Genomic DNA, 69,395 nt, shown 5'->3' on the forward strand with positions numbered 1-69,395 from the left:
AGGCTGGGAGTAAAAGTAGGTGTCCAGTCACAAAGCACATAAGAACAGCTGTAACTGTATGAATGTGAGATACCGTAATTTTTCATCTAGTGCACAGAAGGACACGAGCGAAACAATGAAAATGTGTCAGCAGCTGAGTACAAATAAACCAGGAAACAAGTCTTTTCTAAACTATCTTTTCCCGCTCCTCTTTCATATCCTGGTTGTATTTTGCCCCCATTGTACTATTTCTCACCAGTTACCAAAAGATCTACACACACTGCATGTTTTTCATCTCCATGCACCAGCAAGTTTTAGTGTACCACAAAGATGTGTACTACAGGCAGTGCTGCCTGTGTGTGGGTCTGATTATAAGAAATCATTAGTATTAATGATGTCATAAACCCAATGATGTAAAGTAATAATATTAGTATTAGTAGTTTTGTCATTTAATTTTCAAATACAAAGTCAAACATCATGTGAAAACTGTTTTACATCAAACATCAGAGCACTTTTGTTGTGGTGGATATGCCTGAGTACGTGTGAATTTGATGTGTGTGTGTGTGTGTGTGTGTGTGTGTGTGTGTGTGTGTGTGTGTGTGTGTGTGGGTGGGTGGGTGGGTGAGTGGGGGTGTGATCGTCTACAGATGGTCAGGTTCCCTCATATTCAAACACGACTGGGTTTCCTGCGGCTGAACAATCGTGGGAAAAGCAGAGGTCAAGACAAAAGGAGAAATAAAGAGAGAAGGAGGCTGGGTTGCATCCAAATGGCTCACAATGACTTCCTGCTTTTTTCCTGGTGGATTAATACAATGTGACAGGTGAAACCAATAGCCCGCTGGCTGATGTTTGTATTGACTTCAGCAGGTGGAGACGTGAGAATAATGTGGGAACTGAAATAGAAATTAATGGAATAATAGAGCAGAAATGAATGTTTACCCTGACGCTGGACTGAGTTTGCCTCAGGATGGAGTTTGTGTCCCCTGGGTGATCCAGCCCTATATTGAAAGACACCTTAAGAAATACATAATAATGTTTTATAGTTTGTCTTATGGGTATTTTTATGTGTACTATGATGTAGATCTGTAGTTTCTGTTGTTTTACAGGCCCTCGAGGACAGGAGTTTGACATGTGTGGTTTAAGACAGGGGTGTCGAACTCCAGGCCTCGCGGGCTGATGTCCTGGGGGTTTTAGATGCGTCCTTTATCCAACACAGCTGATTTAAATGGCTAAATGACCTCCTCAACATGTCCTGAGGTTCTCCAGAGGCCTGGTAATGAACTAATCATTTGATTAAGGTGTGTTGACCCAGGGTAATATCTAAAACCTGCAGGACACCAGCCCTCAAGGCCTGAAGTTCAATACTCCTGGTTTAAGGCATTTGGGGGAAGTTATTTTTTCATGTGACTGCGTGCCATCAAACATCAAACCAATACCACATGAAAGGCAGTCCTGTTCTTGTATTAATCAGCAGGGGATGTAGCATAAAAGGAGATGAAGGAGGCAAAACCATGTGCCGTAGTCAGGGATTACAGTGGGCCAGTGGTTTTGCAGTACTTCAGCATCTAGCGAGCCCTAAAGACGAGCGAGCGTGAAGGGAGTGATGTTTCTATCAGCTTAACAAACACACAAACTGTTTGTGCGCAGTTTGTCTCACACTGTGTTGCTAGCTAAAGGTCCAGCTGCTGTATTTCACAGGGAGAGAAAACACAGAGAGCTAACTTCACTCAGAGATGGAGAAAGATAAGAAAGAGGACACGAGAGGAAGAAGAGGGGTTAAAGATAAGGACTGATCAGTGGTGTTTGATAAACCGGAAATTTAAAGCTTACATGTAAGTTCTCACATTTTTAAATCAGATATCTGGTCTGTACACATGACATTACGTTTTTTCATATTGTGAAACCTGCAGCTAAACAAACGGAGGTACACTCGCTGTGTTATTTAAAGGTTGCATGAAAATCCTCTGCAGAATAAACAGGTTAGTTTGCTGTGAGGGGTTTAAAGTAAAGAACAGTGTGTGACTGGTGCACAGTGGCTGTGGTTTCATGGTCAGAGTTAGGTTACATAAAGTGTAGCAGAGATGAATCTGAAGTTAAGCTGATGATGCTGAGATTCATTCACCGAATTTCACCTTCATACCAATTTTATACCTTCTAGAAAAAAGACAGAATACACACTGTACTGTCAGTGTCGAGGATGGAAATCAGCCAAGACAACTCATAAAACATCTGCTGACATCTGGTTGAATTAAGTTGTGTACATCCACAAAGAGCAGCATATTATTTTATAGTTACAATAATATAGCACAAGGTTCAGTTAGTGTTGCACAAAATAGGTGGTAGAGATGATCTTCAAGGAGCTACTTTTCACTTTCTTACTGTGAGTACATTTAAGAGTCTGTACTTTTTCACTTTTACTTCAGTAAAGAATTCAAACCAGGACTTCAACTTTTACTGGAGTATTTTTGAATCTGCACTTCTACTTAAGTACAGAATGTCTGTATTTTTGCCACATCTGCTTGTCACTTATTATCAGCTAACTGTTGCAGAACATAATCATGTCCACTCGGTTCTGAGAATTGCAGGCGGTCTTGCTCTACTGTTCCCCCTGTGAATTGTTCTGTTAACAAATAACTTCCTCTGCCGGTCTCTCAGAGTCATTCCAAAACATGCCCAATATAAATGTGTGTTATGTAACCACAAATATACATATACATGTATATATATATATATATATATATATATATATATATATATATATATATATATATATATATATATATATATATATATATACATATATTAAAAAGCTACATTTCAGTGAGTTTTTCTTTCAGAAAACCCTCTGGTTGTCCCCACTGTCTAAAGAAATGAATATGAGAAAACGTCACGGGTCAAGATGACTGTCTGTGGGGACTCCTCAGGTGTGCCTGTTTGGTGTTGGGTTCATTTGGTCGACTTTTTTCTACTTTTTTAATTCTGCTGTAACTGACAAGGTCACAATAGCTGTTCTTTCCAGTCTCGAGGAGCCACCGTGATAAAACAAAGAAGCAGGGACTGTAATGCTCTCTACAACATGGACATGATCCGTCGGTGGTTTCTCGTTTTACTGTTGTAACTTTATTAACAGCACCTTTACTTACAAACTTGTACTCCAACCTTCCACCAATGCCTGCTGTCCCATAGCTGCACTGTTTTAACAGAACTACAACAATAGAGTGGAAGAAGTATACACAGACACATAGTGCAAAATTAACCATTCAGCTGAAGTTGCATCTTTCTAGTCCCCGCGCAAAACTATAAATAAGAAAAACAATTTTGGAAAAATTGTATTATTTTACTGTCTGTAGTGACTGTAGTACTACTTTCCTTTTAGAAATGATGCAATATAGACCTGCACCATACCATGGATAGCATCACCCCTGCAACACATAGATACCTAGTAGGCGCTGACACTGGCTGAGCTGACATGTAAAATAAAAATATGCAGAAACGTGAGTGTTCACTGCCCCCCAGTGGTCACGTGGTACATTTACAAGTTGAATCCAATTACTTGTGTCCTTGTGCACAGTTTTGACGATATACTTGTAACTTTACTCCCTTCACCTCACAAACATGAGCAGTACTTTACAAAATAATATTTACTGCAAAACACACAAAATGCTTACAACATAAAGCACACTGCACACACATATTTCAAACATAAATGCACACAATGTGTGAGGCTGTGCGATGAGTTTTTCATCTAAACCTTTGAGGCACAAACACAGAAAAACATTCGTTACTGCATCAAATAAGTTGATCTGGGAATTTTTTTTTTTTTAATTCAGTCTTTTATTCCCATCTAACAAATTCTCACTTCTAGCTGGTGACCTCTGGAGCAGCCTGTTTCTTTGGATGGAAACCACTAGTGGAAGAGACAAATGACATGTAGGCTTGTATAAAGCAGTTAAAACAGCTTCACCGCAGATGTGCAGCAGTAAAATGCTTTCGGTTTTTAAATCAAAGTACATTTGCTCAAACCCAAATCCCCTTTTGGTGTTTAGCATCCATTGTAAAACTGCAAAATTAAAAATAAGGGAGCGGCTGGGAGTAGCTTCTACTCAAAGGAAAAGGCTTACAGTGAGTTGTACTAGGAAAGGAGGAAAAAAAACGTGTTGGCTTGGCAGAGAGATTGCGCTGGGAAGGATTTGCAACAGGTTACAGTGGTTAAAGATAGAGATGGAAATGTATTAGCGAGTGAAGAAAATGTCCTGATGAGGTGGAAGGAGTACTTTGAGGGGCTGATGAGGAAATGAGAGGAAAGTGCAGAGGATTAGTAAGGAAGGAGTGAAAGTAGCTATGAAGAAGGGTGAGTGGACATACCTGTGGAGGTATGGGGATGACTAGGAGAAAGGGCAGTGGGTGCATTAACAAGATTGTCTAACACAATTCTGGAAAGCAAGATGCCTGAGGAATGGAGAAGAAGAATACTAGCACCAGTTTTCAAGAACAGTGGTGATATGCAGAGCTGTTGTAACTACAGAGGGAGAGTTGCTGAAGCTATGTTAAGAGGAGAAATGTGATAGTGAGCAGGACTATGGTTTCATAGCACTACAGATGTGATGTTTTCTTGGAGAGTGTTCATGGAGAAGTGCAGAGAAGGTCAAAAGGAGTTGCACTGTGACTACATGGGTCTAGAGAAAGCATTTGATAGGGTGGTGAGAGAGATACCGTGGTACAGCATGAGGTTGTGGCAGAGAAATATGTGAGGGTGGTGCAAAACATGTATCAGGACAGCAAGAGAGGGGTGAGAGTGACAGATGTGTTCAAGGTGGGGGTGCGATTACATCAGGGATTGGCTCTGATCCCCCTCTTGTTTTGATGAGGTCAGGCAGGAGTTTCCATGGAATATCAAGTTTGCAGGTTACACTGTGACAGTTTGAGCTGGATGTTGGGATTTTCACTGGGAGTGACCAGAATGGACACGATCAGGAATGAGTATATCAGAGAGGCAGGGCGGGTTGATCGGTTTGGAGACAAAGTAAGAGAGGCAAGACTGGGATATTTTGCACATGTGCAGAGGAGGGAGAGCAGATATACTGGGCAAAGGATGCTAAATATGGAGGAGGCAAGCAGAAGGAAAACAGACGATTCATAGATGAAGCTGGATGATCCAATGAGGAAGAAAGAAGGAAGAAGAAGATGATGATGATGATAATGATGACGACATACTTTTAAATTGCCTAAATATTTTGGCCGGAAATGGCTCAAGTGCTAAGTTCACTGTGACGCTGACAGTCAGCTCATTCTTCATTTATAGCCTATCTGTATAACGCACGTGCTCGACAAAGACACGCGCACACTGAGATAACAGCTCGGTCTCTCCCCGGGGTCTACAGCTGCACAGGAAGCGTACCGCGGGAAAACGGGCAGCAGGACCCCGCGTCAATTTACGTTTCCGCTTCTAATTGGCTACGAGCTCAGAGATATTTCCATAACGTCGCAGATTGGTCGAAAGCGGCGCGCCAAACATCACGTGGTCTCGCTTTTCGCGCGAAACCGGGCTCTCTGTTGTCCGGAGCTGAGCGTGCTGTGTGTCAGAGAGGAGCAGCTCGTGTCTGTTTTGCAAACCTGTTTTTGTATTCTTTTTGTTGTCGCAGTTTGACGGACTTGCAGCATGGATGTCGCCACAGCCACCGCGGAGACTGCCGGGGCGATGGTGAAGGACGAGCTGGCCGAGAAGTGCCAGAAGTTATTCCAGGCTTTCTTAGAGGAGTAAGTGAGGCAGCAGCGACGGGGTCGTATTGTTGTCGGCCGAAACGTGCTTGGCTTGACATCGCTCTTTTAATCAGCAATTATAAGGATCGAGTGCTACTTTGATCGGCTGCTATTGGTGTCTTTTCACTGCTTTTCTTAACTCTCGTCCGATTCCTGCGTCACCCTGCAGATTTCAGAGCGGGGATGGGGAGGTGAAGTATGTCCGGGAGGCCGAGGAGCTGATCAGGCCTGAGAGGAACACCCTACTGGTGAGCTTCACCGACTTGGAGGGTTTCAACCAGGAACTGGCTACCACCATCCAGGAGGAGTACTACAGGTGAGCAAGCCCACCAAGTCATAGGCGCTTCCATCATATCTCATCTAAATACTGAGGTGGGAGAGTGCGCTGCTGCATTTCAAACCATCAGTTCAGTGCTGTGGAAATAAGCTGTTGGGTAACCTGAAGGATTGTCTGTTTCCAGAGTGTATCCCTACCTCTGCAGAGCAGTGCGCAACTTTGCTCGGGATCACGGGAACGTCCCCCTCAACAAAGAGTTCTACGTCGCTATCGAGGATCTGCCCACCAGACACAAGTAAGACACTGTTAACCAAACCACCATGTACATCTCCATTTATCTGGTCTGAGCTGCCCTTTATGCAGCTAGATTGCTTTAGTGCAAAGATAGTTGTAGAAATGTCCGCTTGGCTTGAATAAATTGGAACAAAATGGTGTTTAAGTTGTGGTGCATAAAGCAGGAATGATACATCTCTCACTGGTAAATGTTAATGGGAATGAAATGCCAAATCTGATCCTTTTCCTGTGTTAAATAAATAAATAGGATCCGTGAGTTGTCCTCCATGCGTATTGGCAGCCTGGTGAGAATCAGCGGTCAGGTGGTGAGAACGCACCCAGTCCATCCTGAGCTGGTGAGATGTTTATATCAGTGAAGAAGACACAAAGTTCAGTTGCGTTACGCTTGTCTTTTGTCATTAAACCCATCCTGCTTCCTTTGGTGCAGGTGAGCGGTACCTTCCTGTGCATGGACTGCCAGGCAGTGATCAAAGATGTCTCTCAGCAGTTCAAATACTCTCCTCCGACCATCTGCAGGAACCCCGTGTGCAACAACCGCTCCCGCTTCCACCTCGACACGCACAAATCCAAGTTCATCGACTTTCAGAAGGTAACTGTGATAAAGGATGTCTGTCTGCATGGATGAATGAGTCTGATTTTGACCCCGTGTACCCTGTTTGTGTATCCAGGTGCGTATCCAGGAGACTCAGGCGGAGCTGCCTCGCGGTTCGATCCCACGCTCTCTTGAGATCATCCTGAGGGCAGAGGCTGTGGAGACGGCTCAGGCTGGAGACCGCTGTGATTTCACTGGGACCCTGATTGTCGTGCCGGATGTCTCACAGCTCAGCACACCTGGTACTTTTTAAAATTTTAACCATTTATGGTCAAAACTATGTCTTGTGGTGTTTTGTTTTGGTTCTCATGACTGTATGGATGTTACTTCCAGGTGTGCGAGCAGAGACCAGTACCCGTGTAGCAGGAGGTCCTCAGGGCTTTGAGTCTGATGGTCTGAGAGGACTGAAAGCTCTGGGAGTCAGAGAGCTGTCATACAGGCTGGCCTTCCTGGCCTGCAACGTGGCGCCAACCAACCCACGGGTAAGAAGCGCTCGCCCATATGTCTAAAAATGCAAACAGCTACAAATCTTGCTGTGTGATTACAAATGTGTGCCGTCTTTATCACAGTTTGGCGGTAAAGAGCTGCGGGAGGAGGAGCAGACAGCTGAAAGTATTAAGAGCCAGATGACAGAGAAAGAGTGGGAGAAGGTTTTTGAGATGAGCCAGGACAAGAACCTGTACCACAACCTGTGCACCAGCCTCTTCCCCACCATCCACGGTCAGTGATCGAACCCCCCGTCTAGCCTTTTTCTCCAATGGAGGACGCTCTCGTAGCTCTTTATCAAAGCTGTGACTTGTGAGTTAAACGTTAACGTGATGGTGCAGGTAACGATGAGGTGAAGCGCGGCATCCTGCTGATGCTCTTTGGAGGCGTTCCCAAGACGACCATGGAAGGGACCTCGCTCAGAGGAGACATCAACGTGTGCATTGTGGGAGATCCGAGCACTGCCAAGAGCCAGTTCCTCAAGTACGTTCCACAGTTTCCACCTTCATTGATTAGCTTTGCATAAAGCTTTTCTTTGTTCCATCTTCTGGCACAAACACTTTTCAGTGCTCTCTTTGCTGTAGACATTTGTTGTACAGCAGTGTTGATTTGAGTGTGTGTGCCTGTGTAGGCACGTGGAGGAGTTCAGTCCCAGAGCGGTGTACACCAGCGGCAAGGCCAGCAGCGCCGCAGGTCTGACGGCGGCCGTGGTCCGAGACGAGGAGTCGCATGAGTTTGTCATCGAGGCTGGAGCTCTGATGCTCGCCGACAACGTGAGTGTCATGAGTTCTGAAGAAAACTGAACAGTGTATTGTTATGTTTAAAAAAAACAAAAAAAGTTTCTTTATGTAATTAGTGCAAGTAAAACTTGTTAACTGGTTTGATTTCAGGGTGTTTGCTGTATTGATGAGTTTGATAAGATGGACCTCAAAGACCAGGTGGCCATCCATGAAGCCATGGAGCAGCAGACCATCAGCATCACCAAAGCCGGAGTCAAGGTGACGCTTTGGCTTTCAAAGCTTTACACTTTAAACACTCACGTTTATGCAGCACAAGCGGAAGTTACACTGCTATCATATTCGATCGTTCGTCTCTGCAGTAGAATAACCAGATTGTTCCTCCGCTTCTCTCCTCAGGCTACCCTGAACGCTCGCACATCCATCCTGGCTGCTGCTAACCCTGTCAGCGGACGCTACGACCGCAGCAAGAGTCTGAAGCAGAACGTCAACCTGACCGCTCCCATTATGAGCCGCTTTGATCTCTTCTTCATCCTGGTGGACGAGTGCAATGAGGTACATGCAAATGAGCGTAGTCTGAGCATCCTGTGCTTACTGGTTGTTTCTATTCATGTCTTTTATTTTGTCCATTTTTTTTTTAATATGGTAATTTAGTTGAATACTGCAGCTAACGATTTGCACCTGTCATAGGTGACGGACTACGCTATCGCCAGACGCATCGTGGATCTGCACTCCCGTGTGGAGGAGTCGGTGGACAGACTGTACTCCCTGGATGAGATCCGCAGATACCTGCTCTTCGCCAGGCAGTTCAAACCCAAGGTGGGTGTGCTGGTGTCCCCACACACCGACACCAGCGACCCAGTTTTTACTGTTTAACACATTTCCTTTATATTAACTTTTGGACCTCCGTAGATCTCCAGCGAATCAGAAGAGTTCATCGTCGAGCAGTACAAGCGTCTCCGCCAGCGTGACGGCTCAGGGGGCGTGTCCAAATCTGCCTGGAGGATAACTGTGCGACAGCTGGAGAGCATGATCCGCCTCTCAGAGGCCATGGCACGTATGCACTGTTGTGATGAGGTACGTGCGAAGACATACAAGCTTCATTCATGCAACACTCGATACTGAGTGTGGTTGATAAAATTTAATACTGCAAAACCACCCTGAGTATCACTTTAACCAAAATGAGGGGAACAAAAAGACATCCTTTCAAAATAAAAGGCCAAACTGTGAATTAACTCTTGCCCTTTTCATCCCATGCTTCTAGGTTCAGCCCAAACACGTGAAGGAAGCGTTCCGTCTTCTGAACAAATCTATCATCAGAGTGGAGACGCCAGACATCAACCTGGAACAGGAGGATGAAATGGAGGAAGAGGAGGAGCAGCAGGAAGAAGGTACTATCAATATAGAGAAGATGTGAAATGACACAATGCATCACCGCTGTTTATTTAACGTAAACTCTTCTCTGCATCTTTGCAGGTAACGTCCCGAATGGAGTAAATGGAAACGTGGATGGTGTCATTGGCCTTACTAATGGAATTAATGGACACGCTGACGGTGTCAATGGCCACGGCGAGCCTGGGAGCCAGTCCAAACCATCTCTTCGTCTGTCTTTCGCCGAGTACAAACGCATCTCCAACCTGCTCGTCCTGCATCTGCGCAGAGCAGAGGATGGTAAGAGATGTTCCTCCCTCCAGTCTGTTTTCCACCTCATTTCCTTGTCTGTTCTGTCACTGTTCTTTTTCTTTTTCTTCTCACATTTTTCTTGCTAATCTGTGTTGCAGCTGAGGAAGAGGAGGATCTGAAGAAAAGTGCAGTGGTCAACTGGTATCTGAAGGAGATCGAGTCAGAGATCGACTCTGAGGAGGAGCTCATCAATAGGAAGGGGCTGATAGAGAAGGTCATCCACAGGCTGGTGCACTATGTAAGTCTACCATCTTAAAATGTGAAAAGATAATGAGTCAGCGATTCTTTAAGTGCAGACATGTTCATTTATACGATCTCCCACACAAATCTCTTCCTCAAGGATCACATCCTCATCCAGCTGTCTCAGGCCGGACTGAAGGGCTCAGAGTCTGCGAGCACAGAAGAGGAATCTGTTCTGGTTGTAAACCCCAACTACATCCTGGAAGACTAAACTCCTGTCCTCAAATTGATCCCTGCTTCTTTGTGGCAAACAAGAGTTATTGTTCATAGTGTGTTTAATGCTCATAATGGTGGCATTGGAGATGTTTCGCTGCTGTACAAAGATACGAGGATTTATCTAAATATTCTTTAGATTTAAAAAGTTAAAAAAACAAAACAAAACAAAAACAGATGTAAATATACTGGCCTCTTCTCCAGCTGTTTATTCACTTCTCTTTGACTTAGTTTATTGTTGACTTTGAATAACTGTATATTATAAGCATACAGCATGGTTTACATCCATGGTTTAAAGTGTTTTTGTATTATAATTATGATTTTGTGAATGAAATGTTGGAACAATAAATAAAATGTTGAAAAACACAAATTTGCTTCATGTGTCTTTGTGTTGCCTGCGGCATTAAAATAATACAAAATCTAAATGAGTACCACTAGGTGGCAGCAGCTCCCGTTGTTGCGACTGCGCATGCCCGTTGCAATTACGCAACAAACATGGCGGCGTCCACAGTGAATACAGTCCGGACAACACTGAAAGGTTTAATTATTGGCTTTATTCGTTATAAAAAAAAAGGTCACAATTAAGAGAATTATATTTTGGTCGGCGGCGATAAGTTGTTTATTTTAATATAGTTATTTTTTGTAAATAACCTTTTATATGCTTTAGTTTAGCACTTTAAGAAGACTTCATATCGACGTGGTCGCAAATGAAGTAAGATTTTTAAAGTACTGGTGTAATTTGTGTCAACAGGTATGTACCTTTTCTCCGGCCGGTGGGTGCTCAGACAGAGCAGTCAAAGCCGGGCCGTGTGTCCGAGCCTGCGGCTGCACGTCTCCCCTGCTGCCTGCTCCAGGATGGAGACGCAGAGGAGCGAGCAGACCCAGAATACCGACAGAGGCAGAGCCCAGGAGGAGGTAGAGGAACCAGAGGGTCCTGAATACATCCCCAAGAGAAAAGCCAAGAACCCTATGGTGAAAATCGGCTTTGCCTGGTAATTTCTCTCTTTTGACCAAAACCCGCGAGAAATATATAGAAGCTACAGCACTGACAAGTCAAGTCAGAGGTGTGTCAAAGAACGATTAAAAAGATTAGAAATGACACGCTTTTTATGCAGTCCTCGTTTCCAGAGGCTCAAATATAATTGGGCTAGCATGATAATAAAAATGTTTATTTTTGATTGTTTGTTTGACTGCCTGAAGCCTACAGCTAGAGCATGGGTGATTGGCCTTTACTGCAGTTCTTCTGATTGTAGTGCATGCTTGGTTGCTTGTTCAAGTCAGCTGCTTGACAAATGCAGAACTTTTCACTTTTCTTCGAAAACCTCTCGGTTTTGTTCTGTTTTCTCAAAGAAAACGCGCTCTAGTGCTAACTGCAAAAGTTTACAGTAACTGTGTGACAGTGAAGTGAGGTGTTGATGGGGGTTGGAAAAGTGTTTTTAAAGTACTTGAATAGTTCGCAGTGAATATCAGTTAGTATTTCTGCTTGAATTGCTCACCTTTCAAACTGATCTTGCTTTTCTATGCAATACCTAATCTGGCCTTTAAGTCCCTGAGGAAATGTGGTTATACCAGCTGGACATTTGTCAACACTGGGAAGGCACCTGGGGTTTAAATTAAGTTAAGGCTTAGCTCATGTTGTCCATGAAACCAATTTTGAGTCCACTGGCCAATTATATTTGGTCCCTTGAAAAGAGGTGGCTGGCAATTAGAGCAAATATTATTAGAGCACTTACTAAAAACTTCCTGTGTCTTTAAGTTCATATCTATTAGGTAACTGTAATGTCTGTGAAGGCTTTCAGTCATCCAGGTCATCGTAGTCTAAAGAGCTTGGAAAGAAAAGCGTCTGGACTTCTTCTTCTTCTTCATATTTTGAAGACGTTTCACCTCTCATCCTGTGAAAACAAGGATGCCAATGTTCACATTTTGGACAAAGAAGACAGATGGTTTGAAAGAGGAGTGTTAGGAGCCATCTATGTCCACTGTGAACAACCATCTTTGAATAGAGGTGGTGGCTTACGACACCAACTGTCTGCATCTATAATCCAGTTTTGAGATCCCTTCCCAGACGCCCTAACTCCCACTCACATCTTGGGCCATTTGACCTCAGTAAATCATGTGATAGGGAAGGGCTAGGTTTCGCAATGGGTTCATGCGAAAACCTTGGCTCATTGTGACCCACACCCAGGCTCATGTGATTAGACTGAGGATCCATGACGGGGTCCATGTCCCTCTTAGGGACACTCCCATAGGGCTTAAAATCTGTGAATCTCCACCAATTACTCTTCGAACTGAAGAAGCTTCGCGGATGAGAGGTGAAACGTCTTCAAGAAACTTAAAGTCCAGATGCTTTTCTTTCCAAGGTAATTTTAATGTTATGTTTTGGTCACCTTCCTGTGTTGCCTGCATGTTAATGTTACTGATGTGTCCTCCTCAAGTCCCAGAAACACACTTGGCAAACAATAACAGTGAAACAATTGTTCTTCCATATAACGCTACTGTGGCTAAAAGAGAAAACTTTGCACAATTTTCCAAAAGAGAGATTCACTATCCAAAATACAACTTGGATGAATATCATCCACACAGGCTACTAATACATTTTTTTTTTAAAAGAGCAAGATATATTAGGTGCAGATTTGTCGTTCACGTTCAGCGCAGTCACTGGGGAACCACCAGTTTTCCCGAGCTGCGTAGAACTTGCTGTCCTGTTATTCTCTAGTGTGACAGAGCCATCAGTACTGTATAAATATTTTGTCTCTTTCCTCTCTGTGCAGGATTATCGGTCTCCCTACAGGAATAATCAGCTTCTTCCTGGCTAAGAGACAAGTGGACAAAAACAGACTGAAACAGTTAAAGATCAGACAGAGGATGAAAAGATCAAATGAAGGCGAATACGAAGGGAGTCGCTACCGCCATCATGCAGTGGATGTTAAACTCGACCAGTAATTTATGTTGCCGCTGTGATTTGCATCGTATGCACAGTATCCCACACAGAGACTCTTGGATTAAAGACTGATCAGAACACTGATGTAAAGTTCACCCATGTCAGAGGTAAATGTATATTTGAATAAAATCATCACTGGTACAATCACATTAAGACTCAAAGAAAACTTTATTTATAATGATAAGCAAATAGATTTTCTGTAGCACTGATATATTTACAACCCCCTCTTCCACACTAACCATCCGTGGTGTACAGTAAACATGTCTGCCTCTGTTGATTTGACTCGAGGCTTTTATAAACTTTAAGCTGTGCTCTAAATTTGTCATTAATGGTTTTAGCTGATCATCTCAGGAGAAACATTTGGACAATGAAAGACTGGAGTTCAGAAATGTTCCAGTACTTTAACAACATGGCACCGATAATGCTGTCCTGTGTGGAAAAATCCCGCCCTGCCGGCCCTCGCTGTCTGACCCACATCTGACTAACACAACTATATTTACAGGCACACATATAATAACTCTATAAAACATATTATAACCCTGTATTCTGTAAAGTTAAAAAAAAAATTAAAATAACAGACATTGACACGGTGAAGGCACTGAAGTGATATAAAGGAGTACAATTCAAATAAAGTGACCTATATTACTTTATCTGAATAAAGTAATATAGCAGAGCCGTGGCTGCCATTAGTGGCGCCGAGCTGTGCTTCAGGGGTGGACATGTCCCAAAAAACTGACTCTGCTCATACTTGAGTAACTGAGATCAAATGTTGTGGCAATGCCCACCCCTACTGTACTTCATAATCTCAGAAAGTTACACTTTAGGATTTGCCTTGTTCTTGTAGCATTTAGACACATGGGATAATTCATTTGTAGCTGTACATGTTCATACACAGAAGAGAGATCAGACACTTTCTGCATTAAGTCCAGTAATATGGAATAAATGTTGCACATGGGATTCAAGTGTCTGTAGATAGTTAGGTAATAGTATTCGTCATAACCACAGATAAGCTGTTAAAGTATATAAAAACAAATATAGATTTCATACAAAGTGCATTTTTGGGTGATGTAAACTAATGCTCAGATTTTTGGGGGGCATCACTTTAAAATATCCTTACTTTGCAAAAAAATAAAAAACCCCGGAAAAAAACAAAAACACTTAACAAGGCATGATCAGAGATATTATACAAACAAAGATAAATGGAATTATTCTAGGGCTGTCAACATTAACGTGGATTAATCTGTCGTCATGATGAACACGATCAAAATTTTCAATGCAATTAACCCATTTGGAGCGAAAATGACTCAAAATCCCTGCATGCATCAAGGCAATTTGGGCAGTTTGCACAAAGTTTGTCCATTCTGCGCTCCAGATGGTTTAATTGTGTTGAAAATTTAAAATTGCGTTAATCATGATGACGGATAAAGCCGCGTTAACATTAACAGCCCTAAATTAGTCATAACTTTTTTTAAAGGTCTCCTTAGTACAGCTCTCTGAAACAATGGTTCAGTCCACGCCTTGACTTTTCTGTTCAGGGGATGAAAAAAAAAAAAAAAAAAATCCAACGAATAACAAAAACAAATCATTAATTTTTACCACAGCTCTGATCAGCTGGTCATGGCTGGATCACAGAACAAGAAAATAAATGTTATTATTGTAAAGTCATCCAGTTAACTGAACATTTAAACATTAGCTTACTGCAGACTAGCATGCTTTAACACCTCCACATGGATAACACAGTAGATGGAACTCCAATACAATATATATGGTGGGAAATTACATCATAAACACAGAAGCCCACTTTCATGGCACACCATGTTACTTAAATGCAAGTTTTTCATGTAAAAAGACTGACCATGTAACAAGAGCTGAGAACAGATTAAAGAAGCTAATCATTTACTTAGCTGATTGAAGCATTTCGTGTGATTATACTAGATTATACTCTAACTATACTAGAACGCTCCTTTATCAGCTTTCAGCTGTGTTTGGAAAGTTTTTTTGTCTAGGGATCAATAAGCCTGGTCCCGTGATAAACCTGCATTAGGTAACACAATACACCTCAGCAATACAGGAGGGATAATGCTGAAATTGACTCCAGTTTTCTTATGAAAATCCCAAACCATAAATTTACATAATCTCACATAATTTGGACATTTACAATTAACTGTCATTAAATTGATCAGATAATTTCTGATCAAGTTAATTTGTTATTAGATGAAAGTTCTTCCTTTCAAGAAAAGGGTATATCAGCGTGACCCCAAACATTTGAGCAGCAGTTTAGGTTTAATCTACAATGTAAAATCTCATATTCAGCCCTTAGACATTTTCCCTGAAGAGCACCATGGTCTTAAAAATCTTTTAATGTCTATTGGAAAAGTAAAGCTTTTCAAAAGCATGGAATGATTTCACTACACTGTGCCGCTGGATTTTTATTTGGTGGAAGCACCAATAATTTGCAACAGGAAAAGGAAGATCTGGATTATATCGACGTAGATGGAGAGTGCAGCGAACACGTACTCCTCTGGACTAATGGAGTGCTTTCTGTTTCCAATCAGTAGCTGAGTGTGATATGCCAGGAACTGCAAGACACAAACAGTTACAAAAAAACTGAGCACTATATCAACAAATACAATGAGGGCTGCTGTAAGATTTAAGGTGACTTTTCCACTTCTTTGTAACTTTAAAGTGAAATACTTACCAGAGTGAAAACTATGGCTCCTATAGCCGCATAAAGCATGTGAAGCCAAAATATCTGCAACAACAAAAAGTCATTAAGATAACAAGAAAACCCAAGAAGGTGTCAGGAAACAGTCACAGTCTTCACAACAGCAGTAACTCACGTATTTGAAGGACAGCACGATGGCTGTAATGATGCCAGTCACGAACACGACGATACCGAGGACACAGAAAAGGCCCTGGCACTTGGTGAAGTCGACCTACAAAGAGAAATTGACAGCAGGCATCTCAACGCGTGGCCTTGAACAAACACACTGTGGAGATTTAAAGCTGATAAGCAGAAACGTGCACGCCCCTACCTTCGTCTGGAAGCAGAACACTGTGACGGCGATGCAGACGACAGCTGTGATTCCCAGCGCAAGAAACACTGCTTTTGTGTCATAGTAACTAAAACCAAAGCGCAACACACAGTTAGCAGTGAGGAAACCATCAGAATCTTTTTATCACATGAAAGGGACTGTGTGTGTGTGTGTGTGTGTGTGTGTATATATTTTATTTTATTTTATTACCTGGATATGGTTCCAGTCATATACGACAAAGACAGAGTCTGTTTCACAAAAAAATAAAGATCAGATATAACTACAATGAAACACTTCTTGTCCAACCACAAACAGCATAATCTTGACATGCGGTCTAACTCAGTGTCAACACAATACTGTGATAAAAGTCCCAGTGTCATGTAGGACTCCTACAAGTCCACGTGACAATTCAGGAAATAAGAATACAGAATAAAAAAAACCCACAAAACCTTTTATTATGTGACAAAATGCAGACCATAAAACAGCTCAGTCATGTTGCTGTTTGAGCTGATAAACTGAACACTCAAACGTATCAACAGGTAAAATGCAAACAAATGTGGTGACTCACTGCTTGGCTCTGATATCAAAATTACATTTCAAGTACTGTGATAAGGCTGTCATTGGATGGAATGTCTCGCTGACAAAGACAAAAAGGGTTTCAGTATGACTTGATCCAAGTCCAGGAAACTGCTGGTAATGACCACAACCACAGGTCATACTTACAAAGAGGCCGAGCAGAATCATGTTCCATGGGAACTTCCTCCTGCAAAATAAGTTGGCTTTCAGTACAACGTTGGTTTAAAACTGTTCAAGTACAAGTATTTCCTCTTAAAACATAATAAAAGCAGGCAATCACACTCACCGGGGGCCCTTGCAGCAGACCAGCACGATGTGGGTGATGAAATACACCGCGCTAAAATGTAGAAATGAATCACAAAGGTACAGTTCTTATCCATGAGTCAGCACATCACTTCGAATGATGTTACCACAGAGGGAGACTTACTATGATGCCCAGTACACAGCTGAGTTCTTCCTTACAAAAGATTTGACAGGTTGGCTGTAACAAAGAGAGGCCCAGTTAACACCAGGAAATGCTCACACGCAAAGAGCCTGAGAAAGAACACAATCTGTATACTCACACAAACGTGAATACGGCGACAATGGCTGTGGTGACCAGGAGCTGACACGCCAAGATCAAATACACCTTAAAAAGAAAAAAATATTCACATTATTTTATACTCTGAATACAGAAGCTATTGGATTGGTCCAGTTTGTGTCTGACATATCTTTGTGCTCATTTGCGTATGATACAAAAAAACAAAACAAAACAAAAAAAAACTAGCAGTATGTAGTTATGAATTATACATTTTCTCAAAATATGGTGGAATCTTTTAAGCTACAATGTCACATATAATTATTTATTTTATGTGCTTTTGTTGTTCACTTAAAATAAATCATGCCAACACTGAGCAGGTTGGAGCTTGTCAACAATAAAAACTATACAAAACAAAAGACTATGTTGGAATCAGGATGTAGCAAACCAGGACACCAGTCCGGGAAAGCACGTTGGGGGAAGAGATTTGACACTCCACCTTTTGAAGTGGCAAAACCGTCAGTGCCAAGAGTAAAGTCAACACAGCCATTCATAGCTATCCAGTTACAAATACATCACAAAAACTCATAGGAGACGGGATCTGGTGACCACGCAGCAAAGGCCATGATATTTAAAAGTCTTAAGACACTCCCTGGTCTTTTTCTTCAAGCAGTTCTTTACAGATTTACCAGTGTTTGGGCTTGTTGTCCCACTGCCAACCGGACTCAAGTGAACCCAGGATTCGTACAGCAGTCGCTAAAGACTGGAAGACAACATTAGTGAAAACAACCCTGTGCTTGCAAACCAAAACAAATGTGTCGCACGTTCACACACTATCCATTTAACTTCGAACCAGAAAGGTTGTGTACAGGAAACCCAACAAAACAACACTCGGTGACAGCTCTCAAGTTCAGTGCCAAGTAAACTTAGTTTGGCTGTTCTCCTATGCTTTCTGTTTCGCTGTGTCTTCGTTTAACTGCCCTACTGTTACAGATGAAGAAGGCACATAAGTGAAATCCTTAAAATACCAGAATCAAAGCAAGGCTGCACTCTGCCTTCTAATATTTACACCCACTTTCATCTGTTTCTAAACAGTTTAAGGGCTATCAGTTTTCAAGGCAGGGACTCGTGTAGACTAGCACACACTTGTGGACCGGCAAGCAACCAAAGCACTGATCAGAGAAGCTGAGACTAAAACACACACACACAGGTTAATTCTCTTGTAAAGCTGTCATAGCTCCTGTGTATCCTTATATAGCAAAAGGCCGTCTCCTGTTATAGAGTATGTATAGTACACAGATGTATAATTATTTACACTTATTACCTAATGTGCTTACAGTACAAACTGTGAAGCACTGTGTAACTGTGTGTTTTTAAAAAGGCCATACAAATAAAGTTATTATTAGAATAACTCATCCTCTCCCCAGTTTATGCTCTGTCATTGACCTTTCAGTCAGTGTCACAAATGTCAAATTTGGATCTAACAATAAACAGAACCTCTCACCATCATACTCTATAAAATGCTGCATGTCTTAGCCAACCCCCCCCCCGTGCTTGGTTTGTTTCCCCTCCACAGAAGTAGTTTAGAGACTGATGCTTGTCCTCTGAGACTACTAGAGTTCTTTATTTGGAAAATTCTGCATCTGTGATGAGGCTACTTTTCTGTCTCAGTAAACAAAGCTGGATATAATGATCTTTTTCTGGTCTGCTGCTGTGTATGTGTTATCAGAATCAGAATACTTTATTAATCCCGAAGGCTTGTATATTCACTTATATAGTCCCATGTACTAGTCCATTAGAAAACCTCATCACGAGTCAAAGCTCATCCAACCATTCAAAACACATGAACAACAGCTGCAAGGCTAAAATCACTCTGGCCAGTGTTGCTGAACACATCTCAAAGAAAATTTGCCATTTTGCATAAAGAAATACATTCTTTGTAGCGCCTTGAGGCACCTGTTGTTGTAATTTGGCATATAAATAAAAATGAATTGAATTGAATTGAATACATTCTGCCAAAATTTGACTGTTAACCAGGAAATGATGTGGATTTTTTTCAAATATACATGTAATTTTCCTGACAATACAACTTTTAGCTGATAAGATAGCTCTAGGTAAGGAAAGCGTACCATCTTGGCCTACGCAAGATCTTTCCTAATGAGCACTTTTCACTTTGTTTAGCCTGCAATGACATGTCATAATTGGTGCTGTCAATCTGCCCTTTTCTTTTGGGTGCGGGTGTTGTAATGAGTCTTAAATGATTCTGAAAGTAACTTAAAAGTGTTATTAAGCACTCCTCTGGATAAATTATTGCACAGGACAGTAAAATAGGTAATTTCATGCAGATTGTGGTGCTTTACCTTTCTGATGAAGGTATGCCGAATGCTCAGACTGTCCCAATCGCTGCCACTTGCTGCAAACTCATCACCTGTATCATCAGTAGATAGAAAAGCGATCACTGACTACAAAGAGCAACAAGAAGCATTATTCATTAGGTAAACTTTATTACAATTAAAATATGCATATTTTGTTTTATTTATTAAAATTCACTTGATAGTCCACTCACAAGTGTAAAAATGAAACAAAGATGTATAACTCTATGAGACTAAGAACTCCTATAGGTGGATTTTGTTGTAATATTCCTTAACCTACATCATGCACTAGCTGACTAATGGCTCTAGTTCAATACTGGAATGATATCATTGTTAGGTGTTGTGTGAGCACACAGTAGCAGGATGCTTTCTCCTTTTATTAAAAAGATAATGTCATTAGAGGATACACGTTACAAGCCAGAGTCTTACCAGAGCTCAGGACATCTGATGGTATTGTAGGTGGAACGACAGGAGGCATGGGAGGAGGATTCGGGTAGCGAGATCCTGGATGTCCAGCAGGCTGTGGCTGCCCTGGATAAGGGCCTGGAGGGTAGCCAGCTGGCTGGCCTGGGTACAGAGGGGCATTTGGACCAGAAGGGTATGGAGCAGAGGGATAGCCTGGCTGTGAACCACCATATGATGGGAATCCATATGGAGGGGGTGGTGGGTAGTTCCCACCCTGAGGTCCATACAGTGGGCCATGAGATTCGTCGTACCCTGGAGGGTAGTGTGACATGATGCCTGTGCGGAAGGGAGGGGAGGAAATACAGTTCACAACATGTAGGGACTACAGGGAGCAGAGGTAAGACAGTCGGAAGCATCACCAACATGTGCTCTTTAAGGTTTTGCTGTACACTGTCATCGTCAGTAAAAGATTTATAATGCACATTGAAAAAGTCAGGAAAAAGGGAAATAGGTACAGCAATTTATTGAAACATGGGCAAACATACATGGTATATAAGGCCGATACGGTTTTTACCTGACTTATGACCACCTTTATTCTTCATCACAACCTGAATTCTCTAAGGCAGCCTTCTTGTAATTTCACATTACTTCATTACTGTTGAGGTCCACACTCTGACAATGTCCCACTGTGCATTTTTCTGTCCAGGTATGGTTCCACTGCACTGGCAGTGTGTTCAGGATCACTGTCAGGATCACTTTTTCACTTTTTTTTGCGTTATGACATTAGCAAACTTAGGTGTCCACGCCGCCCTCCCGCCTGCCCGCCTGAAAATGCACAGTTGTGCCTTTGGCGACAACAACAGAGCTCCATTTAGCTTTAGGGCTCTGCATGGAGCCACTGTTGGTGTGCGTACACATTAAGGTCTGGGTAATAGCTGGGCTTGGGCTCCTGCCAGAGTAATTACCATACACCTTACTGTACACACTTGGGTCTGTATCGGGTTCACGGAGTAGAAGGATTTGCTCAACACTGGTTCACAAAACCCACCACATACCCAGGAACCACCACACGGGCCCCAAAGGGAAATTTCTAATAATAACCACATGCACGCTAACATCATGCAACAACATGAGGCCCAAGTATTCCATGCTGCTGAAAGAACTGAGATGGTCAGTACACTGGGTTCTTGAGACCTAAGTGTACCTACTTTTTCAGTGTGAAACATAAAGAATTAAAAGGGCAATTTACTTCTGCTGATTTTACAAAAGACACCAAACTGCTATCTTAAAAGGCTGATGTGTTTCTAAGCACAATACAGTTTGCTCAGTTATTCTGAAAGTGCTGCATTTTCAGTGGGACTTTTAGGGAAATATACGCAGTAAAGGAATTCAAGAGCTGGCTCCACCTCTTGTTGCCATTACCTCACATACTAAGCACCAAGCAACAGGACAGAAAACAATCAATGGAAAAAGTGCTTCAGCTGATCCTTGTGGAATGAGGACAAAGCAGATTGCTTCATAGTCACTGAGACATGAGAAGGCAGCAGGTTCATATGTGTGTTTGAACAGGAGGGTGTAGCTCTAATATTTACGAAAAATACACTCATATTCAATGTATTTCATCCTCCCTTCAACCTCAGGTCATCATGTGGTTGTGGTTATTACTGTAACGCATGTCGTCTGAACACACTAACATAACTAGTCTGTTTACATTCATCTGGCATGGCACAAACACGTCACTCAGAGCAAAGCCCTGTGACTCAGAAATGCTTTTGTTACGTGAAGCCTGTCATGCGGATGGACACAGTTACAGAAGCACCACACAAGAACACTGAGAACCGGTTTGGCAAAGCTTTTAATCACTCCTTTTTGTTGAGCTTCATTATTTCTGCCTGGGCAAGAAGTCATGCATTTTTTTTTAATGCTGCTGACTCTTTCTAATCCAATACGCCTGCAACAGACTTTGTCCTTTACATTCTCGCACATGCTTTCCTGCCCAATCATGACATTTTACATTGTACACAGCAGTGAACTTTAACCTGAATGCTAACTTAAAACCTGTTTGTTATTTTATCCTGTTTTTTTTATTATCAGATAAACAGATTTTTTGCATACTTCTGCTTCATTATTCTCTACATGTACAGTAAACATCGGCAGATTATTAAAATGAATTGTACAAAAATAATTAATCGAGGATGTCAGAAAAATAATTAATCGAGGATGTCAGAAAATGGGAATGCTGTTGTTCAGTATTATTGAGTATTGCTTTCATTTGGTGTTCCTTTTTTGTGGTAGAACCAACATCCAGTTACTTATCCTATCTATGAATTTATGCTGCATTTAAGGTTTTATTTGTCATATCAAAAGCTGATCAAACACCAGACACCAGGGAGGGGATTTGCAATCTAGCTTAGGCTAGATAAAGCCTGTTATGCGTTTCCTGGTTCTTATAACACATTTGCCACTAAACCTAAAATTAAATGTAACATTTGGTTGCTCCCTTTTGACCCCCCACAACAGTAGATGACTAACACTGTGTAAAGGCTGGTCAGATGAAACCAGACACACGGAGATGTCATCATACATTTGGGCAACTGTGTTGGGCATTTTTCAATTTAGCCTGTTTATGTTTACATGTTTACGGTCAACTTCCGCAAAGCAAAACTCAGGCTTAAGCCCAACCGACTCCCAAAACAATATTTATCGGGTATAGTCCTGTTGAACGTCAGCCACTTATTATTTAACTATAATAGACTGTGCACAAGTGTGTGTGTGTGTGTGTGTGTGTGTGTAGACTGGCACACTGACTAACAACTGACACGACGTCTCACACGACTCGACAGCACATCAGCGAATTAGAAATCATCGCGAGCTCCGTTGCCTTTAAGGGCGCACTCATTAACGTTATTGCTAACAGCTGTCTTCCCCGCTACGAGGGCCGCCTTTGCCCGCCCTGTAACTCATCGCTGACAGCAAAAAATAAGCAACGATGTAACATTCAAAAGGAAAAAGAGGAAAACTCAGCATCAGCTGTGTCTCGTGTTTAACATTTCAGTTTTGTCGACTGAACTGAAAAAGAAAGATGGCTATCCTAAAAGCGTCTACACACAGACCCACTCCACCCAGTTACCAAACCTCCGCTAACTCCCCCCAAAAAAGCTTTTCCAGGTGTGTGAGCGGGCTCAGCCAGAACACAAACACCACCACCTTCACCATGAGCGGTGTTTCTGACAGAATGGGAAGAATATAACAACATCTTACCAAATTACGAGACGTCAACCTCGTCGGTGGCTCTCAGTCCCAGAGAGAAGAAGAGCGATATCCTCCCGCTGTCACTCACAAAGCCTTAAACTGTCTTTAATGCTGTACTCCAAGTTTTAGTGTGGGGTTGTTTTATGTTCTCGATGTTGTTATTCAGAGAAGCACTGGCAGAAGTGGGCAGATGTGAAAAGTTTTTTTTTCCTGGAACTGTGGAAGCAGGCTGGGCTCTGGAGGAATCTCTCTCACACACACCCACACCCACATCGCGGACAGCGGGGCCCGAAAGGCGCTGACTCATTTTCAGCACTGGCGGTGTCACATTACTGAATCCACGCGCGCTCCTAAAGTGCCCTCTGCTGCTGGCGCATGAGTCTTCCACACTTCGCAGAGTTTTGACTCCTTTCACCTGATATGAGCTGTTATTTGGACTCTGTAGTAAACAAGCTCATCAAGTGTGCTGAATTTCTCTCAGGCTAATGAAGGCCAGCGTTATGATGTGAAAACACGTTTTATAGGCGCCCTCTGCAGATAAGCTCATTCATGATTTGACAGGAAAAAGATATGCCTGTTTAAGTATTATAGAGTACTGTAAAAATTCTCTAGTCACTCTTCATTTCTTTATGTTTTGCTTCCAAGGAACCAGAATTTGCTTCTTCTTTTTTTCAAAGCGGTCTTAAACAATAATCATTGGCTGCTTCTTCAATCATTTTTAGTCCAATTCTTTTATCTGATCTGAGGATGTTTTTCCTTTATCTTTAGGCACTTTCCAAAAACACATTTCTTCCAATTTATCGGATGCATACTGTCAGTCCCTATAAAAGTAGTGGACAGAAGACGATGTAGCGGGCCTTTAAAAACTATCTACAGCAGGTGAACAGTATATGAAATTCATGTCCCTAATAAATATGAAGAAAATCTAGCACCTGAGAGATCTGGCCCTTCAGTCTATCCAGCTACTGTTCACTTAAGTCTCATCAGACAAGGTCTTCGTGGAAGGGTGGCTGTCAACAAGCCATTCTTAAAGGGAAACGGGAAGAATGGGTTGAGACATTCCAGATTGCACAAGACCTGCAATGAAATCAGTCCAGCTCTTATGCAGTGACGGATCCAAATGTAAAACCTTTGGTGTGTGATTCTTATATAATGCTTTTTTCTTCTTTGAGCGCTCAAAGTGCTTTAGGCAACCTGTCTCATTCACCTGTGGTTGTCACTGTGTACAGAGGTCAAGAGAGAGGTACAACACTGGTCTATATGATGTATCGCTGTCGTGGTTTGAAGCAGCATTTTAACCAGTACCTTATATAACCTATTACACCTCGGCAGCTCCTTTACCTGTAATGTTTATTTTTGGCAGTTGCTCAAATGTTAAGAAGTGGTGTAAGAGTGTAAGATTTGATTTCATGATTCTTAGGTGAAAATCAATTTTCTAGAGTTTGGAAAACACCAAATAAAAAAAAATTCCTATTTATATTTGAGAAATGACAAAAATGTACCATTTCATTTGCCACTGTGGATAATTTTTATTCAGTTCATAATTACAAAAATCACATTTATCAAACCAAACACACACACAGTGTAAACTGTAATGTGAATCTGGGAATTGTGTAGACATGCAGTGTTGTATTCGGTCACAGTCAGGTCATATATATTTGAGGACGAGCTTCTTGGTGAGAGTGTATTTGGGCTCTGGTATTTGTTTGTGGGATAAAAACTCTCCTTTGCTGATCTCCCTGTTCACATGTGTCAGGACAGTGAGGATATCGTCCATCTCCTGTCTGGAAGGAACACACGTGAAACAAAAAGGATTCATCTTGGATAATTTTAACAAAACACCCAACTCATGCCAACACCATGTCTGAAAGCACCAAAAACAGGCAGACAGAAATGTACAGAGATTTGATGCATTTGATTTGTCTTCCCTGATGACTTTTGAGCCTCAGAAAATGGGTGTAATTTTAAAACAGTTAAGACTGTGCTTTTTGTAAAACCCCTTGAATAAAAGCACAAGGTCTGATTGTGTGAAAATTTATTGAGGTGTTCTACAGAGGAAAAACTACTACATTTGTGTTTTTGTCCAAAATTCTAGGGACTTAACTGTATATAACAGAAATTACATTAAAAAAAAATCTACTTTGTAGGAAACTACTGCACTATGACCTTCCCATATGACAGTGGTGTGGTCTGCTATAAAGAAACTAATCATTTTAACTCACCTTTCCGCTGCTTTTTTCAGCTGCTTGCACAGCTCCTGGATGTAGATAGATCCTGTGAGTGTGTTTCGAAATGATTTGAATTCCTCTACTGTGGACATGCCGATCAGAAAGTCTGCTCGTTCAGGCACTAGCACTGCCTCATCAGGGACTGAGGCGTCTGATTGCAGTGCTCCTTTGTTTTGGTTCTCGTCCTCTCTGCTGCTGGGATAGTATCCTTTCTGGAATCCTTCACCCTGACTTGCTTCAATGAAGAAGAGTTTGGGCTTCCCTGCCAAGGTTGGGACTCTTCTACTTGTAAAGGGGTCCATCAGCTCTTTCAGGAACACCCTTTCCTCATCTGCGCCAAAGACACAACCTTTTTCTCCATGCGAAAGCACGCATACCACCTTAAATCAGAGGTAAATATATGTTTTATTATTTATACTAACAATACTGCTAACACTGTCAATGTGGCTGCTGTTACAATCACAGAGACATGCACTACATGGTGACATTTTGAGAAATGTGCTGATTCCAGCTAAGACCTTTTTGAGAAGACTGATACCGCATATCTGCACAGTAAATGTGAAACAATAGCTGGCTCATTTACTAAAGAAAAAAATGTAAATGTAATATTTATAAGTTATGGTTTTATGGTAAAGTATTTGTAGGTTACATTTAGCCTCAGAGCCTGCTGCTTGTATTCTGTATGGCTGTGGTGCCAATCTTCACAGATAACTCTTATTTAAAAAAGAAAAAAATTCAAAATAAGTGTAAATGTATAAAATGTATGAAGTACTACAATTCCGAAGGTGTGTGACTACGCACCAAGGTATCATGATTTGTAAAATTAATCCTGCCAAGATCATTTATTTTCTTCTTCATCTGCTCTGCAGTACAGTTGTCGTGTATCTTCACTTGAAAACCGAAGTGAGTGAACAGTTCTTTCAGATCATCTGTGTCAGACAGAAATAAAGCAAAAGAAGGATTATAAGTAGATTACATGGTCATGGCATATGTATATATGCATTAATTGGTACCGGGCTCAGGTGCGTCCAGATAAAACAGTCATAGATAAATCAGGTCATTGTTTAAAGGCAAGAACTGTACCTGCATCCTTCTGAGTTCCTTTTCGATTACTCAGATGTGTTCCTGTGAAGATCTCATTGTTGAAGACCACGCACAGACCACGTGGGTTATGAGTCAGTGTGTAGTAGTCTGACTACAGGACACAAACACAGCAAACAGGCCGATCATAAATGTTACTGATGTGACAAAAGAATGAATGAAAGCATGAGAGCCTGTGAATGGATTACCTGATCAGGAAGAGAGGTGGGATTTGTTTCTAGTTGTGCATCAGTGTTAATACTCTCTCTTCGATCTAAACAAAACATTACAACAATGTAAACTTGTATATCAATCATGAGTATGATAAAAATAACAAAAACATAAGTGTGACAACAGAAGGTTTAACAAATAATAATCACAAATACATTTTAATAGAGACACCTACAGTTGGGTTGAGTTTCAGTTATAGACAGTGGCTCATGGGTCCTCTGTGGGAATAAAACAAAGCAGTCAGCAAACTGACAAACTGCAACATTAACTGCTCAGAAACACACATTTACAGACACACATATACCTCAATATCCATGCTGACATCAGGGGGTAACGTGAACTGCTGCCGTTGCTGACCGCCTCCTGTAACGATCACAATCATTTGATGGTGTTACCAACACATTCAATTTCCACATGTATGTATATGTACATGTGCGGGTATATGGAAGTGGATCCTATACCTTGTGTGTACTCCTCTAAAGTAATTGCCAGTTGTTGATCACACTCTTGCAGTGCTTTATGTAGCAAGCTAACATCTGTCTCTGATAGTAAAGCAGATTTTTCCATTTCTGCAAACACGTCCAGCGGTGTCTGGAATGAAAAGACAAAGTTTTTAGTTCACAGAGGCTGTTTGTGGGACAGTCATCATCTCTGGTGCCATAAAATCCACAACACGGTTTCCATTTGCATCAAATGCAAAGCACAGAAAATAATACTTGGTGGAGATTTTAATTGAATTTAAGGAAAATACAAAACAGTGAGATTCCATATTACAGAAATTCAACCAAAGTAATAGACATTATTATTTACAAATAATCTATGCTGAATTCATAAAGTTACTTGAGGGACTCCTCAAAGTTCAGTGCTCAAACCTAAACTGTTCAAACGGTATGTATATAAATTTATGTTGTTCTGGGATAAAAAAAGTGAAGCAGCGTTTCAATACAATTTAAAGGGAATTGTAAGTTTTTAAATATGAATAAATTATCACTAACCTATAGCAAAATAAAGAAGAAGGATAATTATATAATAACAGGAAAATTAAAAAACAAATTCCAAATAACGATGAATAACAGTTAAACAAAAGAGGTGTAAATAGATGGAAATTGACAGGAAATTGACACCACCAAAAAAAAAAAATATCTTCAATTACAAAATTAATTGTTCCTTGTTAGTTTCACATAGTAAGGATGTCAAACTCATTTTGATTTCAAGTGGGCCTGACCAGTGAAACACACCTTTCTGTCAGTGAAAAGACATTTAACTAATTTCAACAGCATATCTCAGTTTTTCTATACGACACAGAAATGCTGCTGTGGTAATCTTTCACCATGACTGTTTGTGTTTAAATTCTAAAAAATAAATGTGTCAATTTTCAGAGAAAATTCTGGTAGTTCGTTGCCTCGTTGCCCTGACTGGCCTGTAAATAGGAAACAAGAAATGTGCTTTTTTGTGTGGACGCACAAGAAAACAACATCCAAAAACCTTCCACCTTTAACATTGAAAAAACAGGAACTTTTCTGTTTTTTTAAATAATGTAATTAATGTGGTGTACTAGGGATGGTCACCAGAGAGATGTGTATGGGTAGGAAAAGCCGAAAAATATATTGAATTATAGTTAAAAAGAATTTAGGCCTTGCTTCACATTTTCTAAAGCTACCTAATGGGCAGGATTGGAGTCTTTTCTCAGACTGATTCTGGACCTCAGGCTTTATGTTTGACACCCCTGTACAACATCAGAACAGTTAGAGGGATATCATGTGTTTGCTGATATATTCATCTCAGCATTTATGCATTTATATAAAAAAATAAACAGGAGAAACACCCTTCACCATATAACGATTGCTGATGTTGTATAGTTCGTTCTGCAGAAGGTACTCTAGTTATATGTTAGTTACACACATGTTGTGAAAGCTGCAAACACAACAACCAGCTGATCCAAGCAAAGTTGGGCAGAGTGTAAACAAGTAATCCATGACCTCTTATGACAATAAAAAAATAAATCTGATTTTAGCAAGGACTGTAAATAACTACATTTAATAAATAGTATGGAAATCTGTTTATGTTTCATGTGTCTGGAAAGAAATCCGCATTGGTTGCACTTTAGCTGCATGCAAAAATAAACAAATCCAGTTTTCCTGCTTTTACTTTTTTTTCCTCTTTAGAAGAAAACTCTTGAGAATCGATTAGTTTAAGCCAACCAACAGACTTTCAGTAAACTGCATGCTTTTATGATATCACCGATCTCAACTTTGCACTAATGATGCACAAAGCACAAAATAATAAACTGTATTCAGAGGCTGGTAGTTTCCACTTGAACTTCAGTGTGTGAAAAGCCGCTGTAAACAGTACTCAGTCTATTTGACAGAACATTTCAAAGTAAAATTACCAGTTAACTACTCTTAGTAGTGGAAGTGTGTTCTTTACTGTGCTTACAAAATGAAAGGAAAAGTCGTTACATGCTGATCACAGTGAAAACAATCTAAATGTCAACTGTACAGCTAGCCTTTGATGTTCAGTAAAAAGCTTCTCACTCAAAAGCAGAAATGAAAAGGTGGATTGGTGTGTTCTCACCTTGGACAATTCCATTTGTCTCCTGCCCAGCTCGTCAGTCAGTAGAAACTTCAGCTTTTCAAAGTTCTCTGTAGTGAAGCCATTGTATATAGAATACAGGGTCTTCCTAATGGTCAGAGAAAAACTTTTGATATATTACTATTCCTATGCTGCATGCTGTACTATTAAGATAAAAACTGAAAGCTTTTACCTGTAGTCTGACAGGACAGGACTAGCATCTGTTTCCTCTGGCGGTCTGCTGTCTGTCTCCAGGACCCTGAGGAGATCTGCTCGATGGATGGTGTAGAGCAGCTGCCTGAGGAAGGCATCGTTTTGCAGCAGACCTTTTTCCTCTAATCTCAAGAACAGGTCTTTTGCATCCTTAATCTGTAAGGAAAAAAACCCGCTCTTGAACATGAATATCCTAGGGCGTCATACTGTCAATGTGTTATTTAAAACAATTTTCCACAAACATGCTAACAAAACAAGTGTAAACACATTACAAAATTTGCTGTGCTCACGTTCTCCAGGCGTCTTCTGGTGACTACATCACGGCATAAGAAGCAAAGTTCTGCCACTTCAGAAGAGTCCAGGCCCTCATCTATGTGGGACAAAGTCAGCCTGTCCATCATGGCCTGGTCCTCAGCTCACAGCGATCTGCAGCTTTTATTGTTAACAGAAAACAAGTGTGCAGTTTTGATGGAGCAAAAACTGAAGTATTCAAAAACTTCATGCATTGCAAACAAGCAATTTTAAATTAATGACTAAAGATCATGGCTAGAATGTTAAAATAATGACAACAATAATAATAACACCACACCATACACGATAAGATGCCATTACTGCCCTACGTAGAAGCACCGCTATACTGTAAGTTTTTACAGGGAAACACAGTAAGATGACTACATAGAGAACTTTGTCTTCCATCGCTGACCTTTCAACAGCGAACTGTTATCTTGATCATTATTAAATGGCACAGAGCTTTGGATGTTAGGCCACATCATCTCTGACTATCCAAACAAACAAACAAACACCTGCAACATTTAAATGTTATTTACAATTTCCTATGAAAGCCTGGTTTTAAATTGTGTATTTGCATGGCAGCTTATACGTGACGCGGTGTCTTTCAGTCCTTCACGGTTTACTTTATTTCATGTTATTTTGGCCTCTCAATGCGTTTCTAGTAATCCCGTGTAGTCCCATGAAAAGACATCTGCGTGATACGACAGAGTGACGTCACTAACACTACCCACCCCGCCGCCAGTTTTGTTTCTCTTGACAAAAACGAACATTAAAAAGTTTTAAGTCAATGTTACATAACGTGGCCCAGAGTTTACGCTAACAGTTTACGTCAGGTGAACTAAATTACGACGCTGAAACTTACCGCCGCTGTCTCTCGCTGTTAGTTTACAGCTCCTTAGCGAAAAGGGCGCGTCTTGTTAAATGCGAGGAAAATAACCCTTTAAACAAATGAAAAAAAAAACTTTTTGGGAGCAAAAAAAATGCTGAAATATGTTTCAGTGGCTTTTATTTCCGCTTTCTGTTAGAGCCGCAAATTCTTTCGTTTTCGGAGCAAGCGCCTCGCGTAACTGGGTGTGACGTCACGGTATAGGAAGTTGAAGTTGAGTGTCGGGTGCTGGGTAGAAAATTTTTAAAAAATAAAGGCCACATAGGCCACATTCACACACAAACTATAGCGTTAGTGAGCTGACCAATATATTTTTCGCTTCACACTTGGCTACATGAGTTTACTAAGCTCAACTACAGCACATACTGGCACGTCTTTCATAATAAAATCCGTTTGTTTAGCATTGTAAACCTTTATTTTGAAAACTCCCATGCTTCTTTTTTTTTCTTAAACGCATACATATTTATCGGCAGAGGGCTTTGCCCAAACGTGTACAAGAAACCCAAACTACTGAAACTGAAAAAAAAACCCCAAACTTTATTTATCTGTCTTTTACTGGAAAGATCACAACATTTGAGTTTTGATCGTTTGTGTTCCTCTCCACCAAATGTCCACAGATACAACTAATAGTCAGTCACTCGGAATAAAAAACAAAATAACTTTCTAAATGTCAGTGAAGATTATTCTCATGAACAAACATATATGAATCTTATAAAGAGACAGTTTGTGAGCATGTGATAATGTGACTAGAGGGACTGGGCTTCCTGGTCTGCGTCTGCAGGATGATTGGAGGCAAAAGGGGTGAAGTACTCTCTGGCAAACAGAAAGACGTCGTCTGGTTTCCTCAACAACAGCAACTGCAGGAAGTCAGATATTAGTGCTCGAATCTCTGGATGCTGTCTCAAGTATGAGGAGTGGTCGGCCTTAAGCTCTTCCTGCCAAAACAAGACATAAACACACATTCATTTTCTGCTCAGATGGTCAGTAGAGTAATGGAAGTCTAGTATTAATCTCCTGTTGCACATGACCGGCTACCTTTCTGTCCAGAAACTTAGAACGCATCTGCATGTCTTCCTCCCACACAAGGGGGATCTTCTTGAAATCTACTGTAAAATTACAAATACACAAATATCACTGAATCTTTCATTGGAATCATACCTCTTATGTGTGAATATGTGTGTGGGGGATGTGTGTAACCTTTTTCTGCCTTTGATGGCAACTCTAGAAGTCTCATGGTGACTGGTGACCCCACCTGAACTCTGGTCACCAGATGCCTGATCAGAGAATGTAACGAGTCAAATTGAAAGCACTAGTGTAACACATAACAGCAATAATAGCACTTACTTGTTATTCAGAAACCGCTTGAGTTAAGCCAGAAAGTCCTCATGTATCACCAATATTCTTTCGCATACAAAAATCAGATGTGTCCTATTCCGTAGGTATATCTACACTTTATGGGAACCTTTCCCTTCAAAATGATCATTTTTAGAAACTGAATAGTTCCTAAGATGTCAAGGACACAAAGCAATTAACTATTCTACTATAGCTAATGTTATAGTTTGGACCCACAAAGAAGAAGCATCAATGGCTCCATTAGCAGTGGTTGCTTGTTTACATTATTGTATTTTGCACAACTCTGTTGCTTGTGAAGCTCGCACACAAGAATTTCACTCACATGTGCTGTACCAATGTACCTGCACATGTGATGTGACAATAAAAGTGATTTGATTTGATTTGATTTGATTTAATAGTTTTGGCTGACATGTGAAAGATCTCTAGTTTAAGACCAGGAGGTGACATAAATCACAAGCAGGGTTGTACCAGGAAGGATGCCAAATCAAACATATGGGAAATAGTAGAAATTCTTCTTTTATTTATCCCTTTCCCTGTTTCATCCACACCTCTTTAACCTCACTTACTGTCGGAGTTTTCTTATCACTGGTGGGCTCCTTTGTTCCATACCTGAACTTACCTGGCACAGAGTATATAATGACTGCACTCCCTTCCACCTCACTCTGTTTGCTTCTGGACTGGGAGCAGCTAAGGTGAGTTAGCTTAATTTACTTATTTAGCTTTAAGTCAGTGACTTGAAATCTAACCTTGTTTGGTCTTTTTAAGAGATTGCTAGTCCATGTGTGGCAATCTTTTGTGTAATTTAAACTACCTTTTTCTACAAGTTAAATAAACCCAACCACTGGGGAATCACTGATGGTTCATTCATACTGGTTGCCCATGCTGATAACAGTCCTGTCCTTTTAACCTCCTAACTAATGGATCCCTTGTGATTAAGGGAAGCATTCAATAAGTAGTGCTATTGTGTGATTAAAATGATTTGTTGTTTAGTCTACATTAGTGACCTCCTATCAGCAGTAGGTAATATAAACATGAAACTCAACAGTGGGCAGCTGCAGTCTGTCTGGTGCACAGAGGGAGGCAGTAACACAGTCCAACATGTGTAGGATGATGGAGAGGTACATATATTAAGCTTACCCATCATCCAGGAAGTAGCACTGCCAGGTACTGGGGCTGCCCTCCATGGACTGAATAATCCTCTCTACCCCAAATACATCCAGGAGCTCAGCCCCGACCTCTAGCTGCCTCTGACTCAGCTCTCTCTGAGCACAAAAGAGACCACAATCAGAGCTCAGTACTCAAACAAGTTACTGATGGACCAGGATGTCTTACACAGGCATAAAGACTTACAAAAGAGGTGTTAATTATGTGTAATCCTGGGTCTAAGGAGACAAACGTCATGTTTTCTGGCATCTTCCTCCTCAGAGCGATCAGGCGCATCAGCAGCAAGCTGGAGCCCTCAGTTACCAGCCCTCTCAGGACAGACATGGGGTAGGACATGCTTTCTTCTGTCACCTCCTGTACACACACACACACACACACACACACACACACACACACACACACAAACGACAACATGCAGTAAATGCGCAACAGTAAGTAAGGATTTTGTAAATACTGGACTAACTCTTGCAAAGAGAGCATGGAAGTTGCTCTGAATGACTGTGGTACTGTTTCATTAATATATTAGTGAGTTGACCTATAAAGCAGTGGTTATCTGACCTCTCCCACAGTCGTAACCTTATGGATCACCATCTGCCCATCACACTGCACCATGTGACACCTCTTGTCCACACTATGGCCCTCGAGCTGAGGAGAGAAGTATAGAAGCCCATCAAAGGTGCAATATTTCCACTTAATGCATCTGCTGAGCTGAGTCAATGTAAAAAGAAACAGCCCGGAAAGGATTCAGCGACTCACCTTGACATATTCATGGTGATCTTCCTCCAGCACCTCCAGGTCAGTCGTTAGGTAGGCTTAAACAGAGTAAAGGGTATGAAGAGAAATACTAACAACAGGAAACAGCAAAGATCAGTTTGTCCTAGCATCCTCTGCCTGCTGTCACCTGTCACTGCTGTCCCACAGGGGCAGTCATCAATGGCTCCGTGGCTCTGAGCATGAAGCATCATACATGGCTGCTCTCTCCGGGCAAACTCCACCGTCACACTGAACTCCCCCAGCTCTCTCCCCCCCTCTGATACAGTCACCAGCGAGTCTGCAAACACACACTTCTGCAGCTCGGCAGGCTCTGAGAAGCGAAGGGACACAGAAGGTAAAGCCAAAGTGGACAGATTCAAATATCTGTAATGATTTCACGGTTTTTTGCTTTTCAGGTAGTTTTGGACTCAGCTGTTTCCTACCGACCATATTAGCCTAAATTGGATGCGAACTCACCGATGCCGGACATGAACGTGACAGCTTCGTCAGAGGCTTCCAGCTCCTGTCGCTGTTCAGGTCTTTCAGTCCCCGCTGAATAACCCACAGCAGTCTGTTCACCCAGCGTGGCTTCCATCTTTAAAACAGCCTGAAAAGTGTGTGGGAGCAACTTCACAGGACACTCGCCTGCCTCGACAGACAGTCTGTCTGGGTAATTTTATGCAAAGCAGTCTTATCCCACACTTTTCCTGCTTAGCATTTTTCTGCTACGGAAGGGAAGCTGACGACCAAATCTCTGTTGGCATGGCAACGACGCTGGAGTACCGTAAAGACCATTGTATGTGTGAATTGTAGGCTGACTATTCACCACCAAATCTAGAGGAAGGAATTATACAAAAATAGAGGCGCTGTACATAAGCTAATAAAAAACAAAACAAAGAACACTGATTACTATTCCTCCTAAAAACCAGCAAATAATTTTTGTGAATTAATTTACTTAAGTCTGAGATCTTTACATCAAGCAAACAATTATGCAATACAATATATAATAGTGAATTCAGATCATAATTCTGATTGCAAAAGCTGCTAGACAGAACAATCTCAAAAACAGTCCTACTGTACTGTCAGGAGGACATCCTGGGCCACATTTGTGGGGGTCAGTCTAGCAGGCAACATGCTTGCTTTTCAAAATGATGGCCATTTCACATGTTATAGCAAAAAGGGAGCTTAAGTGATTTTTTTTTTTAAATTTGATCATTTTATTTTTTTTTATTTAAAAGGGACAGTGCAGTTTAACATATTTCAAGTGCAAGACATGAAACTGATGTGCCGCACACAGGTTTATAGCTACTGCTAATTTTCAACAATTGTCCCTTGTTGGGCTTACAATCTAAATAGATACATTTGTAGATATTATGTTTCTGTTGCTAAAAGTCGATTTTTTTTTCATTCAATATTCTTGGGGATTTTTATTTTGAATTTAGTAGGACTTCAGAAATGTACAGTAAACCTATCCCACTTAACCTTAAACAAATGTTTGATTCAGTGTCCTTTGTAGTGGACAGCAAGACTCCCACATTTTCAATCTGTGTCCACACTTCAGGAAGCAGCGGGCTGAGTGATGTAGAGTTCTTTTAAATTCTGGATTTCACTCAGTCAGACTTGCATATAGGATGAGATGGAGGAGTGCAGGGAGGTGAGAGTCAGAGGGCACACCAGCTTCTGAGGAGCCTGAGAAGGAAGCCACTGTCACTTATGGACAAGCGTGTAACCAAAGGTGTTTTTTGGCTCTACCCGTTCTTTCTTTATGGATTCAATTTCAACCCTATTAACACTGGGTTGAAATTGAACTAACAATAAACATGAAAACAGGGCAACTCTGTCTATAACCACCATCAGTGATCAGACAGCCAGGTTCTTGAAAGTGTCAAAGCACACAAACCAAAGGGAGATGCTCATCTCTGCAGGCAGCCCAAACATTTATAAGCTGCATATCATACGTTAATATCTATGACATGACTTGGATCTGGATATATTCAGTACTATTTATAGCAATTTCAATGCATATAGACGGATTGTTTAAGACTATTACTTTCCAGCACTGACAAGATGACTTCAATATGTGATCAGACGATAGAAGGCCAGTGCAGATGTTTCCTACAGCACTTACGCAATACCTATTAACCATAATAGGCTTCAGCTGTGGTCTCTTTGCTCCAGCACAGGCTACTCAAACACTGGGATGTCCTTCTCTGAACTTCACCTTCCTTTTTTAAATCAAGTATTTCCCTTCATCTAACAGTTCAGAGATCCACATGAAAAAAACAAAACAAAATGAGGGACAGAAGAAAATAAACAACATTTTTGAAAAAAGGTTTTGCTGGAACATGTTTCTTTCAACCACATATGGTAGCCATGGTAACTTTCAGGATTTGTGGAGGGAGAAATCAAGTCAAACAGTTCTGAAGCAAACTGATGTATTCTGAGAGAATTAAAAGACATAACAAGTTAAATGTAACATTTTTATTGTTACTATCAGGAGAGTGTTGTGAGATTTGTTGTTTGAAATAAAAGTAACCTTTTTGATTAAGTAATGTTACTAGGTTTAAGAATGTAAAGGCTCAGTTTAGGAAAAGCACCCGTGAAGCTCTACTGCAGCACATGTAAAAACCTCCCAACACAAATAACACCAGTTGTGTTCACAGTCAGATTTATTCTTTGATATAAAACTGCTACAGTATAAAATGCAGCACCTCAATGCGAGATTCAGATTTAGAAAAATAAAAGATTTAAAATGATGACAGAAAGATGGAAAATATAAAGGAAACATTTTAAGAAACATAATAAGTAACTCTGATAAGTAATCATGCATCCCTAGTTGCACAGTAAGATGTGCTGTATTTCCATGATGACTTCAGGTGCACTGAGGTGGCAGCACAAGTTTCTTTCTCAGGGTGAATCTCACTTCAGGCATCTGCTTGGCCAACAAGGAGGTCTCTCGATGTGCTACATCATTGTTCACGTAGTGGAGGATGGAGACGATGTCTTCGCCCCTAAGAGCATTTATAGAGATACAAAAACATGTTGATATCACTGTCAGGGTCAGTGTGCACATGTGTTTGGTGATTTTAAAACAATTACCTGGGACAGCGCTCCTTCAGCTGCTCACAAAGAGACTGAACGAACCAGCTTCCATCGACTATATGTCTAAGTGCAGCATGATCTTCAACAGTGGCCATGGCAACCAGAACATCAGCTTCCTCAGGGATGGTCAATGGTGAAGTATCATCATCAGTCTCCATCAGCTGCACTCCACGCTGTATGTTACTTCCTTGGCAGGCCTGGATCAGGAACACTTTGGGCTTACCGGTGAGGACGGACTGGTCACACCCCATGAACTTTCGGGTAATTTCTTTAATGGGGAGGGGGTTCCTGTCAGTTCCCAAAACTACACCCTTTTTTCCGTGACTCAGAATAGAGCAGATGAAAGCATCACCGTGCTCAAGGACCTGCTGAGGATCAACAAAGCTGCTGCCATCCCACTCTTTAAAGTTGAACTTCTGCAGCTGAGACATGTCTGCCAGGGAAGCAACAAACGTCAGTGCCTGATCCATCTGATCCTTGTTCAGGTCTTCACACATCAGCACTCTGAAGCCCAGACACCTGAACACCTCTGCCAAGCTTTCTGCAAAAAATGTAATTAGAGAAAAATATTTAAGCACCAGATACTAACAAGAAAGAATAAAAAATCTGCCCCTGAAACTTACGGGCGTCTTTATCTGTCCCTCTTCTCTGTGAACCATCCTTGAAGTTGTTATTGTTTATGATCACGCAGAGGCCGACGGGCCGACTAATGATTTGATAAACATCCTAAAGAGTGGACACCAAGATTTTACATGTGTTACTACAGGATGCGTAACCACAGAATTTCATCTACAGATCTGTCTCAAGCGATGTCACAAGTGTAGGAGGCTGTTTCTGCATCAGCATCTTACCTGTGACATATTCCCATCTTGTGGCAGAACATCTGAGGGAAGAACAATAAAACTGAGGTAAACAACCAAACACAACAGGAGACACAGTGTTTCTATACTGTGTTACGTGTGTGTTACCATGCTGACATGAAGACACTTGGACAGGCTCGGATAAAAGGGGGGTACAACTCAGCTGTAAACTCGCCAGCAGAGGGAAAGTTTCTTTAATGGCGCCATCGGTTTGCAGGAGGTTCAGGAAGTCTTTGCATTTATCTTCTCCTTTATTCATGATCTTATCCACGAGCTCAATGACGTGTGTCTCCGCATTTGCACTGTTGATGCTTTTAAGATTGTTGTACTCCCGCTGAGTGATCAGCTTATTCTCATAAACTTTGTTGAGAATTAGCCTGTGGTCTCCGGACAGAATCTCATGAATGGCTGTTTTATTGCTCCTTATTGCATTTTGGGCCGACATGCTGAATCTGCGCAAAGGAAAGAGTCAGAGGTGATCCTAAACACTACTGTCTGTGAGAAGGAAGTGGTTTAGTACAACTTACTATCATAATAATAGCTGCACATTATATTACATAAAACATAATTCTCTTACGGTCAGTTGGAACTTCTGCTGTCCTTGAAAACGAAACCTTGTTCCTTCTTTCAAATAACATCCAGCACCAAACTATCCCGCCTTCTGAGAACAAACTCGGAAGTGACTCAGATCCTCCAATAACGACTACACGCTATACAATAGCGCCCTCTACTTCTGGACAGCAGGAATAACAGGTTTACAGCCTTTGGTGTAGCACTGAGAAGAAGCTGTGCTGCAGCATCCCTGTCGCAGCAGAGAGTATTCCCCACAAATCCCCCACCCTGCTGCAAAAACGCACAGTATTATTACACAAACATAACATATTTTGTAAAGATCTCACAGTGGATTTCACACTGAATTTATCCGTCCGTGTGTGTGTGTGTGTGTGTGCGTGTGTGTGCACGCCCATGTGCAACTGTACATTGTAAATCATGATTAAAAAACATAAAAGCTGCATTTTAAGAAAGAAATTTATGGAGCGCATTGTATTTACCATGATAATTTATTTGGTGAAGGCAGACCCTTTGTATATGTGTAAAATAAACCACATATCTGCCAACCTGCTGCCTCAGGCTCAGGTGTTCCACTCCCATTGCCCCATTCCCACACACTGATATCTGAGGATGGAGGTTAGTTATTTTATGTCACAAAACAAGTGGAATTGTGTAAGGAAAAAAAATCTTTCATTTTTGCTAAGGCATATAGGATTCCCATGATGCATTGAGTATTTCTTATTATTAATCTTCAGCTCTCTTCCACAGCATGTCTTTTATCCTGTCTTCCTTCCCTCACCCCAACTGGTTGCAGCCGATGGCCGCCCCTCCCTGAGCCTGGTTCTGCTGGAAGTTTCTTCCTGTTAAAATGGAGTTTTTCGCTTCAAACTGTGGCCAAAGTGCTTGCTCATAGGGGGTCATGTAGGGCTGGGTATCGTCACTGATTTGTAGAATGATTTGATTCCGATTCACAAGGTCCCGAATCGATTCGATTCAATTCGATTTGATTCAACACTCGCAAGACTTTTTCAAAGGTGTGAGCATCACAGCAGATACCTTTGTGTCAAAGTAGCTGAAGATAAAACACAGAAAAACATGAAGGTGAGCTAAGTGTTTTGCATTTTGTATAATTTTAAAAAGTTTAAATTTGTTCAGTCGAACGACAGAAATTAGGTTTTCTAAGTAAAAGGGGAAAAAAACAGCGCTGTAAACAACAGTAGACTTGTGCATAACAAGCAAGCGAATAATGCAGAAAACAGATTTTTAGATGGGAAACTGTTCTATACAGAGAGAGCGAGAGAGAGAATGAGCTGTGCATGAAGTGTGATTTTATCGTGGTGGAAGCAAAACAGCAAAAGTCAGAGGGAATTCATGACGATGTTTATGTGAAGCGTAGTTTGGATCTTCTTTTGCTGCTGGTTCGGTCAATATTGTTTGGAGAGAGATAAAACTAACAGCTTTAGAATCAGCGCAAAAAGGGCGTAAACATAAAGCGCGACCCGCCGAAACATCAGAATCAGCGAGGTGTCGGCTTTCAGCCCCGACCGTGTCCGTGCTGTCGGGTGAGAAATGCGACATCTCACTGATTCTGATCCGCTTTGTGTTTACGTCTTTGTGCAGAATCCGTGTACCTGCTCTCATTTACTGTTTTAGCGTTTGTGAGGATTAACCTGAGATTCTGGCATTTCGGGCAAAATTAATTTATATTAAAAAATCGATTCAGGATTTTAATGAATCGATATCACGTTATCCAAGCCAGAATCGATTTTAATCGATAAATTGATTATCAAATCCCACCCCTAGTCATATGATTGTTGGGTTTTTCTCTGAATGTATCATTGTAGGGTCAACCTTACAATATAAAGCGCCTTGAGGCGACTGATGTTGTGATTTGGTGCTATATAAATAAAATTGAATTGAATAGAACAAACAGCAGCCCGATATCAGTCAGAGCTGTCATTAAACAGAAGCTATGAACACAGCTCTCTTGAGTGGGCAATTGAAGAAGTTTGTTTCAAGTTTTAGATTTAGGTTGCTCATGATTTTGTTTTGATGCCACCAAAGAAGACTGTGTTGAAAAGCTTTCAGTAATGAACCGTTTTTCAGTACAAGCTTAAATGCTTCAGAAAGCTTCATTTAGCCTGCAGAAAGTCCATTGAGCCAAAATGGAAGGAAACACACGGGCAGACAAAAAGTACAACACAACAGAAAGCTAGGACAAACCGAGACTTTATATACAGACAGACAGAGATTAATAGAGAATGAGTCACATCTGGGGAAAAATAAGAAACAGGTGAAAATAATCAGATAACTAAACAGGGGAAGCAAAAACGCACAGGAGACAGACTAGAAAAATAAAACAGGAAATGGCGACTAAATAAGATATGGATGAAACACGGGAACGTAAAATAAACTTAACCAAGGAACAGAATACAATCAAACTAGAATTATGAACAGAACACAGACTACAGGTAAAAAGGCCTGAGGATATAGACATAATGAAACCAGCCATACTATAAAATAAAAGTTGCATAATTACAACAGACTAAGGGTCAAAGAAAAACCTAAAAATAACAGAAAATGAGCGCAGGAAAAAACAAAACACACACACACACACACACACACACACACACACACACACACACACACACACACACACACCAACCAAAAACAAAATCAGTATATATAGTACATAGTATATAGTAACAAAATAAAAATGAAACAAATGCCGTTGTAACTGAACTAACTCCATAAAGGTTTAGTTTCACCAAACTAAAGAAAACAAGAAAACACCTGCAAATATTTTCTAAAAGTAGTGGGTTTTTTTAATTTAAAATATTGTACAACAAGACCAAGCTGCAAACGTGAACGCAATTCTTTTTTTCAACTGAAGCCTTTAATCGAACAAACAAACAAACAAATTGGCACTCTCTTATGGCCAGACACGTGACAGCTCTTCTGCTATCATTTTGTTCACATTTAAAATAAAAATGCAGACATAAGTGTACACATTAGTTTTTGAGTGCTAGTGAAAAGGGTTTTCTTTTTGTTTGTACTCTCTTGAGAATTTTTCTCCTCAAAATGCAACATTTGTACTTGCAAAAATTATTTACGTGCGCTTAGAATAGAGGCACATGATCTATAAGTCATTTCTAAATGTTAATGTTTGGTTTATTTCGGTGTTTTACTGGTTCCTGACTAAATCAGTTTGGCTTCATAACTGGACCGTTTAATTTAATATTGAAGCCTTACTCTGAGAGCTGTCAGTATATTTTGAATTTCACCCGTCATATTCCCCCCGATGTAAAATCTTCTGTTCTTATTTGAACGGCTGACTGTGAATTTAATTTAACATTAAAATATATTTTAATACAAGAAGAAACATTTTCACCGGGAGCAAAAATAGCATGTTAATAAGTGGACATCCTGAAGATTGTATTTTAAATATTGTTCAGTTCTCTTCCAAACACCAGCAGCTGTGTGTTGTAAGTTTTGAGTGTCTATTAAAATGAAAATAAAAGCATTCTAACATCTCACCTGTTTGTCTTTAATCAGGCATACATGTGTTTATTAATAGAGAGATTAAGCTTGTGTTAGTGGCTTTGCTTAACCGTATGAAGCTTATTAGACATTATGAAACAGATGATACGTAAAAGCAAATTTGCCAAAGTGCTTAAGGTACTTTTTAATTATTTTTTTCTTAAAAAAAAAATCTACTACATTATGTGCATTTTTTTCATTTAATGTGTAATTTCCAATGCAAATATTAATCACAGTTACATTAAGAAGGAAACGCAGTAAAAACTCAGGAACGGAGATGTCATCACGTACACTGCCGTCCTCGGGAAGTCAGGACTCCCATGTGAATCGACAAAGTCCGGACTGGCGAGAGAATTGAGAAACTGCCATTATTTGTTGTATTTTGTCACTGGGAGCCTCCAAACATAAAAACTTGAGCCTAAGCAGAAACACGTGAAAGGCAGTCCTGCTCGTGTATTCATCACCAGGAGATATTAAAGACATGAAAGGCAAAATCGTGTGCCATAGCCAGGGGTTAAAATGGGCCCGTGTTTTTATTTATTTATTATTGCAATGGTGGCTGATAATGAAGTCGTCAGCAAAGAACAAGTGACTTTTAATGAACACAGCACATAAACATAGTTGAATGTAGTACAGCTTACATGTGTGTTTATCAGTTAGCCATCTTAACTATATTCCTGGACAGCATTATTCTTCGACAGTATTCCACAGTGGTGCAGTTTGGTATGTAGCGCAGTGAGTTTTAGGCCTCAGTAATGCAGTGCAACGTTGTTATTGTTAAGTGTGATTCATCACTAAGCTGTCAATCACTTGAGTTGACCTCATTTAAATCGATAATAAAATATAAATATTATACATATAAGAAACCCCAAAGATTAAATTCGAAACCGAATTGGTTAAGAAAGAACAAGCCCCGCCTCCCCCTGCTATTTACGTGCTCAGATGCAGCCTGAACACACACACACACACACACACACACAGGTACTGTTTAAAGTTTAGTGTTAACCTGAGTCACTGATCATTTACAGTATTACAGAGTCTGGCAGTCTTTGCATGATGTCCACGTTACTGTAAGTTTCCAGCTGACTCTCAGCTGTGCCAGCAGGAAGGAGGCTCAATAAACCTGCATCCTGAGGTTTGTCATGCAGGATTAAATGAGGCAGACTTTGTTCAGACAGCTAGGATTGTATTTTACACTGACCCTAGATCAGTATAAGTATCATACAATGTAAACGAAGCACTGAAACTTGCACATATTTTTATAGATGCATTGAAGCTAATCGGGATATTTACTGTCAATCTGTGGCTGCGATTAATCACTTTACTAGAAACTTTATTAAGTAGTAACTCTTTACTTCATCACAGAGGCTAATATTTCTGTCCTAAAATAGTTTAATCGTTTAAATAGTAACAGCCAGTGGCGGAGCGGGGGGGTGGCTTAAAGTTAACAAATATGTTTTTTATATTTATCAACCTAAAAAAATAAACATTTAGTCTGATTTGATGTCACAATTAAAAAAGTGTTTGTGTTTTTGATTTGAAGAGTGTGTAAATATCTGGTTTCAACTGTATATTTGATGATGTTGATGTTTGGCTTGATTGTCAGCACAAAGAGGGAGAGAGAGGAACAGAGAGGGAGAGAGAGAGAATGAGGACAGAACAGAGATGGAACAAGAGCAGGTGACACAGACATGTTAGTCAAATGGTTGTTTAACAAAAGTATCACCGTATCATAGGTACTCATGTATCTTGTACCTAGTGTTTCTTTTTAGGTTTGTTATTTTTCAAATTCTATATTTATTAAGTTATGCAGGCTTGTTTGCACAACAAGGCTAAATAATTATATAAACTTTCAGTGTACTAAATAGTGGACTTTGGTAGAATTAAAAAAATAAGTGTAGTGCAGGTCTATGAAGATTTTTCGTGCTACTATCATCTAGTTCTGATTCTGATTCATGCATACTACCCTTTAGGGCTAAGCCCCGGGTGTATCAAATGTCTGCCTCCGCCTCTGGTAACAGCCTTATTGTAATATAAGCTAACCTTTACACCATAAAGACAGTAAAACACATAATAATATCTAGAAATGCATCTTAAAGCTGTTATATTAGCACTCATTCTATTACTAACGTAACCACATTAACATTATTGACACTCGCTGACTTTCCATAGTCATTGATAAGTGAAGCAGATGGAGCCTGACCCTGCGTCGCATATTTGATGAATTACACCTTGTGATCCACAAAACAGCAGCGGCTTCGCTCATGCGCGATTCATTTGCAGTTTGGATGCATAGGTGTGAACATCTCCTGCCCTGATAGCAGCTGGGGGAGGACTATCCTCCGCCCATGAGCACTTTGGCACGGGTGAGGTGCCCACGGCAGCACCGCTGCTTGTTGAGAGCAAGAGTGATACGTGTTTTCATGTCAAAAAGTCGTCATAAATAAGTCTCCAATAACACCAGAATAAGTCTCCAGATTCTCTAGTCGCTTTTTAGGGGGAAAAAAGTCGCTAAGGGGGTCTGAAAACTCGCTAAATATAGCGACAAAGTCGCTAAGTTGGCAACACTGGTTAGGAGTGAGCACGTGTTGCAATGTATATTTGTACGTGTGATTTGGCTCTAGAAGAATGTACAAACAGCAAATGTGAGTTTCACTTGTCATTACACTTCAGCGGAAGTATCAACAGTGCATGCATTAACCTGGACATGGACAACAGCAGAGGTGGGCAGTAAAGACACCCAGGTGTCGTCCACATATCTGTACCAGTGGCTGGGTACTCTTCCTTTGAAAGAGCCAAGAGCCTTCCTTTCCACTTCCTCCATGTAAAGGTTGGCTACAATAGGTGACACGGGGGAGCCCATGGCACAGCCATGTTTTTGTCTGTAAAAGCCTTCGTTGTACTTAAATATGTAGTGGTGAGGCAGAGGTCTAACAGTGTGCAGATCTGATCGGGTGTGAAGTTGGTCCTGTCCTCCAAGGAGCTGTCTTCTTGTAGTCGTTTTCTGACAGTCTCCACAGCCTCCGTGGTGGGTATGCAAGTGAAGAGAGAGACTACATCAAAGGACACCATGGTTTCATCTGGATCCAGGGTAAGTTTCTGTACCTTGTCGGTGAAGTCGTGAGTCTTGATGTGGTGTGGGGTGTTCCCCACAAGAGGAGCAAGGATGGTAGCAAGGTGTTTAGCAATGTTATAAGTGGCTGAGTTTAAGCTACTGACTATGGGTCTGAGTGGGACAGCTTCCTTGTGGATTTTAGGAAGTCCATAGATGCAGGGTATGGCATCACCTGGGTAAAGACGGTGATATGTAAGGCGGTCAATAATTTTGTCCTTTTCAAAGTCTTGAAGGCAAGCTATAACTTTCTTTTTGTAGCTGCTTGTGGGGTCTCGCTTTAGGGCTTCGTAGGTATTGTTGTCACTGAGGAGAGTAGTGATCTTTGTATGGTAATCTGTAGTGTTTAGGACCATGGTGCATCTTCCCTTATCAGCTGGTAAAACAGTGATGTTGTGGTCTTTGCTCAGGGAAGCGACGGCCTTCTTTTCCTGTATTGTGAGGTTGGATGGAGGGACTTTGGCACTGGAGAGCGTGGCTGAGACTTTCATCCTGATTTGCTCTGCTTCTGTCTGTGATAATTTATTAATCCGTGGCTGTGATGAGGTCCACTATGGGCAACTGTTGTGGAGAAATGGCAAAATTGAGTCCTTTGGCTAATACTCTCTTTTCAGGTTCAGTGAGAATCCTGTCTGAAAAGTTCTTAACCCATTTCTCCTGATTGACTTCAGGTGTGTTTTCTTCTCTGGGTTGTGTAGGTTCAGGATGAGGAGTGTGTGTTTTTGAAAGCAAGGTGTGAAATTTCCTGCGTTGTCTTTCTTTTCCTTTAGAGTGTTGGGCCCGCTGAGCCTTGTCCACAAACTTGTAAACCCCTTCTAAGATTGGAGAGGGTAGAAGGATTTCCAGTTCCTGCAGGGTCTGGCTGATCTTGATCTGGAGGGCATCTATGGTGAAATGGACCTGTCTTATCCTTTCACTTAAAAGGTGATTTTGTGCTCTGTAGAATCAAGTCTGCTCTGTATCCCCTGACAGTGGATCCAAGGCGCGGGCTCTTAGGAACAACTCTGCTTTGTCTACATCTTAGGTTGAAACTGAGATGGTTCCTATAATCCGCTAGTTTCCTCGATTCCCTTTCATACTCCCGCACCAGTTGAAGGGTGTTCCTCCCAACATGTACGGCAATATGGCTGTGAAGGTTCTCAGTCATCCAGGTCATCGTAGTCAAAGGAGCTTGCAAAGAAAAGCGTCTGGACTTCTTTAAGTTGCTTGAAGACGTTTCACCTCTCATCCGAGAAGCTTCTACAAAAGGCGACTACAAATGTTGTGGGTGCTAAATAAACAGAAGAAATTGATCCCTGTTGTCTTTGCTTACTGATTGTTTTTAGTGTTGACAATCCACATTGCCGGGATTGTATCTGTCAACATGTTTGTGGGTAGATCTGGATGTACCAGGGGTTAGTGCAGCCACTCAGCCTCTACTCAATGTGATCATAGCAGCAGGTGCAGATGTGTCACAAGTTAATCTAGTAGTTGGCCACAGGTGGCAGCAGTGGACTGACCTCCATTGGAGACTGCTCCAGCTGCTGTGTGATAGTGGATCTGCTACAAATTGAAGATCATAAGTTTTGGAAATTAACCCTTGTATTAAGTTGAAGAACAAACAATTGACATTGATTTTGTTGCGGGTCATTTAGATCCGTACTGTGTAAATCCACTCAGAATTATCCAAAAACTGCAATAAAACAATAGCAACTTTATTTTCCATTAGATAAACATGTAGAACACAGACATACAACAGTTAGACTGTCCATAACTATTTTAGGAACAATTTGGTTTTTCGTTCTTACAAACACATTTCTTTTGAACTTGCCCAACGTTCTCAGTTTTTCAATGCTCAACATTTTCTATTTTGTCCACATGATGGACAGAATGTAACTGTGTGCTTTCTGCAGATGTACTTCTTGCATTTCTCACAAAGAGTGCTTGTTTTCAAACAGGAACCTTCCTAACTAAGATTTAAAACAAAGGATTTCTACGTCTCCTCCAGTCTCACAAACAGATGACAAACCAAGCAACACACCTGAGTCACTGACTTTCTTAAATCCACTCACTCTCACTGGCTGTTTATTACTAGACACTGTGTAACTGCTGTGAATTCACAGTAACTGCCATCTCCTTACAAATGTTTATTTGATTAACCACACTTATAAAGACTGTATATAACAACCAACTCTAAAATGTTTGTTCGCAGAGAAAAGACACAGGCAGACTACACTAACGACATGTAACGGAGGCGGAAGGCTGGTTTTACTTCCACAGTGGGTTTTGTGCGAAGGAAGAAAATCTTCCTCCAACCGGATTGAGCAGTGGAGCCGCCAAGGGAAAGCCCACGATTAAAAACTGTATAATTAAAATATAATTTATTATATTTAAATAGTTAAAAATGTAAAATGAATTAAAACAACCTTGGCCAAGGGGTAACACAATAAAAATCAATAAAACACAACATTAAAAGTCCAGTGGCCTGCGCCACGACCTAAAAGTCCCAGGGAGCTAAGAAATCCAGCGAAGTAGTATAAAAAGGGAAACCCAGCGGAGTCCTCTCCTTCCCTTCCGCATTCGCGTCCCGATATGCTGGAGAAAGGGAGGAGCGGCAGTCACTATTCTTCTAGACAGTTTTATTTCATAAAAAGGGATAAGTCAGAGACTTACCCCGGGTGGGCAGAGCTCTCAACTCCGCCCGCCGCTTCTTTAAAACTGCAAATCGGCACAGCCGTCTCGTGCCTTCCGCTGGTGCTATCTCCGCTCTCCCCGCTGGTGTTGTCACTCCCCGCTGGCGATCTGCGCGCTGGCCCTCTGCGCGCTGGTCCTCTCCTCAAAGTTAACTCCAGCCGTCTTATATGTCACTCTGTAAATTTTCTTGCCTCCCTCTCAGGTGTGTCCAATCAATAAAAACGGGGAAAAAGGCGGAGTCTCTCCAGGACAACTTGACGGTATAACGAAAACATGCAACAACATAACCAGTGCACAAAACATGACCGATACATGCAATATAAAAACTAAGTAAATACACTTCATATTAAAATATAGCACAGCAAAACAACATCCGTCCTTCCCTGGATGACACATGTGATGTTACAACACTACTGAAATATTAGTGTCATTTCATTCATTTCAAAGGTTTATTTGCATGACGCACAAACAGACACAATTGAAAGGTACAAATGTGCATGACACGAATTCAAACGTGGTGCAGATGTGTGTCACAGGCTGATCTGGCTGTAGGCTGTGGCACTTGGCTAGAGGTGGCGCTGGTTGACTCGACTCCATGTTAGTGCACAAAGTAAACTGCACGCTGTAGTTGTGAAGCAAAAACGCTGAATTCGGAGAAATAAACCGTGCGAGGGGAACGATAACGACGACAAGAGTCTCCCGATCGTTTACTCTTGCTGTCCCGTGAACAACATCGGCGTAGTGTTAATTGTTTGCTGTTTTCATGATTGCGTTGCGCATGAGGGTATCACCAGGTAAACTCGCCATATTTTTAAACATTTTGTTGTTCAACAGCATCAAGACTGACGGAGTGTGTTTGAGATAACCTCACAAGTGTCACAGATGACACATTTGCTGGTTTGTCGGTAGCAGCTCCTGAAATGCAAGACTGCCACACATCTGTTCGACTAACGCCAGTTGATCTAAACGCCAGTAGATCTGGAACACCAGCAGCCGCCTCGGGTCTCTCCTCCTGCCTCACCTTCCCTCATCCACCTGTTGCCTCTGTGGAAGCTCCGCCATAGCCACCACCAAACAACTGAGTTATTTTTACACATCGGCCAGCATCTGGCCAATCCACCACCTCTCATAAATAAGTCATCAGCCCACCGTGCAAATGTCCGATGGCTAGTCCAGCTATGTTAACTTGTTAATCTGCGGTGCCGTCTTTCGTGCTTGGCTCTCCTACCTTTGCTAACATGATGCGCATAGTGCAGAAGCCGGTGCTGCATTCACTTACCCTCGGATATCTGCGCTTCACTGTGAAACCATAATCGTACATTTGATATTTCATTAAATTTTATTGTTTTAGCTTCGGGGTGGCACCTGGGGTGGCCAGTCTGGTTGGGGGTGGCCTGTGCCCCCCCAGACCACCCCGCTGGACACGCCATTGGTTTGAATCCTGCAGCTTATCACACATTTGATTTCCATGTATGACAACTGCAAGTGTCCAGAGTGAAGACAGACTGAGGGACCCACTGCTGCACATTATCTCTGAGGCTTTGCACCCCTGATGATCCACCAGGACAAACTCAGCAGTGTGTGAGGAAGAGGAGGAGGAAGAGCCAGCAGCAGCTGACAGATGGAGAGAATAGACAGTGTTCCCTGTTTGTGAAGGACTGCTAGAAAAGTTTAGAACTAACTAATGGGGCGATTGTGGCTCAAGAGTTGGGCGTTCGTCTTGTAATCGGAAGGTTGCCGGTTCGAGCCCCAGCTCCGACAGTCTCGGTCGTTGTGTCCTTGGGCAAGACACTTCACCCGTTGGTGCCAGTGTCCGGCAGCCTCGCCTCTGTCAGTATTTTGGATTAGTAGTACTGCTGTGTTTGTTGCATCATATTGCTGTAACTGTTTATATGCTTTATATATTCTGAGATAAGTTGATCTATAGTGTTACATCATATTCTATAAGGATGTTATGTGTTTGTAGGCTTTCTGCCCAGTTTGACCCATTTAGCAGAAGTCAGCCTGTTTAAGACTCTGATATCTAAAGCAGTTATGACATGGTCTGATTTTCTCACCCAATAAAGGAATATTTAATATATCAGTCTAGTCTTCATTCTATCAAAAACAGTTATCACAACTCGTACATTTTCTTTTTACACATATATGTAAGCATTGAGCCAAAATACAAAACATTAAACATGTTAACAACACAAAAGCCATATTAAACACAGACTACTTTAGGCCCGGAAGTAGGATTCGTCACGTCATACCTTAAAGACCGGATTAAGATAAGATAAGATAAGATAAGATAGAACTATTAATCCCTCGGGTGGGTTCCTCTGGGAAATTCGATTGTCTCCCCAGAAACATTTCTATTGTGTTTTGTGTGCTTTTTCAGCTTTTTTCTTTTTGCAGAGTTTTGTTTTTGCAGGTGTTTTTGTTTTTGCAGGTGTTTTTGTTTTTGCTGTGTTTTTCTTTTGCAGGTGTTTTTCCTTTTGCAGGTGTTTTTCCTTTTGCAGGTGTTTTTCCTTTTGCAGCATTTTTCTTTTTGCTGGTGTTTTCTGAAGTTGCAGTGCAGCGTTTTTCTTTTTGCAGCGTTTTTCTTTTTAGAGCATTTTTCTTTTTGCTGGTGTTTTCTTGAAGTTGCAGTGCAGCATTTTTCTTTTTGCTGGGTTCTTCTATTTGCAGCATTTTTCTTTTTGCTGGTGTTTTCTGAAGTTGCAGTCCGTTTGGCCTCTCAGGGCCACCGTATTTATTCCCATCTTGTGGCAGAACATCTGAGGGAAGGACAATAAAACTGAGTTAAACAACCAAACACAACAGTAGACACAGTACACTGGAAAAAAAAAAAAAACGGACTGGCCATCTCTTGGATTTATGTAAGCATCTTGCATGTATTTAACACAATTGTCTCATGTTTTAAAGTTAAATGTAACTATATAGTGTAAAAACTACATGATATGCAGAAAGGGTGTATTAAATTGTTTATATCATGTTCAGGTGAAGTAAGTCAATAAGATAGCAACGTTAAATCTCGTGAAACCGTCGAGCAGCCAACTCTACGTTTTTTGGTATGACTTGATTTTTTGAATTCATATTTACCATATTTCAGCCAAATGTAGTTAAACATCTAGAGTGTCGCCATGTAACATGCTAAAAGAGAGCCGTTAGCTTATTTGCTGTTTTATCTGTTGTCAAAGAATTGGCGCTTTTTCATCTGAATTTGTCATTGGCACAAGAGCCGTAATATTACATTAAACCTAATTACGAGGCACTCATAACATAATTTGGTTTTCTGTGTGAATAGATTTGCCAACTGACTCTTCAGTTACATTGTGTATTTACTGCACCGTGGTATTAGTGAGATTTTGGACATTGAAAAGCTTTAGCTAATATCATCAGCCTCATTATGCTAGCTTACATCCCTACCCCTCCTGCCCTCACCTTCTGTCCTTTTGTTTTTGTTTGGTTTTTTTGGGTTTTTTTTTTTGCTGCACATTGAAAGATGACCTCTATTCTGCATTTCACCAGGAGTCAGCTGATGGATTGTGGGTTCAAGGTGTAATGGTTAGAAAGTATATTCTACTTTTGCTTAAGGTTTCTGTAACTTAATTATAATAAGGTTTTTTTATAATTATTAGGTGCATGCATAATCAAACAGACTGAGAAATCCAAACTCTGCCATAGGTTTAACTTATACCTGTATGTATTGTCAGAAAGGTGAATACTGGACTCACATTAATGCACACTTGAACTAAAATGAGGTTGTAACTTGTGGGTTGTTGGGTTGCAAATCAAAAACAAACATCTTTGGATTTTTTTAATCCCATAAGATCTGGAAAAACAGTTTTTATTCAACAAAACATTACTGATTAACCAAGCACAGTGCTTGCTGTTATTTCAAAATAATTTTATGTCATTTCAGATAAAATGCAGCATTCCAGCGCATCCCAACCTTGCCTTTACTGTCAAGGTTTCTGATGGAGCTAAGTTTCTCTCTGACAGTCTGCTGAAAGTGTTTGCAAAGTGATCGAGGAAACAGGGCACAAAGGTAAAGGATGTAGCTGCCATGATGACAGTAAGAACTTTAAAATTCTTTAACTACAAAGTGTATATGTATTGCATTAGGTCAGTAAAAGATTTTTATGCTGCATCCATTAAAACAGTCAGCTATTACCTGTGAGGACTGATTCCACTAAAAGGATGCCATAATTTCCGTCATGCATTTACTGGCCCACTGAGAAAAATGTATCTTTTTAAAAAAATATATGTTCTGGAAACTATATATCCATAAAGTTGATGTCAAACAGGAACTTTTGATATTGCTTTGTAGATGCTGGTGTTGCATGTTGACTGGTTTAAAAAGTCAAGAGTTTTTGTCTGGGATCATTTTCTTCTGTGCTACTGAAAAGTTCACAAATCTCTGTTTTCTTTGTTATAATACTTAACCCTAGAACACTATCGCTGGGTGATTTACACCCGAGCAAATACATTTACATGATTTCTCTCTCCTGCAGCTGTTTGCGTGTCGAGGAACCTGTGCCTTCACCAGGGAAGTCTCAAATGTCCCAGGAATGGGTGGACCAAAGACCAGCTTTCCAGAGTCATTATTACTCTAATTTGTCATGTGTTGTCATATTTTGATATATTTGATTACTTTTTATTGGTTATATTATATCGGGTAAAAATCACCCGGCATTAGTGATTGTGTTAGTATTTATAGCGATAGTGTTCTAGGGTTAAGGATGACATTAATGCTCGAAGGGAGTCCCTCATCACAGTGCTCCGCATCTGTGTGAAAGACAATTGCAACATCTTGGTGCAGGAGTTCACGGTGAGTGTTTTATGAGTAGATTGTGGCTTTGCAACATTTAAAAATGCATTCAGTTATCCACTTGATCCTCATTGGACTGGTTAGGACCAGTAGTCCTCTTTAATAATTTGAAGTTCACATGAGGCCTGGTAGTGAACTCGGCCGCCGGCTTTTGAGGCCTCACCCCCACCCCTATATTAGGGTTCACATCAGTGTGAAAAAACTTTAAATTTGTCATTCTAGTGAACAAAGGAAAATCCCACCAATATTTACATTAGCTTTTGTTTGAAAAAAAAAATTGACCAACTGATCAACAGCTAACCAAATTGTGGGGCTGAAAGTCTAAATTCTAACATCTTCTGAGTGACATAAACTGGATTTCTGATGGGCCGGTGTCTTTCTAACAAAAACTAATGTAAAGTATTTGAAATTATTATGTTTTTCACCCTCTCTTAGAAACTCTGTTAGACCATGAATGGCAGCATGGCAGGCCACTCTTTGGCTATAGCTATTTACTATGTTGCTTGCATTGGTTTAAATTACTCTAACATTAGAACTGGTAGATTCAAAAGAGATGAGTTTAAAAAGGAATCTTAAAGAAATGTTTTGTGTTTAACCAGGACTTGACTGAGGCCACTGCACAGATTGAGAAAACCACAATGAACATCTGTCTCCAGAGGATGCGCCAGGCAATGACTTTACTGATGTTGGCATCATCATCGAGGGTATAGTAGTTCTTCAAGATCTGGATAACGTGACCTTTGCAGTAGCCATGCTGTTTGGACCTTTTTTATTCCTTCAATATGAGTTACCCATCACAACTCTGCTACACTTTTGAGGTGATTCAAAAGGTGGTAATGGAGTTGGATGCAACTCAGCTCTCAAGAAAAGCTCACAACTAAGACAAAACTGCTCCTGCAAGGAAAGCTCACTGTTATGCATGTGAGGTGATCAGCTCTAGGTGAGAGGACATTTAAATCTCACACTTATTCTGCTGCATTTTTGAAGCTCAATTCCAGGAACAGATCGCAGAGTTCATTTTTATATACTCTGCAACTGCCATGAGGACAGGGCCGTTTTGTTGTTGTTGTTGTTTGTTTTTCCTTTTGCTCTGTACAAGTTCTCTGTTTGTCTGTTTGGCAGCATTTTTCAATTTCTGTTTGTATTTTTTCTTTCTTTTACTAGTGAAGAGATGTAGCGTGAACAGTTATACAGTCTAAATATCCCATATAGGTCGTGTGAAATGGTATTTTCAGTTTCATTCAGTTGAAGTAAAGAACGTTGAATATTTCTAAGTGTGCTGTTTTGAACCAAGATGTCACAGTATGATCAGTGCTGTAATTTTTGACAGTCACTGTATCAATGTTATTTTTGCATCTCTTGAATAAAGGTTTTGACCTGCAAGTGCTAATTTCTTTAGTTATTGGGGTAACATGGGTAATGTTAATAGGAAGGTGTTTGCCAATTCAGTAACCTAATTTAATGTTAATGGAAACTAACATTACCTCAAATTGTTTAGTTATAATTGTTGTTTAACTGAATCTTGACATCAGAGGCCTTAAATAGAATGTTTTGTATTGTTCTTTCCCAAGATGGTTACCTGTAACATTTTTCAAAAGAAACAGTCTAATTTCTTTGCTGTGATTGATTCCAGAGAACACGGAAGAACTGACATTATTTAACTGTTGATTTATATAGATTCAGTAGACGAGTAATGTCAGTTTAATTCTTTATCTACTTTCAATGCAGTGAAATTAGACATTTTGTTTTGAAAGGTTACTGGTGGATGCCAGCAACCATCTTGGAAGAGAACAATACAATCTGTTATAAAGGCCTCCATTTGAAAATTGTGTATTTGATACTAGAATATAATAGCAAAATGTAATTTGAAGATAACATGTAGTATTTAAGTGACCAAGTAGTATTGGGTAAAAGTTATTGAATGGTGTTGGGATAAAGTGAGAAAATTGTGAAGGATTAAAATATTCCAAGAGCTCAAATTACTTCATCAAAACATGTTTAACCTCCTAAGACCCAAACTTTTCCACGGCTTGCATTTTTAATTTCTCTTTGATATTTGGGCATATTGGGACGAATGTAAAAACAAACAATTACCAGATTTTTTTTTTTTTTTTACCTGATTTTTGTTTCTAAGAAAAATGAGAGCCACATATCAGGATATTCATTTAAAATGTCAATAGAACAGTAGCAGTATAATGTCCTCGTAAATGGATATCAGGCCCTTGTAGAGCAAAATTTAGTATTTTGGTCTAAACAACCCAAAATGTGATGTCCACATATGTGGACGCCAGGTCCTAGGAGGTTAAGTCACATTTTATCAACACAAATTGAACATGAATAAATTGTGTTAATTTAACTCAATTGTTTAAGTTGCTGCCAAAGCAAAACATCTGTGTGCAACAAATGTCCACTATTGAATTAAGTAAATCCAACAACATATTTTTTCAGTGTATTTCTATACTGTGTTACGTGTGTGTTACCGTGCTGACCTGAAGACACTTGGACAGGCTCGGATAAAAGGGGGGTACAACTCAGCTGTAAACTCGCCAGCAGAGGGAAAGTTTCTTTAATGGCGCCATCGGTTTGCAGGAGGTTCAGGAAGTCTTTGCATTTATCTTCTCCTTTATTCATGATCTTATCCACGAGCTCAATGACGTGTGTCTCCGCATTTGCGTTGTTGATGCTTTTAAGATTGTTGTACTCCCGCTGAGTGATCAGCTTATTCTCATCAACTTTGTTGAGAATTAGCCCGTAGTCTCCGGACAAAATCTCATGAATGGCTGTTTTATTGCTCCTTATTGCATTTCGGGCCGACATGCTGAATCTGCGCAAAGGAAAGAGTCAGAGGTGATCCTAAACACTACTGTCTATGAGAAGGAAGTGGTTTACTACAGCTTACTATCGTAATAATAGCTGCACATTATATTACATAAAACGTAATTCTCTTACGGTCAGTTGGAACTTCTGCTGTCCTTGAAAACGAAACCTTGTTCCTTCTTTCAAATAACATCCAGCACCAAACTATCCCGCCTTCTGAGAACAAACTCTCAGATCCTCCAATAACGACTACACGCTATACAATAGCGCCCTCTACTTCTGGACAGCAGGAATAACAGGTTTACAGCCTTTGGTGTAGCACTGAGAAGAAGCTGTGCTGCAGCATCCCTGTCGCAGCAGAGAGTATTCCCCACAAATCCCCCACCCTGCTGCAAAAACGCACAGTATTATTACACAAACATAACATATTTTGTAAAGATCTCACAGTGAATTTCACACTGAATTTATCCGTGCGTGCGTGTGTGTGTGCACGCCCATGTGCAACTGTACATTGTAAATCATGATTAAAAGACATAAAAGCTGCATTTTAAGAAAGAAATTTATGGAGCGCATTGTATTTACCATGATAATTTATTTGGTGAAGGCAGACCCTTTGTATATGTGTAAAATAAACCACATATCTGCCAACCTGCTGCCTCAGGCTCAGGTGTTCCACTCCCATTGCCCCATTCCCACACACTGATATCTGAGGATGGAGGTTAGTTATTTTATGTCACAAAACAAGTGGAATTGTGTAAGGAAAAAAAATCTTTCCTTTTTGCCAAGGCATATAGGATTCCCATGATGCATTGAGTATTTCTTCCTCAGTCACATTTCTCACTCACTGTGTGTTAATAGACCTCTCTGCATTGAATCATACTTGTTATTAATCTTCAGCTCTCTTCCACATCATGTCTTTTATCCTGTCTTCCTTCCCTCACCCCAACTGGTTGCAGCAGATGGCCGTCCCTCCCTGAGCCTGGTTCTGCTGGAAGTTTCTTCCTGTTAAAAGGGAGTTTTTCCGCTTCAAACTGTGGCCAAAGTGCTTGCTCATAGGGGGTCATAGATTGTTGGGTTTTTCTCTGAATGTATCATTGTAGGGTCAACCTTACAATATAAAGCGCCTTGAGGCGACTGATGTTGTGATTTGGTGCTATATAAATAAAATTGAATTGAGGCCATGGTTCTCAGCCGGAAAAGGGTGGAGTGCCCACTCCGGGTCGGGGATGAGTTCCTGCCCCAACTGGAGGAGTTCAAGTATCTCGGGGTCTTGTTCGCGAGTGATGGGAGAAGGGAGATCGACAGACGGATTGGGGCTGCAGCTGCAGTAATGCGGACGCTGCACCGGTCCGTCGTGGTGAAGAGAGAGCTGAGTGTAAAAGCAAAGCTCTCAATTTACCGGTCGATCTACGTCCCTACCCTCACGTATGGCCACGAGCTGTGGGTAGTGACCGAAAGAACGAGATCGCGGATACAAGCGGCAGAAATGAGCTTCCTCCGAAGGGTGGAAATGAGCGCAGGAAAAAACAAAAACAAAAACAAAACACACACACACCAAAAACAAAATCAGTATATATAGTACATAGTATATAGTAACAAAATAAAAATGAAACAAATGCCGTTGTAACTGAACTAACTCCATAAAGGTTTAGTTTCACCAAACTAAAGAAAACAAGGAAACACCTGCAAATATTTTCTAAAAGTAGTGGGTTTTTTAAATTTAAAATATTGTACAACAAGACCAAGCTGCAAACGTGAACGCAATTCTTTTTTTCAACTGAAGCCTTTAATCGAACAATCAAACAAACAAATTGGCACTCTCTTATGGCCAGACACGTGACAGCTCTTCTGCTATCATTTTGTTCACATTTAAAATAAAAATGCAGACATAAGTGTACACATTAGTTTTTGAGTGCTAGTGAAAAGGGTTTTCTTTTTGTTTGTACTCTCTTGAGAATTTTTCTCCTCAAAATGCAACATTTGTACTTGCAAAAATTATTTACGTGCGCTTAGAATAGAGGCACATGATCTATAAGTCATTTCTAAATGTTAATGTTTGGTTTATTTCGGTGTTTTACTGGTTCCTGACTAAATCAGTTTGGCTTCATAACTGGACCGTTTAATTTAATATTGAAGCCTTACTCTGAGAGCTGTCAGTATACTTTGAATTTCACCCGTCATATCCCCCCCGATGTAAAATCTTCTGTTGTGGCGGACCACCAGGTGGCTCCACTCACACCCAAGTTGAAGGGAAGTGTTGGGGTGGAGATTTTGGTGCTCAATATATGTGAAGTTCTGAGAGTCAGTTAATAAAGTTGGAGTGAGACACAGAGACCTCTCCTGTCGTTATTACATACCTCCACATTGGTGACCCCTGTAGCGAACATGCTAAGGCTCGACGACAAAGCCAGCTCCGGCCTGGAAGCATCGGCTGCCGCCGGACTTTCACCTCCGCCGATGGCTGCGTTTGCTGTGGCGCTTAAATTGCCGGATTTTTGGCTTCACGATCCTCCTTCATGGTTCGTGCACGTAGAAGCTCAGTTTGCTCTTCGTGGAGTTTCAGCCGACGATACTAAATACCACCATGTGGTGGCCTCACTTGACCCGCTGTCAACCCGCCGCGTGATGACTCTCCTCCGGGACCCCCCAGCCCAAGGCAAGTACACCGCCCTCAAGGCGCTGCTGCTGCGGCGTTACTCCCTCTCAGATGCTGAGCGAGCCGAGAAACTCCTTTCCCTCGCGGGCCTGGGCGACGGCACCGCTCTCGAGCTCATGGAGAGCATGCTGTCCTTGCTGGGCGCGGATGACGGAGGATTTCTCTTCACCCACCTCTTTCTCCGACAGCTGCCGGCTCCAGTGCGCGCTGGCCTTGCCAACTCCCCGCTATTGGCCACGAAGGATTACCGCTCCCTTGTGGAAGAGGCGGATCGCATCCTCCTGGTTACCAGGACTTTCGGCGTCCAGGCGATTGTTCAGGACTCACCAGCGTTTTCCCTCGCCCCCTCACCGATGCTCCAGGGGCCCTCCGACTCGTCCACGGTGGCTGGAATCGCTGCACGGCGGCACCGCGGAAAGGGGCTTTGTTTTTATCACCAGCGTTTTGGAGCGAAGGCACGGCGCTGTCTCCCGCCTTGCAGTTTCCAGACCCAGGGAAACGGGCATGTCAGCGCTCTGTAGCAGCCGCGACCGCTGGCAACAAGGAAAGGCTGCTTTTCTTAGAGGACTCACGCTCGGGGAGGCGTTTCCTGGTGGACTCCGGCTCACAGAAGAGCCTTCTTCCCCGGCTGGCTCGGACAGGCTAGCTGAGGGCTGCGGGCCATTGCTAACAGCGGCTAATGGCTCTCCCATCAAAACCTTCGGTGAAAGGTTGGTGACTGTTTGCTTTCACGACCGTGACTTTCAGTGGAACTTTGTTGTTGCTGCTAGCTCTGTGCCTATAATAGGCGCTGATTTTCTTTGTGCTCACGGGCTGCTGGTTGATGTTGCTAACAGACGTTTAATTGATGCTGTGTCATTTTCCTCATTACCCTGTTTGACTCGGGGTGCTCAGCCCGTGGTGCATGCTAACTCAGTAGATTCGGGTGATGTTTTTCAGTGTTTGCTTTCTGAGTTTCCCTCACTCACTGTCCCCACTTTCTCGAGCACTGTGACGAAGGATGGGGTGGAGCATTACATAACTACAGTAGGGCCCCCGGTGTTCGCGCGCGCGCCGCCTCGACCCTGCCAAACTGGTTGTCGCTCGGGAAGAATTTGCCACCATGGAGCGTCTGGGCATCGTGCAGCGTTCGAACAGTGCCTGGGCTTCTCCGTTACACATGGTGCCTAAATCTGATGGTCGGTGGCGACCTTGTGGGGATTTCCGCCGTCTTAATAATGTCACAGAGAACGATCGTTATCCCATTCCCCACATCCAAGATTTTTCCGCCCATCTTGCGGGGACCTCGGTTTTTTCGAAGATCGATTTGGTACGGGGATATCACCAGGTTCCCGTGCGCGCGGAGGATTTCCCCAAAACCGCCGTAATTACACCTTTCGGCCTTTTCGAGTTTCTGCGCATGCCGTTTGGCCTGAAAGGTGCCGCCCAAACCTTCCAGCGGTTGATGGACTCGGTCTTGCGCGGGCTTGCCCTTTGTTTTTGTATATCTTGATGATATACTGGTGGCCAGCAGCTCGAAGGAGCAGCACATGTTCCATCTGCGGCAGGTGTTTTTCAGCGTTTGGCGGAGCATGGACTGATTATTAATCCGTCTAAATGCCAGTTGTGGGTTGCCCGTTCTCGATTTTCTTGGGCACCGTATTTCCGCCGAGGGCGCGGTTCTGTTGCCTGACAAAGTCCGAGCTGTTTCGGAATTTCCGCGTCCCACGAATGTTAAGGCACTGCAGGAATTTTTGGGGATGGTGAATTTTTACAACCGTTTTCTCCCCAGAGCGGCACATCTGCTGAAGCCCCTTTATGGGGCGTTAAAAGGTAAGAAAGCTAATGACTCCGTTGACTGGTTTCCGGAAAGCATCCAAGCGTTTTCTGATGCTAAGTCAGCGTTGGCTAATGCTGCCTTTCTGGCCCACCCATCCCCCTCAGCGCCGATTGCGTTGACCACCGATGCGTCGGACATAGCGGTGGGTGCGGTGCTGGAACAGCGAATCTCGGGTGTCTGGCAACCGCTCGCCTTTTTCAGCCGTACGCTACGTGACAGCGAACGCAATTACAGTGTTTTTGACAGGGAGCTACTGGCGCTCCACCTGGCGACTCGTCATTTCCGGTTTTTTTCTCGAGGGTCGTCACTTTACCGCATACGTGGACCACAAACCCTTGACGTTTGCCATGTCCAAGGTTTCTGATCCATGGAGTGCACGCCAGCAGCGCCAGTTGGCAGCCATTTCTGAGTTTACCACAGACATTCGGCACGTGGCTGGTAAATCCAATCATGTGGCTGACTGTTTGTCCCGTGCGCTGGTTTCTCCCGTCTTTCTCGGCATAGACTACTCCGCCATGGCTGCCGATCAGAGCGGTGACCCGGACATCCTCGCGCTTAAATCCACCCAGACGGGCCTCATACTAGAGGACAGACCCGTGCAGGACGGTGGTCCCCGCCTCGTCTGTGACGTTTCCACCGGCCGCCCTCGCCCAGTGGTTCCCGCTTCCTGGCGTCGTCAAGTTTTTGACTCGGTACATGCTCTCTCTCATCAAGGGGTCCGGGCCTCTGTTAAACTGGTCAGCTCTAAATTTGTTTGGCCAGGCCTTCGCAAATCTGTTAAGCTATGGGCGTCGGCGTGCATTCCCTGCCAGCGTGCGAAGGTTCATAAACACACCAAGGCGCCCCTGGAGCCGTTCTTCATACCCGGCAAACGTTTCGATCATGTGCATGTCGATCTGGTGGGTCCTCTGCCGCAGTCACAAGGTTTTACGCACCTTTTGACTGTTGTTGACCGGACCACCAGGTGGCCGGAGGCGGTCCCCCTGGCGTCCACTACCGCAGCAGTGGTGGCCAAGGCGGTCTCGCAGTGTGAGACACAGAGACCTCTCCTGTCGTTATTACATACCTCCATACTGTTCTTATTTAAACGACTGACTGTGAATTCAATTTAACATTAAAAATATTTTTAATACAAGAAGAAACATTTTCACCGGGAGCAAAAATAGCATGTTAATAAGTGGACATCCTGAAGATTGTATTTTAAATATTGTTCAGTTCTCTTCCAAACACCAGCAGCTGTGTGTTGTAAGTTTTGAGTGTCTATTAAAATGAAAATAAAAGCATTCTAACATCTCACCTGTTTGTCTTTATTCAGGCATACATGTGTTTATTAATAGAGAGATTAAGCTTGTGTTAGTGGCTTTGCTTAACCGTATGAAGCTTATTAGACATTATGAAACAGATGATACGTAAAAGCAAATTTGCCAAAGTGCTTAAGGTACTTTTTAATTATTTTTTTCTTAAAAAAAATCTACTACATTATGTGCATTTTTTTCATTTCATGTGTAATTTCCAATGCAAATATTAATCACAGTTATATTAAGAAGGAAACGCAGTAAAAACTCAGGAACGGAGATGTCATCACGTACACTGCCGTCCTCGGGAAGTCAGGACTCCCATGTGAATCGACAAAGTCCGGACTGGCGAGAGAATTGAGAAACTGCCATTATTTGTTGTATTTTGTCACTGGGAGCCTCCAAACATAAAAACTTGAGCCTAAGCAGAAACACGTGAAAGGCAGTCCTGCTCGTGTATTCATCACCAGGAGATATTAAAGACATGAAAGGCAAAATCGTGTGCCATAGCCAGGGGTTAAAATGGGCCCGTGTTTTTATTTATTTATTATTGCAATGGTGGCTGATAATGAAGTCGTCAGCAAAGAACAAGTGACTTTTAATGAACACAGCACATAAACATAGTTGAATGTAGTACAGCTTACATGTGTGTTTATCAGTTAGCCATCTTAACTATATTCCTGGACAGCATTATTCTTCGACAGTATTCCACATTGGTGCAGTTTGGTATGTAGCGCAGTGAGTTTTAGGCCTCAGTAATATGGAACGCCAGGACTGCCATAATGAATTAATTAAATACACCATTAAATAATTAATTAAATGTGGCAATAATTAATTACAATTGGAATTAATTAATTAAATAAATAGTTATGACACATTTATTTAATTAATTATTGACACATTTAATTAATTATTTATGTATTTCACATTTTAATTAATTATTGACACATTTAATTAATTATTTATGTATTTCACATTTTAATTAATTATTGACACATTTAATTAATTATTGACACATTTAATTAATTATTTAATGATATATTTATTTATTTCATTTTGGCAGTCCTGGTGCCTGGCTCTCATCTTGAAATAATTTTATCTGTCAGCCTCACCCATCAAACTCAGGGGGCGGGGTTAACGCTGATCGAGTCAAAACCATTGCTTTGGCCTGGTGGCCATTGTTTCTAGCACACAACAACCGGCATGTGGAAGCTAACAGAACTGAGCTTTGAAAAAACCCTGCTTGTGTGTTACCAAATACCGTTTTAATATTTTTTTAGCCGAGAATGTAGTGGTTTAATCTTCATGTGTCTGTTCGGTTTGTCAAGATACAGCCTCTTTGCAAAAGTGCTTCGATGATTTCGGAGATGTCTGCCCAGTCTCACGGCAAAGCGTGGGATAGACCCGCTCGCCTCGCAAGCAATCCCACCGACAAAGCGCAGGCCCCGGTACACAGCTGTAGTAACCCCCGCTGACTTCTTTTACTGAGGTTATATTTATCAGTGTTTTATTTCCTGATGTTCTTATGTGTCCTACGTGTTTCAGTCGCCAATTCTGAATTATAACTAACATTAAAAACATGTTTAAGGAGGCGAGAGAGCAAATAAATCTGTTTAACATCTGATCTTTGGGTTTTTGTTCAGTAATCAGCGTGACCTGTGTATAAACGCATAAAAGAGATAACGTTGGTGTTTCCGTCATGTAGTAACTGCTGGCTTTAACTGTACAAAGGTTGTTCGACACTATGAAACACATACAGACTTCATGATGTTCGGCTAATATTTTTATTGTGAATATTAATCATGCTGACCTCGCTCTGTACACCACGCAGCGAGGTCAGCATATCCACGATATCCACGATATCCTCAGCTCCATGAGTTAACACAGAGTTTCCCAGCTGACTATCTAACTTCCAACTATTCCAGAGACGTGAAAATATGCAGCATAAAGAAAAGTGTAAGAGACTCAGCAGCAGATTAGAATAACAGTTATACATTTAATAAATCACCAAATGAATCCAAGAAACGAGCAAACCAATCAATTTGAGTTTGTATTCCCTCAGCTGCAGACTCGCTGCTGTTTAAATGTTTGAAAAGGAAGATTAGATATAAACAAACGTCAAACATAGACTCAGTCTGCCTTCACATTTGATATGAGGCCAGCACGTATAGTGGCTGTGTCCTGTTTTAAGATCATACATGTAAAATTGTTGTTTGACCTCCGTCGATCCAGCCGCTCAGAGTCCGTGGTTACCATGGTTACTGCATAAGCAGCTATAATGTTAACAGCTGGCACTGAGGAAACCTACCGGCAGCATGGGTGTTTATGTTTTTCATTGCCAAAGAACTGTCTGAATGGTTAACTTGGATAAATTATAGTTAAGGAGTATCACAGATAATGCCTACGTGAGCTGTGCGACTGTTCACCTGAAATCAGCAGGCTATTACTGAAATACACGTGCTATATCATGAACTATGATATAAATAGGGAGGTCCTATTAACATGTTTAGTTTTAAAGGACACCTTCCTGCCTTTAGTCTCCTTCATGAGCAGTATTAGTTTTCTTCTAACATCCAGAAGTCTGCACGATGTGTTTCATAGTTTGTAACAAGCCTTTGACAGGTAAACATAACATGACGGAAAAAGCAAAAAAAAAAAAAAAAAAAGAGAGAGAGAGAGTGTTGACATAAGAAGAGAAAATGCTCTCAATTATGGAGACAGGCAAATGGTTCATTTATGTTTGATGTGTGTTTATATGTATGTATGTTATATCGAGTACCGGCTGCCCAGTTAAACTGTGACTATCACCAGGAAACGTAGGCGTGTTTCTTGAATTAGCAGCAGGTGTTAAACAGCTGACAGATGAGGAGGAGGATGCATGCAGGTAAATTGAGGGTCTGTTGAGCTGATCGCTGGTTTCGTGAGAAAAATGTCAGCTCGTTCTTTATGTTACAGAAGCACAGAGACACAAGACCAGGCGGAAAGAGACGATCGTTCGGTGAAAATGAGAATCTGCGAATGCAACATGTGGAACACGGAGAGTGGAATATGTAAACAAACCGGTTAACATAACCCCCTCTGTGCACTCTGCATGCTAATTGTTAGCAGAGCTAGTGAAATCTCTGAAAACATCTGAGCACTTTTGCAAACATGTTCTATGTTGACAACCTGACCAGACATACGGCGCGACATTCGCGGCTAAAACACTGTTAAAAGTGTAGTTGGTGACAGAAAAACGGGGTATTTTAAAACTACACCACCACCATTGCTGCCTGTGATTTGATCTGCATTCTGGGATACCTGGCTGCCCCAAGTCTACACAAGCAATCGATTATCTAGGATCAACCTGTTTTGACTTACTTTGCACGGCAACCAATCAAATGTTAGAGAAGCTGCATGGGCAGCGTTAACCCCGCCCCCTGAGTTTGATGGGTGAGGCTGACAGATAAAATTATTTCATGATGAGAGCCATGCGCCAGGACTGCCAAAATGAAATAAATAAATATATCATTAAATAATTAATTAAATGTGTCACTAATTAATTAAATGTGTCAATAATTAATTAAAATGTGAAATACATAAATAATTAATTAAATGTGTCAATAATTAATTAATTACATGTGTCATAACTATTTAGTTAATTAATTAATTCCAATTTTAATTAATTATTGCCACATTTAATTAATTATTTAATGGTGTATTTAATTAATTCATTACGGCAGTCCTGGCATTCCATACAGTAATGCAGTGCAACGTTGTTATTGTTAAGTGTGATTCATCACCAAGCTGTCAATCACTTGAGTTGACCTCATTTAAATCGATAATAAAATATAAATATTATACATATAAGAAACCCCAAAGAATAAATTCGAAACCGAATTGGTTAAGAAAGAACAAGCCCCGCCTCCCCCTGCTATTTACGTGCTCAGATGCAGCCTGACTCCATCCTGATTCTTGATGTTCAGAACACACACACACACACACACACACACACACACACACACACACAGGTACTGTTTAAAGTTTAGTGTTAACCTGAGTCACTGATCATTTACAGTATTACAGAGTCTGGCAGTCTTTGCATGATGTCCACGTTACTGTAAGTTTCCAGCTGACTCTCAGCTGTGCCAGCAGGAAGGAGGCTCAATAAACCTGCATCCTGAGGTTTGTCATGCAGGATTAAATGAGGCAGACTTTGTTCAGACAGCTAGGATTGTATTTTACACTGACCCTAGATCAGTATAAGTATCATACAATGTAAACGAAGCACTGAAACTTGCACATATTTTTATAGATGCATTGAAGCTAATCGGGATATTTACTGTCAATCTGTGGCTGCGATTAATCACTTTACTGGAAACTTTATTAAGTAGTAACTCATTACTTCATCACAGAGGCTAATATTTCTGCCCTAAAATCGTTTAAATAGTAACAGCCAGTGGCGGAGCGGGGGGGGTGGCTTACTGGGCTTAAGCCCGGGTTGTTTTTTCAGAAGCCCGGGGTCTTTTGGAGTGTAATTTTTTCATAGTTAGATGCCTGGCAAAACAAAAACTACACACAATATTCTAAGCACATAGTGCACACTGTGGGAATTTACGACTGTGCGTAAATCCCCCCTAATATTGGTATGATCCGAGCTCAGACACTAAGCGACTGAGCGAGGGGGCGGGGGCAGCTGCTGCCTGCGCGCTGTTGGAGAAGCACAGCGAGGCAGACAGAGGAGAACTGAAGTTCGACCAGGTACCAAAGCAAATCATTCGTACTGTACAAATAATGTAAATATGACGGTGTATCACGAAAAATTGATATCAAACTGATCACTTGACCCATATTACGTTACTTGCTCTTCAAGTGAATCAACAAATGGCGAAATGAAAAGCCGAACAACAACAATGCTGTTTTTTTTTTTTTTACAGAGTCTTAGCTTACACGTGTGTTTATTTCATATTTTTAGTTGTTGCCCTCCACGGCTAAATAAATCGGTTTCAGTAATGTACTGATATACAAGAATGAACATAAGGAGCTTCTTTCAAAGAAAAAACTCTTGTAGATGTTATTTTATATATTGTGGAGGTATGTAATAACGACAGGAGAGGTCTCTGTGTCTCACTCCAACTTTATTAACTGACTCTCAGAACTTCACATATATTGAGCGCCAAAATCTCCACCCCAACACTTCCGTTCAACTTGGGTGTGAGTGGAGCCACCTGGTGGTCCGCCACACATACCCCCCCCTGAACACACAGTTAGGTCCCTATTCAGTCCAGGACCCTGGGTCTAAGCAAACGACCCGAATGACTGAACCTGGGAGGGAGAGAACATGCAGAGGAAGGTCCATCCTGTGAACGAGGCTGGTGAAGGCGAGCAGGAAAGGCAGGAGGAGGCTCAAACGCCGGTGGTCCGGGGGTAGTCCTGGGGGGAAAACCAGAGTCTGTCTGCCGAAGCGAGTGCAAAAGCGGGTTGAGAGATAGCACCGATGGATCGAAGCAGGGAGGAGGATTTTCGGGCAAGAATTCTCCAGGCACGCGGAGGGGCTGACCAAACACTAGCTCAGCTGGGGAAGCGCCGAGATCCTCCTTAACCGCAGAGCGCAGCCCAAGCAAAACCCACGGGAGGCGGTCAACCCAATTGCCATCCTTTAAGGAGGCGCGAAAAGCAGCCTTAAGCGACCGGTGGAACCGTTCACACATCCCATTAGCTTGCGGGTTGTATGCAGTTGTGCGGTGGACTTTAGCCCCCAGTCCATCAGCCATGGCCGACCAAAGCTCGGATATGAACTGGGGGCCTCTGTCTGACGTAATGTCCGCGGGTGGGCCGAAACGCGAGACCCAGCTTGACAAAAACGCCTTGGCCACCACTGCTGTGGTAGTGGACGCCAGGGGGACTGCCTCCGGTCACCTGGTGGTCCGGTCAACAACAGTCAAAAGGTGCGTAAAACCTTGTGACTGCGGCAGAGGACCCACCAGATCGACATGCACATGATCGAAACGTTTGCCGGGTATGAAGAACGGCTCCAGGGGCGCCTTGGTGTGTTTATGAACCTTCGCACGCTGGCAGGGAATGCACGCCGATGCCCATTCCTTAACAGATTTGCGAAGGCCTGGCCAAACAAATTTAGAGCTGACCAGTTTAACAGAGGCCCGGACCCCTGGATGAGAGAGAGCATGTACCGAGTCAAAAACTTGACGACGCCAGGAAGCGGGAACCACTGGGCGAGGGCGGCCGGTGGAAACGTCACAGACGAGGAGGGGACCACCGTCCTGCACGGGTCTGTCCTCTAGTATGAGGCCCGTCTGGGTGGACTTAAGCGCGAGGATGTCCGGGTCACCGCTCTGATCGACAGCCATGGCGGAGTAGTCTAAGCCGAGAAAGACGGGAGAAACCAGCGCACGGGACAAACAGTCAGCCACATGATTGTATTTATCAGCCACGTGCCGAATGTCCATGGTAAACTCAGAAATGGCTGCCAACTGGCGCTGCTGGCGTGCACTCCATGGATCAGAAACCTTGGACATAGCAAACGTCAAGGGTTTGTGGTCCACGTATGCGGTAAAGTGCCGACCCTCGAGAAAAAACCGGAAATGACGAGTCGCCAGGTGGAGCGCCAGTAGCTCCCTGTCAAAAACGCTGTAATTGCGTTCGCTGTCACGTAGCGTGCGGTTGAAAAAGGCGAGCGGTTGCCAGACACCCGAGATTCGCTGTTCCAGCACCGCACCCACCACTATGTCCGACGCATCGGTGGTCAACGCAATCGGCGCTGAGGGGGATGGGTGGGCCAGAAGGGCAGCATTAGCTAACGCTGACTTAGCATCAGAAAACGCTTGGATGCTTTCCGGAAACCAGTCAACGGAGTCATTACCTTTCTTACCTTTTAACTCCCCATAAAGGGGCTTCAGCAGATGTGCCGCTCTGGGGAGAAAACGGTTGTAAAAATTCACCATCCCCAAAAATTCCTGCAGTGCCTTAACATTCGTGGGACGCGGAAATTCCGAAACAGCTCGGACTTTGTCAGGCAATGGAACCGTGCCCTCGGCGGAAATACGGTGCCCAAGAAAATCGAGAACGGGCAACCCAAACTGGCATTTAGACGGCTTAATAATCAGTCCATGCTCCGCCAAACGCTGAAAAACCTGCCGCAGATGGAACATGTGCTGCTCCTTCGAGCTGTTGGCCACCAGTATATCATCAAGATATACAAAAACAAAGGGCAGCCCGCGCAAGACAGAGTCCATCAACCGCTGGAAGGTTTGGGCGGCACCTTTCAGGCCAAACGGCATGCGCAGAAACTCGAAAAGACCGAAAGGTGTAATTACGGCGGTTTTGGGGACATCCTCCACGTGCACGGGAACCTGGTGATATCCCCGTACCAAATCGATCTTCGAAAAAACCGAGGTCCCCGCAAGATGGGCGGAAAAATCTTGGATGTGGGGAATGGGATAACGATCGTTCTCTGTGACATTATTAAGACGGCGGAAATCCCCACAAGGTCGCCACCGACCATCAGATTTAGGCACCATGTGTAACGGAGAAGCCCAGGCACTGTTCGAACGCTGCACGATGCCCAGACGCTCCATGGTGGTAAATTCTTCCCGAGCGACAGCCAGTTTGGCAGGGTCGAGGCGGCACGCGCGCGCGAACACCGAGGGCCCTACTGTAGTTATGTAATGCTCCACCCTATGCTTCGTCACCGTGCTCGAGAAAGTGGGGACAGAGAGTGAGGGAAACTCAGAAAGCAAACACTGAAAAACGTCACCCGAATCTACTGAGTTAGCATGCACCACGGGCTAAGCACCCCGAGTCAAACAGGGTAATGAGGAAAACGACACAGCATCAATTAAACGTCTGTTAGCAACATCAACCAGCAGTCCGTGAGCACAAAGAAAATCAGCGCCTATTATAGGCACAGAGCTAGCAGCAACAACAAAGTTCCACTGAAAGTCACGGTCGTGAAAGCAAACCGTCACCAACCTTTCACCGAAGGTTTTGATGGGAGAGCCATTAGCCGCTGTTAGCAATGGCCCGCA

The 69,395-nt window shown here is 41.9% G+C and overlaps 6 protein-coding genes and 2 long non-coding RNA genes across 14 annotated transcripts; 3 read left to right on the top strand and 5 right to left on the bottom strand.

Moving 5' to 3' along the window:
- Positions 1-5,476: 5,476 nt before the first annotated feature.
- On the top strand, positions 5,477-10,410 carry mcm6 (minichromosome maintenance complex component 6). Its single transcript, XM_040044928.1, has 18 exons — positions 5,477-5,736; positions 5,909-6,055; positions 6,201-6,311; positions 6,558-6,645; positions 6,738-6,899; positions 6,979-7,144; positions 7,236-7,384; positions 7,472-7,622; positions 7,730-7,871; positions 8,020-8,161; positions 8,279-8,386; positions 8,525-8,680; positions 8,816-8,944; positions 9,038-9,202; positions 9,390-9,516; positions 9,602-9,796; positions 9,907-10,046; positions 10,149-10,410. Exons 1-18 carry the CDS (start codon positions 5,639-5,641, stop codon positions 10,257-10,259), a joined length of 2,487 nt encoding a protein of 828 aa, XP_039900862.1. The 5' UTR covers positions 5,477-5,638; the 3' UTR covers positions 10,260-10,410.
- A 299-nt stretch (positions 10,411-10,709) lies between these two features.
- si:ch73-71c20.5 (DUF4748 domain-containing protein) lies at positions 10,710-14,762 on the top strand. The gene is made up of 3 exons (XM_040044896.1): positions 10,710-10,799; positions 11,013-11,253; positions 13,033-14,762. Exons 1-3 carry the CDS (start codon positions 10,757-10,759, stop codon positions 13,202-13,204), a joined length of 456 nt encoding a protein of 151 aa, XP_039900830.1. The 5' UTR covers positions 10,710-10,756; the 3' UTR covers positions 13,205-14,762.
- LOC120741825 (protein lifeguard 3-like) lies at positions 13,352-23,650 on the bottom strand. The gene is made up of 12 exons (XM_040044895.1): positions 23,369-23,650; positions 20,132-20,443; positions 19,691-19,758; positions 17,377-17,441; positions 17,241-17,294; positions 17,100-17,150; positions 16,961-17,000; positions 16,448-16,485; positions 16,238-16,325; positions 16,043-16,138; positions 15,901-15,954; positions 13,352-15,781 (listed from the first exon to the last, which is right to left on the bottom strand). The coding sequence occupies exons 2-12, from the start codon at positions 20,436-20,438 to the stop codon at positions 15,632-15,634; spliced, it is 1,011 nt and encodes a 336-aa protein (XP_039900829.1). The 5' UTR covers positions 20,439-20,443; positions 23,369-23,650; the 3' UTR covers positions 13,352-15,631.
- Positions 23,651-24,863: 1,213 nt separating this feature from the next.
- Positions 24,864-31,054, bottom strand: casp8 (caspase 8, apoptosis-related cysteine peptidase). 2 transcript variants are annotated; one of them, XM_040044885.1, is made up of 12 exons: positions 30,836-31,054; positions 29,973-30,114; positions 29,663-29,838; positions 29,473-29,578; positions 27,360-27,489; positions 27,203-27,261; positions 27,074-27,116; positions 26,877-26,941; positions 26,671-26,782; positions 26,389-26,516; positions 25,582-25,967; positions 24,864-25,143 (listed from the first exon to the last, which is right to left on the bottom strand). In XM_040044885.1, the coding sequence occupies exons 2-12, from the start codon at positions 30,081-30,083 to the stop codon at positions 25,008-25,010; spliced, it is 1,452 nt and encodes a 483-aa protein (XP_039900819.1). In that variant the 5' UTR covers positions 30,084-30,114; positions 30,836-31,054; the 3' UTR covers positions 24,864-25,007. The 2 variants fall into 2 exon arrangements, with proteins under 2 accessions (XP_039900819.1, XP_039900820.1); XM_040044886.1 differs by having other exon boundaries at positions 29,973-30,123.
- Positions 31,055-31,256: 202 nt separating this feature from the next.
- On the bottom strand, positions 31,257-34,947 carry LOC120741824 (ciliogenesis associated TTC17 interacting protein). 2 transcript variants are annotated; one of them, XM_040044894.1, is made up of 9 exons: positions 34,607-34,947; positions 34,278-34,460; positions 34,133-34,188; positions 33,935-34,021; positions 33,563-33,730; positions 33,350-33,474; positions 32,057-32,133; positions 31,895-31,962; positions 31,257-31,794 (listed from the first exon to the last, which is right to left on the bottom strand). In XM_040044894.1, exons 1-9 carry the CDS (start codon positions 34,722-34,724, stop codon positions 31,606-31,608), a joined length of 1,071 nt encoding a protein of 356 aa, XP_039900828.1. In that variant the 5' UTR covers positions 34,725-34,947; the 3' UTR covers positions 31,257-31,605. The 2 variants fall into 2 exon arrangements, with proteins under 2 accessions (XP_039900828.1, XP_039900826.1); XM_040044892.1 differs by having other exon boundaries at positions 31,895-31,965; positions 34,607-34,945.
- On the bottom strand, positions 32,610-38,919 carry LOC120741823 (caspase-8-like). Of its 5 annotated transcripts, none has more exons than XM_040044890.1 (7): positions 38,669-38,919; positions 38,209-38,543; positions 38,083-38,099; positions 37,855-37,957; positions 37,229-37,772; positions 37,075-37,140; positions 32,610-32,899 (listed from the first exon to the last, which is right to left on the bottom strand). In XM_040044890.1, exons 2-7 carry the CDS (start codon positions 38,534-38,536, stop codon positions 32,734-32,736), a joined length of 1,224 nt encoding a protein of 407 aa, XP_039900824.1. In that variant the 5' UTR covers positions 38,537-38,543; positions 38,669-38,919; the 3' UTR covers positions 32,610-32,733. The 5 variants fall into 5 exon arrangements, with proteins under 5 accessions (XP_039900824.1, XP_039900822.1, XP_039900823.1 ...); XM_040044888.1 differs by having other exon boundaries at positions 38,083-38,114; XM_040044889.1 differs by having other exon boundaries at positions 38,200-38,543.
- An 8,648-nt stretch (positions 38,920-47,567) lies between these two features.
- LOC120741792 lies at positions 47,568-48,473 on the bottom strand. The gene is made up of 2 exons (XR_005697697.1): positions 47,948-48,473; positions 47,568-47,869 (listed from the first exon to the last, which is right to left on the bottom strand). It is a non-coding gene; the product is annotated as an uncharacterized LOC120741792 (long non-coding RNA).
- Positions 48,474-52,671: 4,198 nt separating this feature from the next.
- On the top strand, positions 52,672-54,167 carry LOC120741878. The gene is made up of 2 exons (XR_005697708.1): positions 52,672-52,784; positions 53,384-54,167. It is a non-coding gene; the product is annotated as an uncharacterized LOC120741878 (long non-coding RNA).
- Positions 54,168-69,395: the final 15,228 nt, after the last annotated feature.

Source organism: Simochromis diagramma, unplaced genomic scaffold (assembly GCF_900408965.1).
Source record: "Simochromis diagramma unplaced genomic scaffold, fSimDia1.1 OVJJ01000663.1, whole genome shotgun sequence".
Classification (NCBI taxonomy): domain Eukaryota; kingdom Metazoa; phylum Chordata; class Actinopteri; order Cichliformes; family Cichlidae; genus Simochromis; species Simochromis diagramma.

Coding starts and splice junctions, on each gene's coding strand:
- mcm6 (XM_040044928.1), top strand. CDS start 5,639: ATGGATGTCGCCACAGCCACCGCGGAGACTGCCGGGGCGATGGTGAAG. Junction 6,646..6,737: donor ACCCAGTCCATCCTGAGCTG/GTGAGATGTTTA, acceptor CCTTTGGTGCAG/GTGAGCGGTACCTTCCTGTG. Junction 7,145..7,235: donor CTCACAGCTCAGCACACCTG/GTACTTTTTAAA, acceptor TGTTACTTCCAG/GTGTGCGAGCAGAGACCAGT.
- si:ch73-71c20.5 (XM_040044896.1), top strand. CDS start 10,757: ATGGCGGCGTCCACAGTGAATACAGTCCGGACAACACTGAAAG. Junction 10,800..11,012: donor AGTCCGGACAACACTGAAAG/GTTTAATTATTG, acceptor TTGTGTCAACAG/GTATGTACCTTTTCTCCGGC. Junction 11,254..13,032: donor GTGAAAATCGGCTTTGCCTG/GTAATTTCTCTC, acceptor CTCTCTGTGCAG/GATTATCGGTCTCCCTACAG.
- LOC120741825 (XM_040044895.1), bottom strand. CDS start 20,438: ATGTCACACTACCCTCCAGGGTACGACGAATCTCATGGCCCACTGTAT. Junction 17,151..17,240: donor GCTGTGTACTGGGCATCATA/GTAAGTCTCCCT, acceptor TCTACATTTTAG/CGCGGTGTATTTCATCACCC. Junction 16,326..16,447: donor ATGACTGGAACCATATCCAG/GTAATAAAATAA, acceptor CTTTGGTTTTAG/TTACTATGACACAAAAGCAG.
- casp8 (XM_040044885.1), bottom strand. CDS start 30,083: ATGATGGACAGGCTGACTTTGTCCCACATAGATGAGGGCCTGGACTCT. Junction 29,579..29,662: donor CCTGTCCTGTCAGACTACAG/GTAAAAGCTTTC, acceptor TCTGACCATTAG/GAAGACCCTGTATTCTATAT. Junction 26,942..27,073: donor AACTGAAACTCAACCCAACT/GTAGGTGTCTCT, acceptor TGTTTTGTTTAG/ATCGAAGAGAGAGTATTAAC.
- LOC120741824 (XM_040044892.1), bottom strand. CDS start 34,724: ATGGAAGCCACGCTGGGTGAACAGACTGCTGTGGGTTATTCAGCGGGG. Junction 33,731..33,934: donor AGGTTACGACTGTGGGAGAG/GTCAGATAACCA, acceptor GTGTGTGTACAG/GAGGTGACAGAAGAAAGCAT. Junction 31,966..32,056: donor GCCATCAAAGGCAGAAAAAG/GTTACACACATC, acceptor GTAATTTTACAG/TAGATTTCAAGAAGATCCCC.
- LOC120741823 (XM_040044887.1), bottom strand. CDS start 38,536: ATGTCGGCCCAAAATGCAATAAGGAGCAATAAAACAGCCATTCATGAG. Junction 37,141..37,228: donor CTGAAGGAGCGCTGTCCCAG/GTAATTGTTTTA, acceptor AAATGCTCTTAG/GGGCGAAGACATCGTCTCCA. Junction 32,900..37,074: donor GCACATCGAGAGACCTCCTT/GTTGGCCAAGCA, acceptor AACTCACCTTAG/CTGCTCCCAGTCCAGAAGCA.